The sequence below is a fragment of the Saccopteryx leptura genome, chromosome 7, assembly GCF_036850995.1.
Source record: "Saccopteryx leptura isolate mSacLep1 chromosome 7, mSacLep1_pri_phased_curated, whole genome shotgun sequence".
Lineage (NCBI taxonomy): Eukaryota > Metazoa > Chordata > Mammalia > Chiroptera > Emballonuridae > Saccopteryx > Saccopteryx leptura.
This window is the reverse complement of record NC_089509.1, coordinates 2890051-2962139: the sequence shown is the minus strand read 5'-3', so window position 1 is coordinate 2962139 and position 72089 is coordinate 2890051. Positions and strand designations below refer to the sequence as shown.

General features: G+C 40.6%; 1 pseudogene; it reads left to right on the top strand.

Annotated features, from left to right (window-relative positions):
* Positions 1-18491: 18491 nt before the first annotated feature.
* Positions 18492-49226, top strand: LOC136378726 (mitochondrial genome maintenance exonuclease 1-like; annotated as a pseudogene).
* Positions 49227-72089: the final 22863 nt, after the last annotated feature.

Sequence of the window (72089 nt, the reverse complement as noted above, 5' to 3'; positions counted from 1 at the left end):
ATTATTTTCCAGAATATACTCACCAAGTTTTTCCAGGCCATCATTGGCCTGGAGATAACTGCTGTGTGATAAAATTGAATTCAGAAGAGATAAAACTAAATGTTATGCACATAAAGTTGAAAGCTTTCTATACATGTTATTCTCTTACATTTTATAGGCAGGAGACTAAGAGTAGAAAAGTTAAGTAAGTCTAAGGTAACAAATATTTTAAGGTATAAAGTGGTAATTTTAACTTAACTTTATCTGACTCAAAGTCAGTAACTTTTCATCACTTTTTAAAGGAAAGAATATTGAGAAAGATTGGTCTTTCCTTCACATAAATTGCTTGATTTGGTTTGTGTCTGAATTTACTAATTTCCTGGTACTTCCTTGGTTCCCCAGATAGTTCTAGGATGTCGTGGGGTACTGGAGCTCACAAAGAGCTCACACTGCACACGGTGCACGACTCACCTTGGCAGACAGGGCAGAATCAGCTGTAGAATTAGAGAGGCAAGAACACTCAGCCCTTTCCCACAGCCAGACATCATTTTTTTTCTGAAGAAGTCCCGGGGCCAACCTGCTGCTTGTAAAAACATATCTCAAGGAAGAAGACTGAATCATTGTCTTAAAATTACTAGGCATATTTTCAATCATACCTGTGGTTTCTTCACCAGCATCAAAAGCAGACACTAGCTGTATGGGTTTTGATGTCTCTCAAGAAAGCAGTCGACCAACACAGGCCAGGGAAGGGTGCATTGTTTAAGCAACAAGAACAAGCAAGCAATGTTTCTGTAAAAACGATACTTATATTTGGAAAGTCTGTGACCTGAGTTCAGGGAGAACATTGAATAAAAGAGAGAAAATTGTAGAAGGTAAGATTTAGTTTAGAACAAAACAAAACAAAAAAAGTACTAAAGGATAAAGTCATTGAAGAATGTGTGGAGTGAGATTCTGAGATTTTCCGATTAAATATCATAATTATGGAAGCTAATCAAATATATTAGTGCCGAAGATATATAAACATACTTGTTTAAACAGAAGTAGGTGAAGGGGTTAGCCATAATCATATATACATAACGCAAATATAAAGATAGCAGGGTAGCAATAGCCAGAGGAAAAGAGGTGGAGGGAGGGGAGGGAAGGCACAGGGGAGGAAATGAGGGTGGAAAGAGACTTTGCACAAGGCATGGAGGGCACAGTGCAGGGTGTAGAGGGAGTTATATTGCACGGGGCATGGAGGGCACAGTGCAGGGTGTAGAGGGAGTTATATTGCACGGGGCATGGAGGGCACAGTGCAGGGTGTAGAGGGAGTTATATTGCACGGGGCATGGAGGGCACAGTGCAGGGTATAGAGGGAGTTATATTGCATGGCGCATGGAGGGCACAGTGCAGGGTATAGAGGGAGTTATATTGCACGGGGCATGGAGGGCACAGTGCAGGGTGTAGAGGGAGTTATATTGCACGGGGCATGGAGGGCACAGTGCAGGGTGTAGAGGGAGTTATATTGCACGGGGCATGGAGGGCACAGTGCAGGGTATAGAGGGAGTTATATTGCACGGGGCATGGAGGGCACAGTGCAGGGTGTAGAGGGAGTTATATTGCATGGGGCATGGAGGGCACAGTGTAGAGGGAGTTATATTGCATGGGGCATGGAGGGCACAGTGCAGGGTGTAGAGGGAGTTATATTGTATGGGGCATGGAGGGCACAGTGCAGGGTATAGAGGGAGTTATATTGCACGGGGCATGGAGGGCACAGTGCAGGGTATAGAGGGAGTTATATTGCACGGGGCATGGAGGGCACAGTGCAGGGTGTAGAGGGAGTTATATTGCACGGGGCATGGAGGGCACAGTGCAGGGTATAGAGGGAGTTATATTGCACGGGGTATGGAGGGCACAGTGCAGGGTGTAGAGGGAGTTATATTGCATGGGGCATGGAGGGCACAGTGTAGAGGGAGTTATATTGCATGGGGCATGGAGGGCACAGTGCAGGGTGTAGAGGGAGTTATATTGCATGGGGCATGGAGGGCACAGTGCAGGGTATAGAGGGAGTTATATTGCATGGGGCATGGAGGGCACAGTGCAGGGTATAGAGGGAGTTATATTGCATGGGGCATAGAGGGCACAGTGCAGGGTGTAGAGGGAGTTATATTGCACGGGGCAAGGAGTGCACAGTGTAGAGGGAGTTATATTGCACGGGGCATGGAGGGCACAGTGCAGGGTGTAGAGGGAGTTATATTGCATGGCGCATGGAGGGCACAGTGCAGGGTGTAGAGGGAGTTATATTGCACGGGGCAAGGAGTGCACAGTGTAGAGGGAGTTATATTGCACGGGGCATGGAGGGCACAGTGCAGGATATAGAGGGAGTTATATTGCATGGGGCATGGAGGGCACAGTGCAGGGTGTAGAGGGAGTTATATTGCACGGGGCAAGGAGTGCACAGTGTAGAGGGAGTTATATTGCACGGGGCATGGAGGGCACAGTGCAGGGTGTAGAGGGAGTTATATTGCACGGGGCATGGAGGGCACAGTGCAGGATATAGAGGGAGTTATATTGCATGGGGCATGGAGGGCACAGTGCAGGGTGTAGAGGGAGTTATATTGCATGGCACATGGAGGGCACAGTGCAGGGTGTAGAGGGAGTTATATTGCACGGGGCAAGGAGTGCACAGTGTAGAGGGAGTTATATTGCATGGGGCATGGAGGGCACAGTGCAGGGTGTAGAGGGAGTTATATTGCATGGCGCATGGAGGGCACAGTGCAGGGTGTAGAGGGAGTTATATTGCATGGGGCATGGAGGGCACAGTGCAGGGTATAGAGGGAGTTATATTGCATGGGGCATGGAGGGCACAGTGTAGAGGGAGTTATATTGCATGGGGCATGGAGGGCACAGTGCAGGGTATAGAGGGAGTTATATTGCACGGGGCATGGAGGGCACAGTGCAGGGTGTAGAGGGAGTTATATTGCATGGGGCATGGAGGGCACAGTGCAGGATATAGAGGGAGTTATATTGCATGGGGCATGGAGGGCACAGTGCAGGGTGTAGAGGGAGTTATATTGCATGGGGCATGGAGGGCACAGTGCAGGGTGTAGAGGGAGTTATATTGCATGGGGCATGGAGGGCACAGTGCAGGGTGTAGAGGGAGTTATATTGCATAGGGCATGGAGGGCACAGTGCAGGGAGTAGAGGGAGTTATATTGCATGGGGCATGGAGGGCACAGTGCAGGGTGTAGAGGGAGTTATATTGCATGGGGCATGGAGGGCACAGTGCAGGGTATAGAGGGAGTTATATTGAATGAGACACTTGAAACCATGTCAACACAATAAATTTAAAATAAAAATTTTAATAAAAGAAATCAAAATAAAATATTTAGGTAACTTTTATAAGTCCAGTAATGCTGATACTCCATAATTTTAAAAACAAAAAATACAATATAATATAAAAAACAACAGTTTGGTTGGTAACTACCAGGAGGGGAGGAAGTAAATGGTGATGGAAAAAGACTTGCCTTGGTGGGAGAAGATAAACACACAATACAGTGTACAGGGAAGTGTCATAGTATTAGGCACCTGAGACCTTTACAATTATGATAACTAGTGTCATCTTAATAAATTCAATTAAAAATAAAATAATATAAAATTAAAAAAAAATGAAATAAAGAACAACTCATTATGTATTATACAGTGGTTTTATATGAAAGCATTTATGTAAAGAAGCTTTAAATTCAGAATTAGAAAAGATTCTTCACAAAAAATATACATTATATATTTTTATTTTTTATATATTTTTATTTGCATAATTATTTATAAAGAATGATTTTAAAAGGCAACAATTAATGAACAATAAATCAGAAAGTACCTAGTGCACAAACTACCTACTCTGTTTACATCACAGCTTCATATTTTTAAGAAACCTGCTTTTGTTCCCCATGGCCTCATGTAAACGGCTAGAACTTTGTATTTCCTTCCGCCTTGCATTGCACCTGTGAAGTCAGCATCTTATACACAGAAAACAAGCTGAAGTTTTTAAGGCACACACAAAAAAATGTCATACCTCAAGTTTCTTGTAAGCTCATTAAGACATTCCTCAGTCCACATGCCACTAAGTGGGGCAGAGGATGGAGAAAGTGGCATCAGACCTGTAACAGCAGATCTGTTACTCGACAGGTTTGCTCTGCACTTTAATTGATTATATTACTTTGTCTCAACTGCTGTCTCACCCATCCAATTGTAATTGTAAAAAATCACAATCAGGTAATGTTAAATGTTTAATATTTAAATTTTTAGTGTTAAACTCATATCCTATATCTGGCTCATATTTACAACTTTTTCTTTTAGTTCTCTAAACCTTTTGAACATGTACATTATCAAATATGTATATTTCTTTGAGGTTTCCTTTCAACTAACTCAAATTAGTACTTCTATTTCTTTTCTTCTTGTGTTTCATAGCATTAAGTCAGATACTTCATTTTAAAAATTAGAACTTTATTAGAATACTGTAAAAATACAAGCTGGCAGAGTGCATCTGCACTTATTCTGTCAAGTGTTCTAAAATAGTCTCAGTCTCTGAGCATTTGAAATTAATTCATTGAGTTGAGATGAGATTAAATGCAAACTGCAGACCTATAAGAGGTTAGGTCTGTATGTTTGAGGTTTGAGAGGGCATGGTATTCAACCCAGAACATAGCTGGTAAATAAATACTTTCTTCTAGGAGAGAGAGAAAGGAAAACATTGGTCTGATGCTCCATTTTTTAATGTGTCCTTGGTTGATTTTTGTATGTGCTTCAACCAGGGATCCAACTTGCAACATCAGCATGTCAGGATGATGCTCCAATCAGCTGAGCTACATGGCCAGGGTGAAGGGTATAAATTTTTGAGGGTCTTGGCTTTATTATTTTTTCTTTTTTACATTTCTCTATTTTATTCTCTAATATAGTTTCAATTATTTAATAATTTTATTTAAAATTAAATTTAATGGAATGACATTGATCAATAAGAGTACATAGGTTTCAGATAAACATCTCAATAACAATTGAACTGTTGATTATGTTGTATATTTACCACCCAAAATCAAATCATTTTCAGTCACCATATATTTGTCCTTCTTTAATCCCCTCCCCCAACCCCTCCTCCTAGTTAGTTTCAATTTTAAAATAATGTGCACAACTAATTTAAGACAAATGAGTATTTAAAATAGTCAAAATTTAAAGTGAGATGTTTTGTGTTTTTTTTCCAAGTGAGTACTTTCAAACTCAATACATGTAAATTACTGAGATTAGCAAATGCCTTGAATGCCAACACTTGTGGAGATCCAGCTTTCACTGTGATTTTCCAGTCTCTCCTCATTTTTGGTGCCTAGGGATTTGTCTTAATAGTGTATGAGGCTCAATCAGACTTACAAAATTATTCCTGCTCTATCATATCTATGATTTTTGTCAGAGACTTTTTTAAAAATAAAAATATACTTTTTAAGCTGAAATTCTCTACCTCTAGAAATGAAATGTCTCATTACAGACTGGGAAAAAAGAGTGAAGTGTTGGTAATGCAGGTGTTGATCAAACAAGTTTGTAAATATGATGTATATGTTTGCTCAGTTATACAGTAGTTTGCATTGGGTGTGGGGGACAGGTTGTAAGCAGGCAGGGTGGTTATAGCCTAAGGCAGGGGCCCTCAAACTTTTTACACAGGGGGCCAGTACACTGTCCCTCAGACCATTGGAGGGCTGCCACATACAGTGCTCCTCTCACTGACCACCAATAAAAGAGGTGCCCCTTCTGGAAGTGTAGTGGGCCGGATAAATGGCCTCAGGGGGCCGCATGCGGCCTGTGGGCTGTAGTTTGGGGATGCCTGAGGCTTAGCTTTAAGACTAAGCTTTTCCCCACACCCTTGACTGTTGCATGATGGGGGGTGGTGCACTCTCATGAGGAATCCCATTATGCCTCAGATAAGTGACTTTGTATCAGAGACTTCCTTGTTTGTATATTGGATTAAAGGTTTTGATTTCTACAGTATAAAATGCGGCAGAGGAACCCATGCTGGAGAAGAGCAGAGAAAGGCCACGTGGAGGAGAGGAGAAGCAACCAAGATGGTGGAGTGCTGGAAAAAAGGCCAATTTGTGCAGAGTTCGTGCAGAGAGAAGGAGATGGGGAACAGAGGTAAATTAGGCTGATGAGCTAGAAACCTTTGATTTTAGGAAACTCGGATAAGTCAGTGGCTTTGGGGGCCCTGAATGAATAGGGAAGTGTTTCCCACTGTGTGTATTTCTTGCTCACCGAGTGCAAGCTAGGATTAAAAGGTAATGGCCCACCAGTTCTTGACTCCATTGTTTCATTATCATCTGTCTGAATCAAACCTGAATGTGCTTTGGCCAGGCGGCTGTGATGGTGGCCATGGCTACTGGCCATACAGCAGGCAAGTGTGAAGTTATTTATAGAATATTTTTGAATAGGCAATACCTAGTAGAGTCCAGTGCACAAATGGAAGTTTTGGGGCCTTATGTAGGTACAGGCATAGTGCTGCAGGAAGAATGCGTATATGTATGTATGGTGCATGTGCATGTGTGTGTGTGTGTGTAGATTGGTGTTTAGGTTTGCTTGTAGTAAGGTACCAAAAAGCTACAAAATTAATATCAATAATTTAAGGAAATGTGAAAGTTTCCTGGCTTGCAGAAACATACTGTGTAGGAGGCTCCCTTCTACTCAGAAGCTTAAGGAGCATTTTACTAATTTGGACTAGGCATGCGGAGGGTTTTTGTAAATGTAATTTTTATACTTGTGTGATTTGCACCAGACCAGGATGGCCGATAGCATTGTATTGTAAATGAAGAGGGGAAGGAGATTTACATTCCCATCTACACCTGTGAGGAAGCAGGTAAATAGCTAGCCAGTTGCAGGAAGAGAGAGATTGAAAAAAACCTTTTCTTATTTGATGAGCCATTTGCAGGCATTTATGCCCTAGCACCATGGAAACTACACCTCCCCTCCTGAAAATGTGTAATAAATGTATATATTGTATTTCTAAACAAGAAAATGGCAAATGAACACTAGAAAATTTAGGAATATCTTTTAATATATACAATAACATTTTTGCTATTGTATTACCTTATAAGTTTCAATGTGTAAAAATGTTTTTATGAATCCTATAGACAAATGTTGTAAGCTTGCCAATGAATTGTGTCCCATCCCCCTCCTCCTTTTCCTGCCAACCTGTGTGTGTGAGAACAAAGGTATATAACCTGCTGCAAGGGCTGTGCCCTACACACATGATTTGGGTCTGTGAATGCCCCCCAGCATGTTTAATAAATTTCCTCCTTTAATAAAACCCTGCAAAATGCATCTGGACTTGGTGTCTCTAGATAAACCCATGGAATTGAGGTACGGTACTTGACAACATGTTTACTTATATTGGGGCAGTACCATGTGTGTATAGTCTATGGAAGGCAGTGGGTGCTTGCCCTCATGGCATCGGATTGCAAATTGTGATTGCCTTCCTTGTTGGGTGGGGCCACTGTTTGCTGGAGAAGGGTTTTTTTCACCCAACCTGTTTGGCTGGGGAGTTGAGAGACAGAGAGCGAGAAGGAGTGCTGAGGGTTTTGGGAACCCTGAGATTTCAGGCAGCCTGTATGGCCAGGGAGTGCTGTTTTGCTTGTGGGGACCTGTGAGTCCAGGTGAGTCCAGAGGGAGAAAGGGAAGTGGTCTTCCCTGCTTGTTTATTTGCCCGCTGTTACAAGACACTAAGAAACAAAATGGCCCACCATTTTCTGGCTCCAGAATTCCTTTACCATCTGTCCAAATCCAATGGGAACCTGCATCTGCATGGCCACGGCTGTGGCCACTGGCCTTACAATTGGGTTATGTAATTGGTAGTAGGAAGGTGACATACTTATCTCATGGCTTCTATTTGTCCAGGTACCTGAGAGGGAAACATCAACTGAGACTGTGCAAGGAAAAATGTATGTAAGTTATGGGAAGAAATAGAAGTACATAAAATAGTCATCTCAGGCCACTGTAAATGGAAAAAGCTAGAAAAATAGACATTATCAGGCAACACAAAAGAAACACCTGAAATGTATTACCATAAACTTAAAGTTAATTCAGTCAGAAGGATATCAATATCCTCATATTCAACCACTGACCTACATTTGTGTAAACGTACATTTAGTCGATGTGCTGCCTTTAATGACTTGATTTCTGTCACATCGATGTGACAATAGAGAAAGATTCAAGGTAGTTGAATCTATGTAAAGAAGCAAATTTAGTGTCAGACTATGAAATCTAAGTTGATTTAGAAGTAAAACAATAACCCAAAGGAGATGGAAACTGGAAAAAACAGTTGACTCATCCAGTAAAGTTCCACATGTGACTGAAATTTTGTTGAGTTCAAATAAAAATTACAAGTAAGACTTAAATCTAGGACCCAAAATTCATAGAGCAAGATAGTGGAAGTCAGTGTCAGAGGAAGAGAAGTAGACGTTAGTTGAAGACCTGAGAAGAAACAGCACCAGAAGAAACTGCATAAATGATGTAGTCATAAAAAATAATGTTAGTATTAGTTATATATAAGAAGACAGAAAGGAGATGCTGAACTCTTTCATGAATAAAGTGAAATTACTGAAATATCTGAAGGCTATTGCAATGGAAAATAATCTGCCTTTGCTGGTGGTAATATGGTGGCAAATCAGAGGAATTAGCCCTTTAAGGAAATAAAAATGAACTTCTAGGAAAAGAAATAAAGCCTGACAATTAGCTATTGTGGAAGCAAAGGCAATGTATTAAAAGTACACTTCATATGGTAGACCTAACACTAACATTGGTAACTTTTTTATTTTAAATCTCACTTTTACAGTTTATAAAGTCAGCCTGTGCCCATATTGCTGAAATATATCATCATTATTATTTCTGCAGTTTTAAATACCCAAAGTACATTCTTCATAAACAAATTCAGGGCTCAAAGTGATCATATATGTGTGTATTGGCTGACAAATAGGGCTAGATATCACAATATAGTCATTTCCACTAGACAGCCCTCATGGGTCTTGTGGGCTTCCAGCATCTGTTCCACAGCTCAGTAGCTCTTGTTAAGTATCTTCCAAATACTCAGGACCTCTGGGATCTCAGGGAGGGCATTATTATTCTTTAGGAACCCTACAACCCAACAGATTTCCATTCTCAGCTGTGTCTCAATGCTGCAAATGCTTCTTCTGGATTAATATAAGGTTTTTGAAATTTTTGTCACTCTACCCCACTTGAGAATGCTAAAATTTATTTCTGGCTCTTCAGTTGTGAAAAGAAATCAGTTCTGTGGATAGAAGTTTGAGAAGGTAGAAGGAAAACCTCTTTTGTATGATGGAAAAGCAAATTTACTATGTACATCAGAACTTTAAAATTACCTACCACTGTTAAGATTTGAACAGTTAGCTTACTGGAGAGTTTTCAAAAATAATATTAATAAAGATGCCACTGGGGTTGAAACAAATCTGATGCAAAACCAAATATGTAATGTTTTTAAAATATTTCTACTCAAAAAGTTAAGTCATGAAAGCAATAATACTTAAAATACTTAAGCAAAACCAATATCTGGCTACAGCAACAGCTTCCAGCTTCCTCGTAACCAAGACTGCATCTAGATGTAGTCACTTTACTGTTCAGGAACCCCAGTCTCTCGCACCTGAAGTTTCATTCAAACTCATTGAAGCAGCCTTAAAAATCAAACCTGCACTATAAGCACAGCATATGAGGTCCATCTTCATCTTGATATGGGGAAAGTTCCCAAAAGTAATAAACTCCTATTTTATTTAAGAAGTCAGTGCCAGAAAAGGAAGTGACTCTTGGTTCTCACTGAGTTTACCTCCATTGGCATGATTCTAATCTAGGTATATATTTTTTCAGGGTTATCCATTGTATTGCATGTTTCTGTATGCATGCTTGTGTGTGTATGTTATCTATATTTTTTGTTTTGCTTTTAACAAACTCATATATCACTGTCATACGTTAGTGTCATACTTTCTATGAAATGTAATTGACACAAGAACAAGATATCTTTTCTTATAGGCATTCCACTAAAAAGAATGATGCAGCTACAAAAGGTTGTCATTTGAAACACTAATTTTAAACTTGATCAGAAACCTTCTATAGGTGAGGGGGATAAGGCAGAAGAAGACCAAAGAAAGAAGAAACACATGTTAGAACTCTATGCAATAAGGGACTACATAATGGCTTTGAAGAAATGCTTACATAACCATATGAATTCCCAGTGCCAGTATGACCAGACAAAATTAAGCCTGAGTTATTTTTTGTAATAGATCTAGTTTCTCTGTCTCTCATTTGATTCTGGAAACACAAAGGTAAAATAGGTTTTATAATTCCCATCTTACAGGTGAAGAACTAAATTTCAAGTAGTAGACATCATATCTGAATAAAGAAGACATAGATAGGCTAAAAATTGGCCAGGTTCAGAATGAATAAAATACTCTGAAATAAAATTGAAGGAAGTGAAAAATTACTTACTGTCTCTCAATAGAATTGACTTATCTGTGAAATAGAGGTAATGATTATCATATATATCATATATGTTTACACTTTGGTTATAAAGATTTAGTGAAATATATGTGATGCTCCCAATACAATGTCTAAGAATTAAGAATATTCACAACTTAGTAATGATAACTGATGGACATAATGACAATGAAGATGTTAAGAAGTACAAAACCCAGGCCCTGGCTGGTGGCTAAGTGAATAGAGTGTTGGCTTAATATGGACATCCCGAGTTTGATTCCTGGGCAGAGCACACAGGAGAAGCAACCATTTGCTTCCTTTCCCTCCCTTTCCCTCCCTTTCCCTTTTCAATTCCTCTTTCTCTCCCTCAGAAAGTGGCTCAGCTGGTTTCAGCAACAATCCCAGGCAGTGAGGATTTCTCAGTTGGCCCAAGCCCTTCAGCCTCAGGTGTTAAAATTAGCTTGGTATTCAAGTATCAACCCCACACAGCGGTTTCCAGGTGGGTTCCAGTTGGGTTGCATGTGGAAGTTTGTCTCATTATCTCCCTTCCTCTCACCTAAAAAAAAAAAAAAAAAGTATGAAACCAAAGGTGCTGAAGTAACAATGGCTGAAATAACTGACTCTGTTGATCTATAACTAAAAAAAGAGCAAACAAACAAAAAACACACACAGATTTCCATTGGGGAAAAAAAAAGCTTCAAACAAATGGCTTGTTTGATGCAATTCCAACCTGAATCACAGTGACATTCCTCTGAAGCTTGACAAATACTTCCAAAGTAAAGAGAAAATATAAATAAATATAAATAACTCTTAGGTTTCATTTCTTTAACCCTGCTGGCATGAGTTTCGTTTCAGGGCTTGCAGCAGGTGACCAACCACAAAGGAATGTTCTATGTCACAATTCCAAGAAGTTGTGGATGGTTGAAACTGCTGATGGTTGAAAATGTAAAAACATCCGTAATTAGTGGAAAGCACCCCTGCGCATAGTGATAGCAGCAGCCAATCAGCAAATGCCTCGCCACCCTTCCTACTTCCCTTCCCTAATCCTTAAAATGTGGCCTAAGACTGTAGCCAGAGCTGCTCTCATTTTTCGAGACAGCCTGGCATGTTTTCTTTCTAATAAAGCCTGATTCTCTAAACCTTTCGGTTGCCAGTCTTCTTTTCAGTCTAACATTTGGTGCCAAAACCTGGGATAAGGTACTGGCTGCCTGGACGGTCCCCCTTTGCCCGCCAAGCTTACAATCAGGGAAGCGGTGGACAGCGGCAGCTTGTTCTGGCTTACTCCCTGATTCTTCTTGGATGAGTAATTGTGAGTTGACTGGCCGGTGGGCCAACACTATCCCGAACCCCTGTCGACCCAGAGGCAAGGATCCTTCAGCCTCTCCGGTATCCAGTAGGCTTCCTTTATTCCTCCAAATTAACTCACTTAATTCTCATGGGCCGAGATTAGGGAGGAGACTACTCCGGGTGACTTGCCCCCATGGACTACTTAACAAGTCCAGGCGCTTGGCCAAGTTGCCCTTCTCTTCTCTGGAACCCGGGATTCTGATGACAACAGGCCTTCTCCTGTTCTACCTACTATGAAACAAATAGTGAAAAGAGTTTGAGGACGCTCTTTTCTTTTCCTATTTTCAGCTCACCATGGGCTTCTCCGAATCTCAATCCTCAAAAGCTACTCCTTTAAGTTGCCTCCTAAAAAATCTCATCAAACTCAGCTTCGTGGATCTTAAACTGAAAAAATTAATCTTCTTTTGTAATATGGCCTGCCCCAATATAAATTAGATAACGGTTCCCATTGGCCTGAAAACAGAACCTTTGACGTTAACATCCTCCAAAACCTGGATAATTTCTGCCACCAGACTGGGAAGGCCTCAGAGATCCCTTATGTTCAGGCTTTCTTCTACCTTTGCTCTCATCTTATGATCTAACCTGGTACAACCTTCACATTATCCTCCCTTTCCCCCTCAGACAAAGACAGGGCCTGGACCACTGCCCAAAAAATCACTGATGAGGCTCACACTCGAAACAATGCTAATCTAATAGGCACTGCGGTGGTCCCCACTGCTGACTCTATTTGGGCTTACCAAGCAGGCCATCAGAACTGGTAGCCCAAGATCAAATGATAGATTATTTACAATAGCCCATAAATAAATTGGCTAACAAGGCTGTCAATTATGACAAAATCAAGGAAATCATTTAAAGACCAGAAGAAAACCCAGGAGAATTCTTGGAACGCCTCTCACAAGCATTGCAAAAATTCTCCCGAATGGACCCCACCACCCCAGCAGGGTCTGTAAGGTATATTTCCCTGCTGAGATGGAAGGAAAGGGCCAGAGCCACGAAGTGTGTGGAATAGTAAAAGGCTTTATTGAGTACAGAGCGTGCATCCCGCCCGGCGAGGTTCTCTGGCTCAGAGGAAGGATAGAGGCCAGGGAAGTCGAAAGTGGTGACCCGTGTGAGAGATATTTAAAGGGTCTCTAGGGTGATAGAGCTAATATGACATGGTGAAATCTCACTGGCTGGCAGATGGTCGCTTTTTTCCAAAGGGTTCCTGCGAAGTTTCTTTTGGTGCCCTTGGTTATGGGTGGTCCTAGACAAAGTTCCCGGGCCTGACCTTTCCCCATGATCCACCGACCTTACAGGGACCATTCTCCTCCATTCACGTTTCATCTCCCAATTGGCTCACGACTTAAAAAAAATAAAAATAAAAAAATAAAAAAAACTAAAAAAGCTAGAAAATGGGCCCGAGACTCCACAAAGCGATCTCTTAAACCAGGCCTTTAAGATCTTTCACAACAGGGAGGAACAAGAAAAGGAGGACCAATGGAAGAGGGACCAGGATAATTATTTCATGCTCGCTAAAGCCCTGCAAGGGAACTCACCAGCTGACTCTAAAACAAAAAACACTCAGAAGGACATTCCCATCTTCTGGGCCACCAGGACCCTGTTTTAAATGCAAGCAGACAGGACACTAGGCTAAACAATGCCCTAATCCTCATCCATTGCCGGGTCCATGCCCTCACTGCTGCCAAGAGGGACACTGGGGGGTTGATTGTCCCAGCCGCCAGAGAGGGACTGGGCCAACCACTCCCATTACTAATAACCCCTCTATACCTGTGGCTGACTTTCTTGACCTAGCAACGGAAGACTGAGGAAACCTTGGGTAACAGGCCTCAGTATGAATTACCAACGGTGAGCCCACAGTAAAGCTTCGCATAACAGGTAAGGTAATTGCCTTTCTCATAAACACCGGGGCCACCTTCTCTACCCTTCCTGAATTTGCTGGCCCCCTTTCACCCTCTATCACTTCCATAGTGGGAGTTTCAGGCATCAAGAGTAACCCCCTAATCATACCTCCCCTCACCTGTATCCTAGACAAAACACAATTTACACACCAATTCTTAGTTATATCACAATGTCCCACCCCCTCACTAGGAAGAGACATTCTTGCCAAGTTTGGCTCCACTCTTCACCTTTCCCCAAAATCCTCAACACCAACTTCCAATATTCTCCTTTTGTTGGCCAGTGATCCAGACCCATCCCTCTCCAATCCATCATCCCTCTCTCCTCGTCTTTCCCCAAACCAAGTGGATCCCATTGTCTGGAATACGGATCAGCCCTCTATTGCAACACACCACAACCCCATTATTATCTCTCAAAAAGACCCCTCCAAATATCCATAAATCCCTCAATACCCCATTTCCCAAACACATCTACATGGTCTTAAGCCCCTCATCACTAAATTCATTCAGGCCAGTATCCTTACTATTAGCCATTCCCCTTACAGCACTCCCATCCTACCAGTAGTCAAACCCAATGGTACCTAACGCTTAGTTCAGGACTTGCAGGTTATTAACATAGTGGTGTTGCCCATTACCCCAGTAGTACCAAACCCCTACACCATTCTCTCCACTATTCCTTCAAATACCACCTTCTTCAAGGTCTTAGACCTTAGGATGCCTTCTTTACCATTCCCCTCCATCTGGAATGCCAAAACCTCTTTGCCTTTCTTTGCCTTTACTTGGACTGACCGGATACCATGCACTCCCGACAACTGACCTGGAGGGTTCTCCCTCAGGGATTCAGGGATAGCCCCCATTTCTTCAGTCAGGCCCTAGCTACAGACCTTAAATCTCTTTCTCTTCCCCAAAGTATTATCTTACAACATGTAGATGATCCCCTCCTTTGTAGTCTTACATGGGAAGCATCCAGGGCAGACACAAACAAACTACTAAACTTCTTAGCACAAAAAGGCTATAGAGTATCCCCTTCCAGAGTTCAGCTTTCACAGACAACCGTTACCTACCTGGGACTGCAATTCTCACCAGGCCATAAAGCCATCACCACAGACTAAAGCATTTTATAGCCTCAATCCCTACCCCCACTAATAAAGAACTACTTTCATTCCTAGGAATTGCCGGCTTTCTCTGGTCTTGGATCCCAAACTATAGCCTTCTGGCCAAACCACTCTATGAGGCCACCAAAAGGGACCCTAACAAGCCCCTAGATCCAAGATACTCAATTAAAACATCATTTTCTAAGTTACAAAAGGCCTTACTCCAGGCACCAGCCTTACACTTTCCCGACATCCAGTCTGAATTTCTCCTATATGTCCATGAGAAACAGGGTCTCGCCCTTGGAGTATTAGGACACCAAAAGGGACCTTCCTTCACCCCAGTTGCTTACTTGTCCAAACAACCTGATCCTACCTGCAAGGGCTGGGCACCCTGCTTGCAGGCCCCAGCTGCTGCCGTACTTCTAGCACTCAAAAGCAAAAATACTCTCCCTAGGACAGAAAGTTATTATTAAATCACCCCATAACCTATAAGACCTAGCTTCCAACAAGGCTACCTATCATCTCTCCATCTCTCTCCCTCTTGTCTTCAACAATTTTACATTATCTTTCTCGAAAATTCAGAATTCTCTTTTCAACCCTGTTCCAATCTAAATCCAGCCACCCTAGTCCCTCATACTCTACAACTACCCTAACACTCTTGCGTTGAAGTCCTAACTCAACTCACCCTTCCCGCATTTAACCTCAAACCCCCTTTTATCTCCTGATTCTACATTATTTGTAAATGGTAGTGCTATCAAGACAAAACATGGAACCACTCTAGCAGGCTATTCCATCACAACTGACTCACATCAAGAACTTGAAGCTCAATCCCTGTCTGAAAACACCACTTCCCAACAGGATGAACTTATAGCACTCACCTTCACTGCCAATAAATCGGTTAATATCTACACCAACTCTAAATACTGTTACCACATCCTCCATTCAGCTGCTGCCATTTGGCAAGAGCGAGGTTTTCTCACAACCAAGGGAAGCCCACTTCAAAACCATGTCTTTATTCAAAATCTTTTCAATGCAGCTTTATTGCCAAAACAGGCAGCCATAATACATTGCAAGGGCCATCAAAAAACTCAAATTCCATCAACACTGGAAATAACCTGGCAGATCAAGTGGCAAAGAAGATTGCCACCCAACCTCCCACTTCTCATATTTACTTTCTATCATTCTACCAAACCCAATACTCCACAAAAAATACCACCTCTTATAAAACATTCCCAAAAAAAGGGAACTGGTACACCCAGGGAGGAAAAATTATCCTTCCCCAAACCCAGGTAGAAAACATCTTGCAAACCATTCATAACTCCTTCCACATAGGCTACAAACCTCTTCTCATCTATATTTCCGCTTTCCTAACGGGACTGAATCTACCTACTCTCTTAAAAACCATCACGTCCTCATGTTCTATCTGTACCCCATGCTCCTCACAGGGAGGAATACATCCAAAATCATTTCCAATTCATCAAGCGAGGGGGACCCTCCCTGGTCAGGACTGGCAAATCGACTTCACTCATATGCCCCCCCACAAAGGAAACAAATTCATTCTTATTCTTGTAGATACCTTCTCTGGCTGAATCGAGGTTTTTCCAACCAAAAAAGAAGATGCTAACATAGTTATCTCAGCTCTAACAGAACATATTATTCCTAGATTTGGGCTACCTTCCTCTTTCCAATCAGACAACAAACCAGCCTTTGTCTCCCAAGTCACTCAATCCATCACGTCCTACTTAGGACTAAAATGGCAACTGCACATTCCATACCACACCCAGTCCTCAGGAGGAGTAGAGAGGGCCAACCAAATCCTCAAACACCATGTAAAAAAACTTATTCTTGGACTAAACCTTCCTTGGCCTCAGCTTCTTCCCTTAGCCTTAATGAGAATTAGAGTCATGCTCCGAAAGCCTCTGAACCTTAGCCCATTTGAAATCATGTATGGCTACCCATTCGAACTAAATTCCAACTTATTTACCACCCCCAATCTAGCAATGGGCTCATACTTTCCTTCACTGGCACACATGTGAGCTAATCTTCAAAAGGAAGTACACAAGCTCCTTCCACAGCCTTTTCCAACCACAGACTCACACCTATCAATATTTCCTGGGGACCAGGTCTACAAGAGGACACAGGGAAAAACCCCTCTCCAGCCTACTTGGACAGGGCCCCATACTGTTATTCTGTCCACTCCTACCACCATCAAAGTGGAAGGAGACTCACACTGGACTCACCTCTCCCACATTAAGCCTTATCCCACCAATATCCCTAAAACCTACACCTCTGCCCCCACAGGTCCTCTGTCTCTCAAAATCTCCACATGGTCCCCCAAAGAATCAGACCAGTCCATCTCAATGCTCCTCCAAGAGGCCATATCCCACCATACTGCCCACTCCAGCAGGCACTCACAACAGGCAACTGCCAATTACCACCTTGCCAGATTCTTCTACTTCCTTCTTCAGGCCTCTGAGGACTCTCCTGGTTTAGGCCTCACTCCAGTGAAATTGACGGACTCCTCAATTGGATGCAGAACTTGGCCTTGCAAAGTTCTCTACTTGAATTTTCTCCAGAAGAAACAGCGGCTTTTCAATTTCTTCTCTTCCTCTTAATCACCCCTAAGCCCAACCACCATGCCCCCAGTTCTTGATCTCCTAACACCAGTTCTACTTTCTCTCTTACTGGGTGCCACATATGCCACCCCATCTCCTCTCTCCTAGAGGCCACATATATAGAATGCTCTCTTAACCTCACTCAAAGACTTTTAATTAAAGCTAATTCTTCCTATGCAGTTAATTGCTGGATGTGTATGTCTATGTCCTCCTCAGCCTACTCTGCCCTCCCTATCCCAAACAACAACACCCACCTTCTACGGACAGTTCTCATATACCAAACCCAAAAAGGGGCTTCCTTCTTTGAGAGAGCCGACACTTTTATAGGGAATTATCCCACTTCAGCCGCCAACCAAGCAAATAAGCTATATCAAACCTATTATTCCCAACTTGAAAAATTAAAACCATAAATTCCCCCTGCTCGGGGACCAGTCACCCTAAACACCCCCCTGCTTTCACCTGCCCCTTTATACTTCACTGCTCAAGGTACAGGACCCCCTACTCTTACAGCTTCACAACATAAATTCTCCTATCCCACCACACAGCTCACTACCTCTACCACATGATTGCAATGCTCAAAACAGGCATCTAACCATATCTCCACCCTAGTTAGGGCTGCACTTTCCTCTACCTTGACTGTCCGGGGTTCAGAGCCGAACGGACAAAACTGACTCCTTGTTCATCTATTCTCTATTCACCTCTCAGCCTGCCTCACCCAATCAGGGGCTTTCTACTTGTGTGGGACCAACACCTATATGTGTCTCCTTACTATTTGGACAGAAACCTGTACCCTAGTCTATCTCACCCCAAATATCAACCTAATCCCACCCCATGAGTCTCTTCCAATTCCTAGTACACTACCCATCAATATAAGGACCAAACAAGCTGTACAGGTAATCCCTCTTCTTGTTGCTTTAGGAATCTCTACAGGAGTAGGTCTAGGGGCAGAGGGACTATCCACTGCCCTGTTTTATTACCTCTCTCTCTCTGAAGACCTCCAAAACTCCCTGGAAGAAATTGCCTCCACTCTAGTAAAACTCCAGGATCAAATTGATTCCCTAGCCATTGCCATGCTACAAAATCATCGAGGACTTGATCTCTTAATGGCAGAGAAAGGAGGTATTTGTATCTTTCTAGGAGAAGAGTGTTGCTTTTACCTTAATCAGTCAAGACTAGTTAGAGATGCAGCAGTCAAATTAATGGAACGAGCTTTTTGGTTGTTTCCATGTCCTGGCCACTGTGAACAATGCTGCAATGAACATGGGGCTGCATGTGTCTTTACGTATCAATGTTTCTGAGTTTTGGGGGTATATACCCAGTAGAGGGATTGCTGGGTCATAAGGTAATTCTATTTTCAGTTTTTTGAGGAACCACCATACTTTCTTCCATAATGGTTGTACTACTTTACATTCCCACCAACAGTGGGTGAGGGTTCCTTTTTCTCCACAGCCTCTCCAACATTTGCTATTACCTGTCTTGTTAATAATAGCTAATCTAACAGGTGTGAAGTGGTATCTCATTGCAGTTTTGATTTGCATTTCTCTAATAACTAACGTAGATGAGCATCTTTTCATATATCTGTTGGCCATTTGTATTTCTTCCTGGGAAAAGTGTCTGTCCATGTCCTCTTCCCATTTTTTTATTGGTTTGTTTGTTTTAGATGACTGGATAAAGAAGATGTGGCACATATACACTATGGAATACTACTCAGCCATAAGAAATGATGACATCGGTTCATTTACAGCAAAATGGTGGGATCTTGATAACATTATACGAAGTGAAATAAGTAAATCAGAAAAAAATAGGAACTGCATTTTTCCATACGTAGGTGGGACATAAAAGTGAAACTAAGAGACATTGATAAGAGTGTGGTGGTTACGGGAGGAGGGGGGAAAGGGAGAGGGAAAGGGGGAGGGGGAGGGGAGGGGCACAAAGAAAACTAGATAGAAGGTGACAGAGGACAATCTGAATTTGGGTGATGGGTATGCAACATAAGTGAACGACAAGATAACCTGGAGTTGTTATCTTTGAATATATGTATCCTGATTTACTGATGTCACCCCATTAAAAATAAAATTATAAAAAAAAAATTAAAGGAACGAGCCCAGAGAATTCATGAAAAACAAACCAAATTGTGGAATCAGTGGTTTCGCACAAACTGGGTGTCTTGGCTATTGCCTTTCATTGGTTCACTCACTCTCCTATTTATTATTCTAGCTTTTGGACCCTGCCTCTTATGTCTGTTCACTAGTTTCTTATAGAACCACATGCAGGCCTTTGCTAATCAGAAAATTGGAGAAATCTACCTAGCTTTACAAGCTAACCCTGGAACCTGCCCTCGTGAAACAGAAAAATCTGGACTCCTGTAAATACACCCCTACTCAGCAGGAAGCCATCACTGCACTCCTCTATCTTATGAAGCCCCTCTGAGAGTTATCCTTAGAGAGGCTATAACCCTTCACCACCCCTACTCAGCAGGAAGAAGTTACAGAAGATGATGACCTCCGTCCCCTTTCCCTTGAGCCTCTCTGGGAATCATTCTTTCTCCTTTTTATATATATATCAAATAGTGGGGAATCTTAGGTTTCATTTATTTAACCCTGCCAGCATGAGTTTCATTTCAGGGCTTGTAGCAGGTGACCAACCACAAAGGAATGTCTGATGTCACAATTCTGAGAAGTCATGGATGGTTGAAACTGCTGACGATTGAAAATCCACCAACATCCGTAATTAGTGGAAAGCACCCCTGCGCCCAGCGATAGTGGCAGCCAATCAGCAAATTCTTCGCTGTCCTTTCTACTTCCCTAACCTAACCTAAAAATGTGGCCTAAGACTGTAGCTGGGGCTGCTCTCAATATCAAAAACGTTTCAATAAAGCAGATTATAGGATACTAGAACTATATCACATAAAACTTATTTTAAAGGCACCATTTGACTGCTCTTATAGATTCTTGTCTCTATTAGTTTGTCCTTAGTTACATACTATTCTATTACCTTATAGACTTTTTTTTTTTTAAGGTCACAAAAGAACATGTAGCTCATGGCTAAATATATGACACAAATAACTCTTGATTTAAAAATACAGAGAAATAAGACATGTTGCTTTAAGTTAAATTGGTCAAAAATGGCTTTTTGAAAATTTATAAATTGGCCCTGGCCAGTTAGCCCAGTTAGTTAAAAGTCTTGTCCTCAAATGACAGGGTTGCAGGTTCAATCCCTGGTCAGGGCACACACATGGGAAGCAATTATTTTAAAAAAGCATTACTGAGTGGAACAACAAATGAATGCTTCCCTTCTCCCTCCCCCCTCTCCCTTCCTCTCTCTGTCTCACTAAAAATCAATTAAAAATTAAACCCTAGCTGGATAGCTTGGTTGATAAGAGCATCATCCCAGAGCACAGAGGTTGCCAGTTTGATTCCCTGGTCAGAGTACACACAGGAGCAGCTTGATGTTCTTATCTCTTTCTATCCTTGCCTCTCTCCAAAAACAAACAAACAAACAAACAAACAAAATACTTCACCTTGACATGTTAAGAGAAGCTAATGAGACATAGCCTAGCACTTTCCCTTCAAAAAAATCCTTGATTTCCTTGTGAGCCCCTCAGTATCCTTGACTTTCTACAGTCTGACAAGCTCTGATAAGGTAAAGAAGAATAAACTTTAGTGTTTACAATATATTATTAAATACTAACACATGCAATAATATATCTATAACATAAATAACAAAATTGATTATCCTTAGTGAATAAAGGTAGACACAAAGCTAGTGCATTTATTTGAGATTCTAGACAAGGTACATTGATAGTGAGGGAAACAGAAAAGTAGTTGTTTCTGTTTTAGAAGGTATAGTATGTGAATGGAAATGGACTATTTGGGGGGCATATGAATATACTGTATTATATAGCATGTTTATGCATATTTGTTAAAAATCACCATCTTGTACAATGTCAATTGGTTAGTTTTTTTGTATATAAATTCAACCTGAACAAAGCTGATTTTCTTTAAGTATATGTGATTACAAGCTGTCTCATTGAGCCGTGGGAAAACATGTCTGCTAAGCATTTCTTTCTCATTCATTTGTGCATAATTAAGTTTCTATAAAAACCTTGTTTTGGAGGAGGGTCATCAGTTTACCACTAAATAAATATCCTATCAATTTTATTAAACTAGATATGATCATCAACAACTAACTTCTAAGGCCTTGATTTCTCTGAATGGTAAAACTGAGAAATTAATTTTATTATTATTATTTGGGCTCCTGTTCTTCTACTGTTAATGAGCATATTAAAAACAAAGCTTATTGAACACATCCAATATTATTCTTAATAAAGTAGGCTACTTTGTTAATACAGGAAAATACATGCAAATGGGTGAGTTCCTTCTGAATAAATGCTTCAGTTGCATTTATGTATTTGATTGTTGATTTGGTATTTCTGTGTTTTTGTTGGTTTTTATATTATTAATATTTTCTTTACAGATGTCACCAAAGTAAATAAAGCAGTTTATGTAATGAGTCTAAAGCAAAGGAGTAACACCTCCTCCACTACCCCCCCACCTCCCTGCTCAATATGACAACACAACATTAAATTGAAAGGATTTTCTCCAGGGCGTCTTTCACTTTGAGAGGCAAGCGTTCTCCTATGTAATTATGAGCAACAACTGTCTTTAGCATGACCCCAGGTGCAGAAAATAGATGATGACTCAGTCTGACAACATTTCCACTTCTTGGTGAGGATCACTTACCAAGTGCGTTTCATCACTTATGAGTATGTTTCACTTGCTGTTTCCTGCAAACTGTTTGACTGCTGAGTTTGACAGCTTTCTGACATTCTTCAAACAGCTTCAATAATAGCTGTGACAAAGTCCTTTACAAATGAGGCGCACACAGGACCAGCAAAGTGACTGACACATGCTAAGTAATCTATCAATGGAATGGCAAGTTGTATGGAAAATAGTATTGAAACAGGATGGCATCACCTTGTAAAAGAGGTGGACTCCTAGGCAGAAGAAAGAATGGCTAAAATGCATCATTTTTAATCATGCAGACACCATTTTCCCAAGTTTTCTGAAATAATGTCTCTGGAGAACTTGGAGATACTTATCCTTTTCCTGTAACTGCTGTAGTCCACCACTGAGTACAAATTTTCCATATTGTATTGTTTTTCCAACCAGATTTTGAGCTTTCTGAAAGCTAATCTTTCTCTAATATCTCTTTCTATTTCCACTGTCTAGCATAGCATGTAGGCATATCAAATGATGAGTACTACTATCCTTCTTTCTTTAGATCTTTAAGCTTTTAAAAGTATGTGTATCTGCATATATATATATATACACACACACACAAATTTCTTACATGTGATACATATATGTATTTACATGTGTATAAACGTTTGTGAATGCATGTATAGCTTTGAAACACAAATGCATTGTGGCATGGTGTTAAAGTTATATTTGATGCATATCATCTCTTTTACTTAACAACAATTGAAAGAAGATGAGTACATTATTTAAAATCATTTGGTTTGAAGGTTTTATCATGACCACTGAAACAAGTCGCATAAGTGAAGAATTGAAAAGGTTTGGCATTCCTTCATCATATATTTAGAAAAGAAATAATATCTTTTTATATAGTAATATTGATAACTTTTAGACTCTCTTATCCCAAAGAAATATATCTATAAATCCAACTCCCTGGAAGGATTTAGTACAAGAGAATATAAAATAATTGAAGATAGAAAACATAGAAAAAAGTGATTTAATAAATGATATGGTATGTCAAAATATAAAACAGTTAAAAAGTCCACCACACGGTGTTGCTATTTTGGTAACTGCATAAAACATTCTGGAGTGCAATATTTTGTACCAAAGACTCTTCTGAGTTCATCTTAATATTTCACCATTATGTATTTCTATCATTGTGAATGACACTTTTATTTATTTATACAATTTGCTGAGTGCTTATTTTGCACCAAGAGTTCTAATACACTATCTTACTGAATGCTCACAACTCTATGAGTTTAGTACACTATCTCCATTTTACAGAAGAGATAACTGAGGAATTGGGCATTTGCATTTGCACTTAACCTTATTCTCTATACTATATTTAATCTCTCTGCTTTGAGCACATTTTAAATGCTGTCCAAGTGATGTTTAAGTATTTAAATATATACTGCATTTATATAGCAACAAATATGAGTGGCTGTTAAAACTATTGTAAATTATATGCAAAAAAGAGAAACCACTCTCTTAGAATGGTTATACCACTCTCTTAGATAAAAAATGTTTTAGTTTTTCAAATTGATCTTTAAGCTGTTTTATCAGTAGTTCAGTAAAAAAGTAATATTAGATCTTTCAGACCCAGTGCACAAGAATTTTTGACAGTGGAAATGCACTGATGTATCTGAAGTTCTAGAGATGTTTTCCAACTTCCATATAAGTATAAATAAGGTAGTCTCACATGCTTTAAAAATGCATGTTTTTATTTTTATATATTTTCTATTTTTAGTTTTCCAAATTCTTAAAATAAGATCAATTATTATACTAAAGTCAAGGATAGAGGCATATCTACTTTGTTTACTGTGACATCCCCAAAACTACTGAACACAGTATGCAATAGAATTTTGGAGTACATTCATTAATTACAGAAAGTAAAATCATTTCTCCAAGTAATACTCTTCTGACATTGAAGTGACATGTCCGAGCTCACATAAACTGTTTATTAGTAGAAAAGCAACTCTAGCATGACCCTAGCTCTGGCTCCGTGCAGTGGGGAGAGCAGTACTCTGGAGTCAGCCCTGCCTTGATGAGCTTCCTCATTCTTCCCAGCCTTGGATACCACAACTATCACATGAGATCATTGCCTTTCTAACTCACTGTGCAGTAGTAAGTGAAAGTTTGTAGGAGCTGCCCCTAGAGTACCAGGCATGAGGCAGATCATGAGACAACTCACCTTTCTATTTCATTACTGCATGGTCTTAATCTCCATACAACCTCATTAGAGGTAGAATTGTCCTGAGTTAAGCAGAAACTGAAAGAAAGAGTGTTTTTAGTGAAAGGAGGATTAAGGAGGAGAGGAGACACAGGGAATGAACATTATGCTCCACTCACAGTGGAAAAAAGGAGGCTTTCTAAAACACAGCTCTCCTTCAAGCAAGAAGTGCTGAGTTCATTGCCGCAGGGTGCTCTTCTCCAGCCACAGCTTCAGACAAGTGTGTTTCTCTTACAAGTGGAACAATTGCCTCAGGCAAGATTTTTACCTAATCAAGACCTCCATCAATAGAACCTACAGATAATAAGAATGCCATCATTCAGGGGGATGTTGGACTATTCACTAAATAAATGCAGTGCTTTGCAACCATTAAGCACAGCACAGATGTTAAATATTAATTACAAAGAACAGTGTAACTTGGAGTCAGTTCTTAAATTCAGAAGGAAAAAATTGTGATTATAAACTATTACCATCTAGTTAAATTGGTTCATTCATATCCCCTGTTGTTAGACTCTGTGGTTGGGTCTGTAACAAGATTATAAGATAATGAAAGTTAAAAATGAAGAATGCATGAAACTATATAATTCTTTCTGGCTATGTGGCAAAGAAGAAAAGTTGAGGATACACCTTGGACAGTTGGCTCAGTGGTAAAGTGTTTGCCTGGAGTGTGGATGTCCCAGGTTCAATTTCCAGTCACGTCACACAGGAAAAGTGCCCATCTGCTTCTCCACTCCTCCTACTCCCCCTTCTCTCTCTCTTTCTCTCTTCCTCTCCTGTAGCCATGTCTGGATTGGTTTGAGCACATTGGCCCCAGGCAGGCACTGAGGATGGCTCCATGGAGCCTCTATCTCAGGCACTAAAAATAGCTCAGTTGTGAGCATGGCCCAAGATGAGCAGAACATTGACCCCACAGTGGGGTCGCTGGGTGGATTCTGGTCAGGACACCTGTGGGAGTCTGTCTCTCTATCTCCCTTCTTTTCACTTGGAAAAGAAAAAGAAGAAGAAAGCTCTAGAGAGAGGAGGAGAGCTGTAAACACATGTCTTGAGTTCTAACCCTCATAACCCAGTTACTCACTTACATTTACTTAAGAAGTAGGAGTTGTATCTCAGGCTTCAGGTTACCTGCTGAGAACACAATAATCAACAATGGGGATTCAATCATTGAATGCACAGAGCTTTTATGATGAGATACAGTTGTTCTGATTTTTGTCTCATTGTTCTTCAGTTTCTCTTTAAAGCTAATGAGCACAATATTCTTTTCTCTATCTGTTGCACAGAAATGGTATAGGGGTAATATAAGACCAGCAGTCACAGCCATCACAGCTGCCTGGCCCATGCAGGTTCCCTTTGGACAGATGGTAATGAAACTGCAGAGCTAAGAATGATGGGCCATTTTTCTTTATTCCTGCTCGCAACTGGCTGGTGAGAAAATGCACATAGAGGGAAAACACTTCCCTTCTTATTCAGAGCTCCCAAAGCCACTGACTTTCTCCAGTTTTTGCTAGAATCAAAGGCCTCACTCAGTCCCCTCTGCATGCCTCCATCTTGACTGGCTCTTCCACTGGCCTCCCTGCCCTGCTACAGCATGGTCTCTTCCTCTCTACAACAACATGGTCTCTCTCCAAATGGCCTTCTAGCTCCACCTTTTAAAACCTTTTGGTGTGAAAGCCCCTCCTCCAGCACACATTAGCATAACCAAGCCCCTTCCCAAGCATGGAAAGCAATTAGCTGTATCACGTGAGAGCATCATCACGTGAGCAGTATTCATCTTTAACAAGAAGAGTGAGCATAAAAATCATATTAAACTTATTTGACCAACAGGTAACAAATATAAGACATAATTTTAAATAATAAAAAATAAATAAATCACCATCATATAGAAAACCCACAATTTTGTGATAGACCAAACACACTGATATGGAGAATTCTTCTTGAGCTAAGAACCTAGTTCAGGAGGATAATCAGTATGAGTTTTGATATTCTCTCTCTTCTGCTTTTTGTTTTTGAAAAGGTCATAATTGGCTTCCTACTCCAAAAATATAACTTAAACCAGGTAAGAGAATTTACAAATAAATTAGGAAACAGACAAGAACTTTAAATAAAAACAACAAACCAGTTAACCAACTGGGTCCAACAAAGAATAGATGACTTAATGTCTAAATCATATATAAACATTTTCCTTTGGATTTGGGTTTTAAAAATGTATAACCCTATTGAAAGGAAATTTGAAAAAAAGACTCTTTAAGAAAGCTAAATTTTATTTGATAATAACAGAACTACAATGAATTATTAAGGAAACATTGGAATACTTGAACAAATTAGTTTATTATTAAGAGCAATAACCAGTGTTCCTTAACTTCAAGCTTAAAGTCTTCTCAAAGAAAGTCAGCATTCTTGAGGATACCATTTATATAATCTGATAGCTTTACATTGGGGAAATGTTTTACAGTTTGTACTCCACCATGTGCCTTTTTAAAAACTCTCTAATATCAAATATGGCATTGCATATGACATATCTTTCTTATTTCACAAGCAAAATTTTGAAGCCTGAAAGCAAAGTGTGTGTTTGACATATTTCTAATTCTAACCCTTTATACTACCTCTGTTTTAATATTAAGTCCTGCTGCAAATGCTTAAATTTAAATAGCTATTTACACATGCAATATATACATATAAATAGCGAACATAGCTACAGTGATATTCCCATATTAGCCTCCAGTTAGATTTACATTTTAATTTTAAGACCAAATGGCAGGCGCTTGAGAATTTCATTCACAAAAACAGAAATGTGAAGGAAACCATAATAAAGCATAACTGCAAGACTTATGAAACATCTTTACCCTCCATTTAGGGAAATTATGAGATGCTGGTAGTGATTAGCAGTTTATGACCTAAATATTCAGTCTACTTCTGTGTCTCTTATTCTATAGGCAGCAGCAGAAGAACTAAGTTCTCAAGACAGCAAAGTGGTAGTATAAAGAAAACAGCTGTGTCAGGCTTGCTTACTTGCACTTTGCATGATTAGTGCATGAGCACATGGCAGAGCCACGTGTGTACAGCCTACATAAGTCTATGGGTGCTTTCCCTTGCTGCGGATCACTTGCTTCGTACTGTGAAAAGAGATTTACACCTGCCTTTTTGCTTGCCTGCCATTGCAAGAATCTAATAAACATAAATGGCCCAATCCTTTCCCACTTTGCAGTTCTACTACCATCTGCCCATCCAGTGTGAGCCTGCCTGGCCTTGGCCACCATCATTACATCTGGTGTAGTGGGCAGGATTTGGATCAGAATGGTATGTGGCTGCCAGCACCCTTCATGTTCTTGAGCAAGTGGTGCCCTATGGCTACCCTGTTGGGGGCCATGGGCTAGGTGTTTCTACAGCCCTATGAGAAGAAACCAAAAGCTCTGTGTGAGAGGCATTACAAGTTCAAAAACTCCAGTTCAGGCTACAGGCTAAGAACCAGGTTTATACTGGAACAATTATTGGAGAAGGAGACTGACTGCTTTTGAGAGATTCTGTTTAAAATGCAGGCTGAGCACCAATAGCAAGTGGAATTGAAATGGTCACTTGAGAAGGAATTGTGAATTTGAGAACTCCAGTTTGCACTAGAAGCTAAGTGCTGGTAGCAGCATTTGTCAAAGAAACAACTGCAGGTTCAAGAGCTCCAGTTTCAGCTTCAGGCTGACAGCCAGTGGCTGCAAGAGTTGTAGCAGTCACTGAAGAAGTGCCGACAGAGTGACTCTGAGTCGGCAGTTGTAGGCGTTTCCAACTTCTTATCCTCTTAGGAGGAGGAGGTTTGAGATGAAACTGCCATCACAGGCAGACTCAGAGTCCAGACAGTGGTTATTCACTAGCTAAAAACCCAGCAGCTGAAAGTGCCTCAGGGGGCAGGCACAACCCCCTCCACAAGTAGTTGAGCACTCTGTGGTCGGGCCCTATACTCAGGCAGTGCTGATTCAGTTAAGGCTAAAATTCAGGCAGAAACATACTGAGACCCTGGCAGCTTGGTTCCTGTGGTTGTAGGACACAAGGGTAGATGTCATCATGAATGGAAACTCTCAAATTTTTATTAATTTTTTTATTTTGAGATAACTGTAGATCCACATTTAATTGTAAGAAATAATAGAAATTTCATGTACTCTTTTTTTTTTTTTTTTTGTGAAGCCAGAAACGGGGAGGCAGTCAGACAGACTTCCGCATGCGCCCGACCGGGATCCACCCGGCATGCCCACCAGGGATCGATGCTCTGACCATCCGGGGCATCGCTCTGTTGTGACCAGAGCCACTCTAGTGCCTGAGGCAGAGGTCACAGAGCCATCCTCAGTGCCCGGGCCAACTTTGCTCCAATGGAGCCTTGGCTGGGCTGCGGGAGGGGAAGAGAGAGACAGAGAGGAAGGAGAGGGGGAGGGGTGGAGGGGTGGAGAAGCAGATGGGTGTTTCTCCTGTGTGCCCAGGCCGGGAATCGAACCCAGGACTCCTGCACACCAAGACGACGCTCTACCACTGAGTCAACTGGCCAGGGCTGAATTTCATGTACTCTTTAGCCAGGCTCCCTCAGAGGAACATCTCCCACAACTGTAGTAAATATCATGTGCAGGAGGATATTGACACTGGTAAAAGAAGGATAGAATGCATTCCCACAACTGTGCCTGACATCGCCTGTCATAACCACACCCTGCTGCTCCCCTCCTCCCCCTCAGCCTCTGACAACTGCTAACCTCTTCATTTCTCTAATTTTGTCATTTCATTAACATCATGTAAATAAAGTCATTATATATATATATATATATATATATATATATATATATATATATATATATATATACACACACACACACATACACACACACATACATACATGCATACACTTTTGGATTTTTTAGTTTTTTGCATGTGTCAATAGTTTGTTCCCTTTTATTGCTGAGTATTATTCCATGATGTATACACACAACAGTTTATTTAATCATGGAAGGGCACTAAATTTGTTTTCAGGTTTTAGATGCTATAAAAATGTATTTCCTTTTTTTTGTGAGAGAGGAAGAGAGACAGACAGGAAGGGAGAGAGATGAGAATCATCAATCCATTGTTGTATCACCTTAGTTGCTCATTGATTGCTCTCTCATACATACATGCCTTGACCAAGGGGCTTCAGCCAAGCCAGTGACCCATTGTTCAAACTAGCGACCTTGGGCTCTAGCCAGCAACTTTGGGCTTCAAACCGGTGACATTGGGCTCAAGCCAGTGACCATGGGATCTTGGCTATGTAAAGCCAGCGACCCACACTTAAACCACATGAGCCCGTGCTTAAGCCGGTGACCTCGGGGTTTTGTATCTGAGTCCTCAGTGTCTGACACTCTATCCACTGCACCACTGCCTAGTCAAGCTGCATGTCTATATTTTTAAAAAACTACCAAATTGTTTTCCAGAGTGGTCATACCATTTTACATGTCCATAGCCATGTATGAAGGAGCCAGTTTAGGCGCACTGGCATTAACCCTTGGTTTTTGTCACTAGTTTTTATTTTGGCCATTTGTATCCGTGAGTAGTGTTATCTTGTGGTGGTTTTATTTACATTTCCCTGATGGCCAGTGATGCTGAATAGCTTCTCACATGCTGACCCTTCACTTGCCACTTGTATATTTCGTTAGTGAAATATCATGTGTGGCATGTTTATTGTTTTCTAATTGGATTGAGCATTGTTATTTTGTGGAGTTTTGAGACTTTGTTACATAGACTAAATACTAACTTCTTGTTGATATATGGTTCACAAATATTTTTCCCCAGCCTGTACCTTGTCTTTTCATCTTCCTAATAGGGCCTTTCACAGATCATGTTTTTAATGTTTTGTTGGAGGCTATATTATTAATATTTCTTTTAATGGATCATGCTTTTTATTGATTTTATCCTTTTTACCCTTAATTTTTATATAGACTTTCATTTTACATTCTTCAACATGGAAAACTTACTCATTAGTTCCTGAAAAACTTTTGTAAATTTCATGGGATTTTCTTCATAGACTGTGATATCATGTAGAAGTAAAAAATTTTTATTTCTTCTTTCCTGATACTTATAACTTTTATTTCCTTTCCCTACCTATTGCACTGCCAAAAACTGGAAGCACTGTACTGAGTTGGAGTCATAAGAATAGAAACAATCTCTTCTTTCCTAGTTTACAAGTAAACTATTTTGTATTTTACCATACAAAATAGTTTACTTGTAATTTATTTTAAAATATATTTATCAAGATAAGGAAGTTTCCTACTATTCTCTTCTTTTTTTTAAATTTTTATTTTGGGTTATATTGAATTTTTTCAAAAGCTCTTTCTGTATGGATTCATATAATTATATAATTTTTCTGTTGTAGCTTAATAATATAATAAATTATGTTAAGTCTTGAATATAAAACTATCTGGACTCAAAATTACTCACTTGAGAGCTTCTTAGTTATTATTTATATATAACTTATTATATAATAATTTATCAATTATTTACATAAATTTTTATAACTATAATTTTCTTGATAGTTATATTCAGATGACCTCTTTTGTATTGGGTTAGTTGTGGTAATTTGTGCTTTAGGAGAAAATGGTCAATTTAACCTAAGTTATCTAAATTATGTTGTAGAATTACTTTTGGTATTACTGATTTATCAGTTATAAATATATGTATGTATGTATCTATCTATCTATCTATTTATCTATATAAACACAATAGATATATAGAGAGAGTGATTTTAGTAATGTTCCTTATTTCATCTTCAATATTAGTAATTTTCTCTTTCTCTTTTTCAGTTTTGTGAGAGGTTTGTAAGTTTTCAAAGAAACAAATCTTTGTTTCATTGTTTTTCTCTACTACCTTTTCAATTTTATTGACTTCCATTCTTTATCTATTGTTTATTTCCTTCTGCTTATTTTTAGTTTGTCTCTCTCTGATCTCCCCCACATACTTTTTTTTTAGATTTCATTTATTCATTTTAGAGACAGGAGAGGGAGTCAGGGGGAGAGAGAGAGGGAGAGAAGGGGGGAGAAGCAGAAAGCATTAACTCCCATATGTGCCTTGACCAGGCAAGCCCAGGGTTTCAAACTGGCAACCTCAGTGTTCCACGTCAATGCTTTATCCACTTTACCACCACAGGTCAGGCCTCCCCCACATTCTTGAAATGCAGTTCAGATCAAGAGAATGCTTTATCTCTTCCCTAACATGTGCATTTAGTGCTATAAATTTATCTCATGGCATCAATTTACCTGTGTCCTGCAATTCTTACTGTGTTGCATTTTTGTGCTCATTCATTTTTAATAAAAATATTTTCCTTGAAACTTTCTCTCAGATCCAACCTAGAAAAAAAGTGTTTTTCTAGGTTTTATGTGTTTTCAACTTTTCCTTTTATCTTTATGCTTTTGATTTCAAATCTGATCTTTTTGGTTGGAAATAAACTTTGGCCCTGGCTGGTTGACTCAGTGGTAGAGCATCAACCTGGTGTGTGGAAGTTCTGGGTTTGAATCTCGGTCAGGCCACCCTTCCCTCTCTCTTTCCTCTCTATCTCTCTCTTCCCCTCCCACAGCCAAGTCTCCACTGGAGCAAAGTTGGCCCAGGCACTGAGGATGGCTCCATGACCTCCGCTTCAAGTGCTAGGATGCCTCTGGCCACAGCAGAGCAATTCCCAAGATGGGCAGAGCATCGCCCCCTGTTGGGCATGCTAGGTGGATCCTGGTTGGGCACGAGCAGGAGTCTGTCTGACTGCCTCCCCACTTCTCATTTTGGAAAAATACTAAAAACAAACAAAGAAAAAATTATATATATATATATATATATATGTATATATATATAAAATACACACACACTTTGATTTCATTTTTTTAAAAAAAAATTGTGATAGCTTATTTTATAATTCAGGATTGATTTATTTTTGTTATATGCTCCATGTTTACTTTGAAAAGAATAGTATATTTCATTCTTGTTGGAAAAGTTTTCTATAATTGTCAGTTAGATTCTGTTGTTTGGATGCATTGTTTAGGGGTTTTCAGTATCTGTTAATTTTCTGCCTAGCTGTATTAGCAAGTATAGAGCAGGAGTTGATGTGCTTGCTCCCAATATAACTGTGCATTTGTCTTTTTCTCTTTTCTGTCCTATCATTTTTTACTTCACATATTTTGCAACTCCATTGTTTGATACACAACACAGAGTTACTGTGCCTTGGTGTGTTAACAGTTACATCATTGTGTAAAATTTGCTTTGAAGTCGACATTACCTAATATTAATATAGTAACTCTTATTTTCTTTTAATTAACATTTGTGTAACATAACCTTTTTTTTTCTTGCTGTTGCTTTTCAACTGTGTACATAATTATGTTTGATGTGATAACTTATAGACAAAATGTATTTGGGTCATGTTTTTTAAACTGCATGTCTGGGTTTTAATGGTAAATTTAGCCATTTGCACTTAACGTAGTTATTGATATATAATGAATGTTAAGTATGCAATTTTATGTTATATTTTTGTTCTCTTTGTTTTCTAGATCTGTTTAGTTTTCTTTTGCCTTAGTGTGGATTACTTGAAGATTTTCTTTAGAATTTGACTTTTGTCAGTAGTACTTTGAGAATATCTGTTTGTATGTGAGTTTTAGTGGTTGTTCCAAGTATTACCATTATATATACATAACTTAGAGACTGCTGGTATTGTCTTTTTACTAGTAACTGAAATGTAAAAACTTAATCTCCTTTTACATTTTTTTATTTCACCTCCCTCACTTATAATTATTTTAATGATTTTAAAATACTTTAGAACCATCTCAGACCATATTATAATATTTGTTTACACAGCCAAAAAATTTAGAAAAACAGTCAGAGAAGGAAAGTTTACTATATTTACTTATACATTTGGGTACTGTGTTCTTTCTTCCTTACTAATGATCACAATCTCTTTTTTATCTTTTGCTCTCTCTTTGGGGAACTTTTTTTGTTAGTCAATTTTTAGAGTAGTTCAGTGACAACAAATTTCCTAGGTTTTCTTTTTTTGTATGTGTGTGACAAAGACAAAGAGAGAGAGACAGAGACAGGCACAGACAGGGACAGACAGGCAGGAAGGGAGAAAGATGAGAAGCATTAATCTTCCTCGGGGCTCCTTAGTCTCCTTATTTGTCATTGATTGCTTTCTCATATGTGTCTTGACTGGGGGTGGGGGGGGGGCTCCAGTAGAACAATTGACCCCTTGCTCAATTGAGAGACCTTGGGCTCAAGCCAGTGACCATGGGGTCATGTCTATGATCCCATGTTCAAGGTGGTGAGCCCGTGCTCAAGCTGGATGAGCCCACACTCAAGCCAGCAACCTCAGTGTTTCGAACCTGGTCCTCCTTGTCTCAGTCTGATGCTCTATCCACTGCGCCATTGCCTGGTCAGGTTTCTAGTTTTTCTTTATCTGTTTTTTTTCTTTAATTTTTAAATGATATTTTCAATAGATAGACAGAAAATTCTGAATTGACAATTGTCTTTTTTCACAACTTTAAGTGTTCTGCTATTCCCTTCTCGCCCTGTATGTTTGTTGAGAAACCTACTCACATTTGAGCTGTTCTTTGCCTATAAGCTAGGTTTCTCTCACAACTTTCAAGATTCTTCTCAATCTTCATTTTTATAGACAATATGTGTCTTGACAGAATTATTTGAATTTATCTTTTTTGTGGTGTGCTCTGCTTCTTCAATTTTTTTCATAGACAGAGAGACAGTCAGAGGGAGGGATAGATAGGGACAGACAGATAGGAATGGAGAGAGATGAGAAGCATCAATCATCAGTTTTTCGTTGTGACACCTTAGTTGTTCATTGATTGCCTTGACCACAGGCCTTCAGCAGGCCGAGTAACCACTGCTGGAGCCAGTGACCTTGGGCTCAAGCTGTTGAGCTTTTGCTCAAAGCAGATGAGCTCGCACTCAAGCTTGCGACCTTGGGGTCTCAAACCAGGGTCCTCTGTATTTGATGCTCTATCCACTGCACCACCACCTGGTCAGGCTGCCCTGCTTCTTAAATAGGTAGGTTTATGTCTTTTGGCAACATTGTTCAAAGGAAGATACTTTATTCTAAGAATTTAGTGATTATAAGCCCTCAAAACAAGACAAGGAGGCTGTAGTCCCAGTGAACTGGTTTTCTCTCTTTAATCCAGAGAAAAGCTTAAAACCCAATGCAATACATGATACAACAATTCCTCCAAAAGTCCCTTTGCCAGGAACTAAGATGCAGTGTGACTGGTCCTGCAGCAAAGCATGGTATCAGAAGACATTCTATTTGGAAAAGTGGAAAGAGGATGATTCTGGAACTGGGCTGGAATAGTTTTGCAGAATGCAGTTTAGATGTATTTTTTACAAGGAAAATTATTCCATGAAGCTTTGGAAAATACACTGTCACCCAGTAAAGCATAAAAGAAAGATATAAAAATTTCCTCAATCTGGCTACATTGAAAGCATCAAGCATATTCTGAATATGTCAGTGGAGTCTGAACTCTTGAAAGTGCTATTGAACACAGAACTTGAAGGACATGGGTCTGCTGGACTATGTGGCTGAGTGTCAGGGCAAGCTACGTGTGATTCATTAGAAGGCTTCAGAGAAACCAAAACCTTTTATCCAAAGAATGTTTGAAACTCCACTGTAGGTTGTGGTGCACCTGGATATCATAAACCATGATGCCGATTAGAGCTTCTAGAGTCATTGTGGCTCAATTGTGGTATCCTACAGAGATGGACTCTCTGGTCACCCACATTTCACAGATACAGAACTCTGTTCTCAGTACTGAGCAAAGTGGTTCCTTCAACTAGAAGAACATACAAAGGAGAAAAAAATGAGACTATTCAGAAACCAGATGAGAAGAATATTTGGGAACAGTCAGCACTTTTTCACAGTTTGTAAAGTTGTATCACTGTTTGTGTGTCCTAAAATGGAAGTGCCATGGAATCTGAGGGCTACATTAATAAAAGCAGAGTATTAATTTGTTGGAACTTATTGCAACCAACCTGAAGAAAAGTCAGAAAACTTCATATTTAAAGCACTTGACCCTGGACCTCAGCTCATAAGAGACCAACTATGCTAGCTCTGACTATGATTTACCTCAACCAAAAAGAAAATAAAAAAGGTCCGGCAGGATTGGTACAGTGTTGGAAGCTTTTTGGGACTACCTGTAGGCCTTTTTGTGTCCTGGGCAGGATGATCAGTCTTTCAACTGAAATTGGAAGGCAGTGAGGCTTACTGTATCAAGCATCTCCCCAGGGTAAACCAAGAGGGAAAGAGCTATGCAGCCTCATGTTGTGTGGAGGAAGAATTCACATCAGCCAACTACTACTGACAATGCACTTTCCTGTAACTAGTTTATATATTCTGGGCCTATATATGTTTCTCTGTAGTAAAAGCTTCCATGTAAGATTTTTGACAATAATAAATGTGTAATTCCTTAGCCTCAAGTAAATATTGTTCTCCAAGAAAGTGAAAATATTCTCCATAACATTGGCAATACCACTGGGCACACCACAAATAAACTCCTAGAAGTAGCCAGACCCCAGTCTGAGACTCATAATTATAGGTAATTAATAGCTATATTCTGGTTTGAGTACATGCATCATGTGCATAGAGAAAATGTATTATTGTTTAATTTTTCAGGTATGAGAAACAATAATTAAATCTATTATTTTTTTTGTATGTGTTTGATAAAAAATATTAGTTGCCACTGGGTTCAGGAAACTTAAAGAAATCCCTTCCTAGAGATGGAAGGGTCTTGTTTTATGGAAGGGTTAGCATTTAAACTACAGTTACTGTTGTAAGATCATAGTCTTAAAAGTACTTTGTTTTTTTCATTAGCCATTAATCATTAGAAATAAAATAAAGGTGTGAGTAAAGTAAGAAGAGAGATGTGTAGAATATACAACTATGAGGATTGTTCAAATTTCTCTTACCCTTTTTATTCTTTTAGCTTTTGCTATATATATGTATATTAAGATGGTATATGTATATTTTGTGTATGGATAAGTATAGCTGTATTACATATCTTAACACAAGTGTATTTTATACTATAAAATACACACATATTAAGTATTCAGTTGAATCTGTTTTGACAAATACTTAAGCCCTTTCTGATTTGCTATGGCGTCTGCAATGCTGCTATGTCTCTTTGTCTTCAGACATTGCCTCAACCATTTCATATCTTGTTATCAGGTATAACAAAACTTTTTTAAGACGTAAGTGCTCTGCATACAAATAATGTAGTCGTACTTATTATTGCTTTTAACACTGGACAGAGGATTTCAAAAATAGTACATTTCCCCAATGTGTATTATAAACTTTTGTTCCCCATGGGCTCTCTTTATACTTGCTTCTGTGAGTGTTCTAAGAAGCCTGAAATAGCCCTGTAACAATTTCAGCCTGTGAGTTGAGTGGTATAATTTATTGAGTCAAGTGGGGGGAAGCATTCTTCCCTTGGGTTAATCAAACATCTACCTAAACAGCACAGTGCACAAAGTCTAGGGAAAATCATTTTGAGAATAGGTCAATAGATGTAGTAGAGAGATATATTTCCCTTGACTGTTAATTCTTTTACTTACTTCATGGACCTATTTGTGCCATATATTGGTTGCTTTCCAGTGCTACTAAGCGGAATAGAAGACAGCACCTTCCAAAAACAGTGGGAACTGTTGGTTTGATTTTTAGTTCACATTATAACTTGATCTTCAATAAACAATTTCAATTTTCCAGAATACTAATATATGATAAAATAATCAAAAGCTGAATAAATACCAAACATAGTTCTAGGAACTTTACATATATTTATTTAATCTCAACAATAACCCCTTATATAATAGCTTAGTCATATTCTTTTCCAGATGAGAAAAATAAGGCAAAAAAATTGTGAAACAAGTTGTCCAGAGCACACACATTATAAGAGCTAGTTTAGTTTATCAATCTAAGTTAAGAGTTTGTAAGACTGAGAATTTGAACCCAAGTAATCTGTTTGTAGAAAGCAGGTTCTTACTCAGTACTTGTTTCTCCCTCAAGAACTTCTAAGGACATTATTAATCCATTTTCCTCCTTAAATATGATGTGGAATTATTTATTCATAAAACAATGGTGCATAAAATGTCATACAAATAACAAATGTTGATAAGTAATAATGTAAAGGAAACATTGTTTAAAATACCATTTGGACCTACAGGATAGGTCAAGGTCAAATTTTTTATGTACTTCTTCAATTTGATAGTGGCATTATATAAGTCAAACTCAACTTTATGGTTTGATGTATGACATACAGGATGCCCTATACTTATTATCTTGTCAAAACACTTTTGAGAGTAAACAGATGATTCGTAAGAATGCAGAAGCCCTGGCTGGTTTGCTCAGTGGTAGAGTGTCAGCCCCACATGTGGATGTCCCAGGTTTGATTACCCATCAGGGCACACAGTAGAAATGCCCATCTGCTTCTCCAGCCACTCTTTTCGCTTCTCTCTCTCTCTCTCTCTCTCTCTCTCTCTTTCACACACACACACACACACACACACACACACACACACACACACAGTCTCTTCCTGTCCTGCACCCATTGCTCAATTAGAGTGAGTTGGCCCCAGGCACTGAGGATGGCTCCATAGACTCATCTCAGGCATTAAGAAGAGCTCAGTTGCTGAGCAATGGAGGAAATCCTAGATAAGTAGTCTATTGCCTCTAGTGGGTTTGCTGGGTGGATCCTGGTCTGGGTACATGCAGGAGTCTGTCTCTGCCTACCCTTCTCTCACTGAATTAAAAAAATATATATATGCAGGGACATTGAGTCTAAGCCATTAATGTACTGTCCAAAGTGAGGTAGATAGTTAGCCTAATCAGATAGCACCTGAATTTTAATAGGTGCTTTGTGTGACAGTCATCTGAGTTCAAAATGGAAACTCTTCCAGCTTCCTCATAAGTTAATATCAAGTGTCAATGTCAATCTCTGTGTTTCTCACAGAACGTTTTCTCTGAGGAGAAGTTTGCCTTGCTTTAAACCCACAGGGCATCCTCTTTCAGTCTTCTATCATGCGAGTCTGGGCATCACAGAATGTTTCCACGAGGTTTGTCAGAGTCCATGGGCAAAGAATTTGTACATTTATGAAACTGAATTCTCTTCTCCTGTTTTAAAATGCATTTTCAACTGGCAGCATTTTGAGTTGTCTTTTGAAAGACTGAGTATAAAAGCCACAGCTGTCATCTGGCCTGTGCTGACACAGTGGATGGAGCATCAACCTCGAATTCTGAGGTCGCCAGTTTGAAACCCTGGGTTTGCCTGGTCAAGGCACATATGAGAGTTGATGCTTCCTGCTTTTTCCTCCTCTTTCACTCTCTCTCTCCTCTCTCTCTAAAAATGAATAATAATAAAAAAGCCACAGTTGTCATATATGTTGCCTTTAAAATCCAGAAAGACTTGTTAAGCATTTTAAAAGGAAGGCTCACATTTTTTTCTTTCTTTAGAGAGATGATCACAACATGCTCTAGACCACTAAACCCATAGAAATTCTCCTGTGGAAATTAGGCAAGGCCAATGTTATGATTTCAATTCTAGTGAAAGGGAAAAAGACATGAAAAAAAACTTATATGCTTGTTTTTGTTAAAAAAAATTTAGAAAATAAAATTTGTCATCTCACACCATATAATACATAAAATTTGTTTTGTACCTGCTATATACCTGATAAATTACCAAAAAGTTATGTACATTTGTTCCAATCATAATTTTTTAAAAACATTTATACTTTAAGTATACATGTATAACCCATGTGCATACTTTAAGTAATGAAAAAATGAGATTTGACGTTACATAATTTTTCATTGTGACTGTGAGAGTTTTAAAATTAAGACTCATACCCAGCACTATATAAATTTAATATTTCAAGTCTTTAATATTATTGTTTTAAATAGCTATGTGACTTCTTGGGGAATTGTTTTTGGTTTATTTGTTTCTACAATAATTGTTTGTTTCTCAATTTTTTTTGTACAGTATCATTTCTAAAATACCATTTGGAAAAGACTGTTTAGTATAAAAAAAATCAGTTTCTTCTGGCCACAAATTTAACTTCATCAGCTTAGGTAAAAAAATTTAATCAAAGCAGCCAATACAATACATTTAACTCAAGTACTATAGAGAAATATATAGAAAAATGATTGAAACCATGTTACTGTAAAACTAATAATAAATAAAAACACAAAGGAGAAAACTCTTTCTTTGAGTAAAATTCAGTTTAAACATGTAGTAGGAAAGCAGAAAGTAGAGAATCAGCATTACATAAACTTCAAAATGAAAACTGAAGATGACCCTTTGAAGGCTACTAAAAATAAGGGGAAGGTTGTAAAAACACAGCCTTGAAATGAGAACCACTAGTCTCCATTTTAAAGATGACAAAGCTGAAGCTAAAAGTTCACATGACTCATAAATATCAAAGGCTGTAGTTTATCTTATAGATTTTTTATTTCAAGAATGGGCTTTTTTTACTGTACTATTTTGCTTTATAATCAACAATACTTAGAGACACACTGCATCAGATTCAAATGTAAATGCCTAAAAAATATTTTTAAAGTAAATAGTACCCAATACATTCTAAGACAGGGGTTGGGAACCTATGGCTTGCGAGCCAGATGTGGCTCTTTTGATGGCGGCATCTGGCTCGCAGACAAATCTTTAATAAAAAAATAGTAACATTAAAAATATAAAATATTCTCATGTATTACAATCCATTCATTTCCTACTGCTCATGTTCATGGTTGCGGGTGGCTGGAGCCAATCACAGCTGTCCTCCAGGAAAACACCAAATTTTTATTGGATAATGCCTAATGTACACGGGTTGTTGTGAGGTCAGGAAGTAAACTTCCCCCCTTTTAATCAAGTAGTCAGCTAGCTAATTGCAGAAACCTAATTGCAGATGAAGAAGATGGCTAAAAGAAAAAAAGATGAGGAGTTTTGTACTTTTCAGCAGGAATGGACAGAGGAATTCACCTTTGTGGAGAGAGCAGGTACTGCAGTGTGTCTAATATGCAAAGATAAAATTGCATTGATGAAATTGGTCAAATATAATGCAGCACTTTAACACATGCCATACTATATTTGCATCAAAGTATCCGGTGGGGGACAGCAACTCCATGTTTGGATCTAACAAGGTGGCTGGAATTCGGCTACCTTTGCTGGTGCTTTAGCAATTGTGGGAAACGGAAAGCCATTCACAGATGGGGATTATGCCAAAACATTTATGCTTGATGTTGCTAGTGAACTTTTTGATGACCTTTTGGATAAAAACAAGATAATAAAACAAATAAAAGACATACCTCTGTTGGCAAGAACTGTTCACAATTGTACCATCATGATGGCAAATCAAATTGAGGCAACATAAGTGAAGGATATAAATGCAGTACCATTCTTTTCTCTCACTTTGGATGAGTCAACAAACGTAAGCCACTTATCCCAGTTTAGCATTATTACAAGGTATGCTGTCGGTGACACACAATGTGAGGAAAGTCTTGCTGCTTTGCCTATGAAAGAGACAACAAAAGGGGAGGATTTATTCAAGCTTTTCACTGAGTTCACTACAGAAAAAAATCTACCAATGGATAAACTTATTTCGGTGTATACTAATAATTCTCTATGCATGGTGGGGAAAAACAGAGGATTCTTAGGGCTTCTTCATGAACATGAAAAGAGACCCATCCTAAGTTTTCACTGCATCCTACATCAGGAGGCACTTTGTGCTCAGATGTGTGGAGAGCAGCTTAGTGAGGTTATGTCGCTGGTCAACTTTATTGTTGCCTGAGCTTTAAATGATTGCCAGGTTAAAACACTGCTGGATAAAGTTGGGAATAATTATCCTGGTCTGCTTTTGCACAGCAATGTGCATTGTTTGTCAAAAGGGAAGGTGCTAGCTGTTTCACAGGTTGTCTGAGCGAAATCCAGACTTTTCTTTCTTTTTTTTTTTTTGTATTTTTCTGAAGTTGGAAATGGGGAGGCAGTCAGACAGACTCTTGCATGTGCCCGACTGGCATGCCCACCATAGGGCGATGCTCTGCCCATCTGGGGCACTGCTCTGTAGCAAGCAGAGCCATTCTAGTGCCTGAGGCAGAGGCCATGGAGCCATCCTCAGTGCCTGGACCAACTTTTTGCTCCAATGGAGCCTTGGCTTTGGGAGGGGAAGAGAGAGACAGAGAGGAAGGAGAGGGGGAGGGGTGGAAAAGCAGATGGGCACTTCTCCTGTGTGCCCTGGCTGGGAATCAAACCCGGGACTCCACGCCAGGCCGATGCTCTACCACTGAGCCAACCGGCCAGGGCCTAAACTTTTCTTGAAATGAAAAACGTCAAGCATCCTGAGTTAGCTAACAATGAGTGGCTCCTGAAGTTCTACTATCTGGTGGACATGACTGAACATCTGAACCAGCTCAATGTAAAAATTCAAGGCGTTGGAAATACAGTCTTATCCCTTCAACAAGCAGTGTTTGCATTTGAAAACAGGTAGGAACTCTTCATCACCGACATTGAAACGGGTCATTTGCTACACTTTGAAAAACTAGGAGAGTTTAAAGATGCATGCACAGCAAGTGACCCTGCTCAACATTTTGATCTCCAGCAGCTAGCGGGCTTCACATCTAATCTCCTGCAGTCATTCAAAGTGTGCTTTGGAGAATTTTGTGAGCACACTCGTCTTTTTAAGTTCATCACCCATCCACACAAGTGTGCAGTGGACAGCGCTGACCTGAGTTATATCCCTGGTGTCTTTGTCAGAGATTTTGAACTACAAGCTGCTGACCTGAAGGCCTCAGACAGGGTGAAAAAGTTTAAGTTACTGAATGAAGATTTGGAAAGACTTGCACGACAGCAAGCAGAGTTGGCGAGCAAACACAAGTGGGGAGAAATGAAAAAACTTCAACCCATGGACCAGCTGATTATCAAGACTTGGAACACACTTCCCATCACATACCACACACTGCAGCATGTGAGTATTGTTGTACTGACAATGTTTGACTCTACATATGCATTTGAGCAGTCTTTCTCACATCTAAAGAATGTTAAGACCAACCTACGATCATGTTTAACCTGATGGAAGTCTTAACGCCTGCATGAAGCTTAACCTCACCACATATCAACCAGACTACAAAGCCATCAGCAAAACCATGTAGCACCAGAAGTCACATTAATGGTAAGAAGTACTATATTCATCATTGGTTAGCAACAGCATAGCAATGTTATTAAAAAGAATTCAGAGCCTTATTGTACTTTAAAAGTGTTGGTCTTACATAAAATGCACACATTTACTTGTATTTAGTGTTAAACATATTGTATGGCTCTCACGGAATTTCATTTTAAAATATGTGGCGTTCATGGTTCTCTCAGCCAAAAAGGTTCCCAACCCATGTTCTAAGATGATACTCATGATATTTAGAGCTTAATTTTAATATTTGAAAACTGGATCTCAAGTGTTTGTTTAAATAAAGTTTCTGCTTTCCATCCTGAAAGTATTGGATCAGAAATATTCTCAAACACAGCCTGAGAATTTGTATTTATAGTGAGCATATCAGGAGAAAAGTTTCTGGACTGAAAGTCTGGAAATACTTCTCTAATTACTTGCTCTACAGGTGTGCTGTCTCTTGAAGAGAATTTAAGTTTCTTCTATGAAACTTGGCTATGTATCTTTGTATACACTCCTCTGTCAAATTCCACCATAGCTAAGAAGAAAGAGAGTTTGGTCATGTCCCATCTGAATTTATTCTACACACCCAGGACTATTCATGAACCCTGCACTGTAGAACCCAGGTGTCACTTTCTGCATACAGCTAACTCTTACCCTCTAAAACAGGGGTCAGGAACCTATGGCTCATGAGCCAGGTGTGGCTTTTTTGATGGCTGCATCTGGCTTGCAGACAAATCTTTAATTAAAAAGTAATAATATTAAAAATATAAAACATTCTCATGAATTATAATCTATTCATTTTTTACTTCTCATGTTCATGGTTGTGGGTGGCTGGAGCCAATCATAGCTGTCCTCCGGGACAACACCAAATTTTTATTGGATAATATGTAATGTACACAGGTCATTGTATGGCTCTCATGGAATTACATTTTAAAATATGTGGCATTCATGGCTCTCTCAGTCAAAAAGTTTCCTGATCCCTGTTTGAAAACGTTACCTTAAACCATTTTGGGTGTTGCCTTTGATTTCTCTTCTTTTCTTCTGGTCATTCTGAGCAAATATGTCTATAGATTCAGCCCTTTCTATGGAACCCTATCACAAGACAGCTTTAAAGTTCAGATCCTTAGGTGTCTGCATGACCAGCCTTCAATGTGAACTAGGTATTAGTGTTATTTGTCCCTGGTCATACTGAACTGAGAAGAGCAGTGCACTTGTCAACTTGATGAATTGAATTCTACCAGAATATTATAGTCCATAATTTTCATTGTGGTTGTAGAAGATTAACAGAGAGAAAACTGTTTTTATAAGTTTCTATATTATGTCAAGCACTAGACTAAAAATATTAAAGATAATGATGATGACAAAATTATATATAAAATTCTACATTTATATTTAGTTAAGTATTCACATATCTTTTATAGAACCAATAAATCTAGGACAATATATTATACTGTATATATTTTTCAAAGGCAACTGAAGCTGAAATTATTTTGAATATTAAATACATAAGTATAGACAATCACAGCTGTCTCAATTTGTTTTAAATAATTAATGACATAAAGCTGAATGAATTGCATATTTTCTTTTACGTGGGTTTTAAAAAAAAACATAAATGTCTTAAAATGCTAATGCACTAAGTACCAGAAAATGATTTGGTGTCTTGTTTGTGTGTTTAAATTACAAGAAAAAAATGCAAAATGAGAGATTAAGTCAAGGTTGTAATCAGAAGAAATTTTAAGTTACCCAGGGCTTTACTTTCTGTTGAGGAACTGCCTGGATTTCATTCTTAACTTTATTCATAGTTTTAATCCCTACACAACCCATTTCTTGCTCTCTTAAGTAAGACTTATTTTTCAGAAAAATAAAGCCTGAGAAACATATTTACATTAAGTCATATATTACTGTCTCTTCTGATGAAAGATTCCATGATGACCCTGAAACCTGGATGACCCCATTATAAGGAGACACTCCTGGGAAACTGATGATCTCATGGAGAATATAAAGACCTTTTGTCATACACTAAGTTATCAAATGTTTTTTTTACTTATGAGGAATATTGACATAAAATAAAGGTATACAATTTAAATGCACAGCTCAAGGGTTTTGGGGCAAATTACCCAACAGTACAACCACTGCCATACTCAAAACATAACATTAAAAATAAACTTCAATAATAGTAGTATTTCTGCCACTATCATGAGAACTGAGCTTTAAAATATGAGCCTTCTGTCTGGATCAAAATTGTAAATATAATTTTTTTTCCAATTGTGATATTTCACAGTCACTTCACTTTGAGGTTCAATCTTCAAAACTAACTTTATTATATTCCATACCCCATGATATATAGTAGGTTCCTTGTCAGGAAATATATGCAGACAAGTGTGATCTTTCCTCCCCATTTGACCTTAAAGATGTCATATCTCCCTCTAGTGAAACTGGAAGTCTTATGAAACATACAAAATACCCACAAACACAAATAAAGGTTTTAAATATGCTTAAAATTATGAACCAAGAATTGCATGTGATTCTCTCTAATATACTATATAGCCTTTACACCCACAATATTCAAGTAAGTATATGAGACAACGTTAAAATTGAAAAATTGTAACTGGGGAAACCGGAAAACACATGTCCTTTTATAAAGAAACATACTATTTAAAACTGATTACCTTTTGCATTTGCTAACAATAAGTTAACTATGACATTAAAAACTATTAAACAGAAGTAGTTTTATTCAGTTCACAAACTGAGTCAAGGAGAAGCTGGAATAAGGTCCAGTGTCTTTTTCTTAAGCCCAATACTGGTCCCATTATCTAAGTCATTTCTGCATATGAGTGAAAATCAAGTTTCTAGACATTTTCTTGAAAATGAGCATGCATGTACTTAATTTATTTGGTTCAATGAAGGACTTCTTTTTAATATAACCAATTAATTCTGTCCAAGACTATAGTGGGTCTATGTTTTACTTTCCATGCAGACTAACAAGTTATCCTGCCATGGTTTTATAGATGCTGGCAAATAAAAAACAACACATGGGACTTAGAATCAAAGGTCAGTTTGTTAATAATAGAAATAACAGTGGCCAGAATAGCATCATTTCTTCAGACTTCTCCAAAGCCCCAAGGAAGAGTATTCTAGAAAGCCGAACATACCAGCACACCCTTGCTTGTGGCTATTCCCAACCCTATAAAATTTTGCCTCAGTCTGTTTTTGGGGTCCTTCTTTCAGAGAAGCGCCCCAGCAGGTTTTTCTCCTCTAATAAAGCCTGCACACCTGTTTGAGTGCCGTCTCAATCTTACATCTGGTGCCAAAACTTGGGACAGGGTACCAACTGCCTGGACGATCCCCTTGCCGGCTGAACTTACAACCAGGAAAGCAGTGGACAGTGGCAGCTCGTCCAGGCTAACTCCCTGATTCTGTTTGGCTGAGTGAGCATGGTTGAGCAACCAGCAGTCTGACCCTGTCCTAAATCCTGCTGGACCAGGAAGGTAAGGAGTTTCTCCCTCCCTTTCCCTGGTTGGCCTCTAAATTTCTCTTCAAAAACACCCCTTCCTGGTCGGATGGTTTTGAGTTCAGACCCCATATCTACGAGTGGTCTGTTTCTACTCTTTTACGGACTTCTACAAAATTCTACATGCACCTAACCAGGTCCCTCTCCTATGTCCCAGGATCTCGACCTTGGGGTGATGACCTCTTGTCAGAGACTCTCTTTCTACGGAGATTTTCTTTTCTCAGAACTGTGACTGAAGGTGGGGACACCCCCTTCTCTCACCAATCTCCTCTACTGTGGGCCCCTCTCAGTCCAAAGCATCCAGCCAGACTCCCCTTGGAACAGGGGCTCCTCCCAATCTCTGGCCTCAGAGACTACTCCTCCACAACTTTGGGACTACTCCTTCGAGATGCTCACTCTACTCTCTGAGGTTCACAGTTTGGGAGGTTTCTACTCTGAGTGGCCTGCTTCTACGAACTTCCTTGAAAGTCTAGGTGCCTAGCCAGGTTGTTTTCTACTACCATTACTATATCCTAGGAAATCTTGACAACTTTTGCCCCAAATGGGGAGGGCATCAGATATTCCTTATGTGCAGGCCTCTCTTCTCTCTTCGCTCCTGTTCTTAATCTCTATGCTGCTTGTTCTACATGCAGGCCGTTTTTGGCCAGAGAAACCTCACCTAAAACCTCCGCTCCTAATCTTTCCTTCTCTGTGGACTCCCAACTCTCTCTCCCTCCTGCCTGACCCCCAGGGGAACCCCTTTCTTGGGACCCCTCTCCTGTCCCTCTGCAAATCTCTTTCATTCTAGTCTCTTCCCTCCAGAAAACCCCCTCCCCTCTCTTTGTTGAATCCTCTTTTTTATTCACTTGCAAATACCAGTCTCTCCTTCTTCTCCCCTGCTGGCCAGGGACCCCTCCCTTCACCACTGTGTTCTTAAATCCCTCCTCCCTCCTTTAAAGCTGTGGCTCCAGCTGTGGCACCTGTCTCTCCTCTTTGACCCCTCCCCACTGGCTTCAGCTATATTTTACCCATTTCCCTCTCCTCACCAGCTTCTGCTATGGCTATTCCATTCTCCCCCTCACCCTCTCCCCTCTCTTCAGAACTCTAGCACTTTAAACTCCTCATCCTCCTGCAGATTCTGACCCTCCTTCTTTCCATCCATCTGTTCACACTGTCCATCCATCTGCTTTCTCTCTTCCTCCCCTCTATGCTGGCAACTCCCTACCATCTAAAAAAACTTTTTTTAAAAAGCTGAATTGTCTATTAAACTATGTAAGTAATCTGTCTTGTCTATTTGTTTATCAGAAAATATCTCTAATATAAATTAAATTAAAACAAACAAAGCACACTCATTTAAATTTCTTAATTCATAATTTATATATAAACTCTTTGTTGACTGAGTAACTGTGTCTATTTCCAAGGTCTTAAACCAATAATTACCCACCTCTTAAATCAAGTCTTATTCATCCCCATAGACTCTCCCTGAAATACCCCCATCCTTCCTGTTTGAAAATCTTCAGGGGCTTATTGCCTTGTACAAGCCTTATATCTAATGAATGAGGTGATAGTTCCCTTCCATCCAGTAGTCCTTAATCTCTACAAGTTACTGTCACACATTCCCTCAAACACTACTCACTTCACAGTCCTAGACCTCAAGAATGCCTTCTTTATCATTCTTCTACACCCTGACTCTTACTTTCTGTTTATGTTTTGTATGGTCAGTTGCCACAGCCACCATCATAGCCACTTGGCCCATGCAGGTTTGCATTGGATTCGAACAGATGGTAATGAAACAACTAAACCACAAACTGGTGGGCCATTAGCTTTAATCCAAGCTTGCACCCAGCAGGCAAGTAAAAACACACACTGGGCTTCAAAACCCACTCATTCTGTGCTCACAAAGCTACTAACTTATCTGAGTTTCCTAGAATCAAAGGTTTCTAGCTCACTAGACTCATTCTCCTTTATTCCCCATCTCCTTCTCTCTACACAAACTCAGCACTAACTGGCTTCTGTTTCAGCACTCCGCCATCTTGTCTGCCTCTGCTCTCTGCTCTCTAATGCTAATCTCAGGAATCAAGAGAGCAAGCTCCTGGTCTGCCTCACTTTATAGTGCAGAAATCAAAACCTTTAATCCAATATAAAAAATAGGGAAGTCTCTGATACAAAGTCCACCCCACATCAAGAAGGGTGGGAAAGGCTTAGCCCTAAAACCAAGCCCCAGGCTACAAGGGTCCTGCTTGCCCACAGCCCACCCCCAACACACATTAATACAATCATGCCTATCCCGAGCAATCACCTGGGCAATGGGCTTTCATGTAGGCAGTGCCATCTTTAACAAAGTGAGCATAATATATTTTATCTGCCCAAAAATCTACCCCTATGCTCACTTTACTACCCACAATGTACATCATTGGTATCCCTGTGCAAGGAAATTAGGCACATTACACAAATTACAACATGAGAAATTATAAAATTTCAACAATTACAAAAGTACATTTCACCAGTCTCTGAGCACTTTGCCAAAAGTAAAAAATGTCCTCTGATTTCTTTCTAGCCATGGAAAAGCTTTCCGGGGCAGGGGAATGCTTCTAGCAAAGCTGCACCCCACCTCCATCAGGGTATTTGATATTTTCCAAAATCCATAAGTCCATCCAACAACGGAGCCAGTGCCCACTTTGGTCGTAGTCCAGGAAATCAGTCCACGCACATGGGGCCTCAGCCACCCCCCTCATCCCTGCTATCCTGGCAGGTCTTACATTGTCCCAAAGAGGAGCACATGGCAATGGCAATCAGCATTTCCATCTGTGCTCTTGAGAGCATAATGGCATCCACCCATATGTCCCAAAATTGCATACCTACCAGGGGTATGATACATACTCCTTGCTGCTGGCCTCTCACCTTCTGGATACTACAGATTGCAACTCCAACCCGATTTTCTTCATCCTCCAAAGAGGAACTGAAAACATCAGCTCCTGCTGCTGGGCTCAAGCCCCAGGCCATGGCTGCCTTCTGCTCAGCAGGCCTTGCAGCCCAAGCTCTGGCCTCAGCCCCAGCCTCCTGCCACTGCTGGCTCTCCACAATGTCCAGGACATGCTGCAACTCACAAACCTGTGATTTCTTCTCAAGTGGCTACTCCATTTCCAAGCAAATCTCACAAACCTAGTTGGCTTCCTCCTCCAGTGCTTCCTCCAGCTCCAGGGTCAGCATCTGTTTCTTCCATGTTTGCTCCAGCTCCTTCCACTGCTCAGTTTGCAGATCGCAGGCAGCTTCTTCCACAGAGCTATCAGTTTCCTCACGCATGGCTGTAAAAGTCAGACAGCCTACGGCCCCCAAAAGGACAGCCATGGGGAACCATAACAGCAGCCAGTCCTCTACTCCACCACTCAAAAGTGGTGGTGGCTCCTTGCCCATCTGTAGCAAATCCTGCTGACTATGCCAAATGTAAAGCCAGTATCCACAGCCACCATCACAGCCACCTGGCCAATGCAGGTTTGCATTGAATTCAGACAGACGGTAATGAAAAAATGGAGCCACAAATTGGTGGGCCATTAGCATTAATCCTAGCTTGCACCCGGCAGACAAGTAAAAACACACACTGGGCTCCAAAACCCACTCATTCAGTGCTCACAAAGCTACTGACTCATCCGAGTTTCCTAGAATCAAAGGTTTCTAGCTCACTAGCCTCATTCTCCTTTGCTCCCCATCTCCTTCTCTCTACATAAACTCTGCACTAACTGGCTTCTCTTTCAGCATTCCGGCATCTTGGCTGCCTCTCCTCTCCTCCATGTGGCCTTAATCTGCTCTCTGCTCTCTGATGCTTATCTCAGGAACCAAGAGAGCAAGCTCACAGTCTGCCCCACTTTATAGTGCAGAAATCAAAACCTTTAATCCAATATACAAAATATGGAAGTCTCTTTTACAAAGTCCATCCCACATCAAAAAGGGTGGGAGAGGCTTAGCCCTAAAACCAAGCCCCAGGCTACAAGGATCCTGCCTGCCCACAGCCTGCCCCCAACACACATTAATACAATCGTGCCCATCCCAAGCAATCACCTGGGCAATGGGTTTCCATGTGGGCAGCACCATCTTTAACAAAGTGAGCATGATATATTTTATCTGCCCAACACTTTTATTTAAACTGACCTGAACACTAATGCAACCCAGCAACTTACATGGACTGTCTTACCCCAGGGGATCAAAAACAGCTCACACCTGTTTCAGCAAGCACTAGCTCAGTATTTAGCAGCATGCAATCTCAAAACTAGTACTCTCTTATAATATGTAAATAACCTACTCCTGTGCAGCCCCTCCCTACCTGCCTCAAGGAGACACACTGCCACCCTTCTTAACTTCCTTACTGTAAAGGGATATCGTGTCTTCTCTACTAAGGCTCAAGTTCATTCTTAGTTTGCAGTCTATCTAGGCATTGCCTTAACCCCCACCACCTGAAGTCTCACCCAAAATTGAACTCAGACCCTCCGCAGTCTCCAACCACCTATTACTGCAGACAAATCTTTTCTTTCCTTGGTCTAATAGGCTTCTTCAGACACTGAATTCCCAATTTTGCTCTATTAGTCAAGCCCCTTAGTGAGATCTTCTGAGCATGGCTTTTAAGGTCTATAATGGCCAAGGAAGTGACAGAAAAGGCAAATAAGGCCCAAAAGAAGTCAGGAAATACCAGCTTTTGGCTCCAGAGCCCTATAGGGCTTCATAGAATTCAACCAGGGCCCCGTTCCAGAGTGGAAAGAAAGGTCATTGAACTGAAGCCTGCCAGGCTTCCTGGCCCCACTGGTTGACATGTCCGTGCTTTGGAAGAGGAACACAAAAAGGGTAAGCTGCCCCCTTGCTCCATGGAGGGAGGGTTCAGCCTCTTCTAGCCCTGCTTCTGCTACCTGTGACCTGACCTTGGCCAGCATGCTGGGAATTGCCACTGAAAGCCCAAGGACATTGTTCACAAGCCTAAGGTATTTCTTCCAAGTAGCACATAAGCTGATCTCATTTCTTGTAAACACAAGGGCCTCGCTTAAATATTTGAGTTTTATTTATCCATCAAAGATCTCTACTGTGGGTATTGACAGTCTGAGTTTGCTACTTTATTTAATGTATAATATCTTCTTTATTCCTCTTGTCTCAATGCCCCATGCCTATTGTAGGCTGGGACCTGCTGCTAATTCCAGCTAGAAGCAGTGGTCACTTGGACTTAAACTCAAACTGCAAAGTATAGAAATATAACCATCCTTTGCCTAAGCACTTTCAGGATTTAGAGGTTACTCAGAAAACTGTTCAAAGACTGTCCAAGAGGTGCTTCCAGCATTACATCACCCAAGGACTGACTTTCACGTGGACAGATCCACACACACCATAATCCTGACAACTCCCACTGCTGCTAAAATAGAAAAATGGCATGCCTTACTCCAACTACAAACCTGAAGCTGGTTGGTCTATGTATGGTGAATATATAAAAAACTAAAGACTCTTTTAATCAGATTTTGGGAAAAGAGAAACTAGGGTAAAAAGAAAGTCAACTTAACTGTCACTAAAGATTAAAGGGTTTTTAAATCAAGAATTTCGACTAGAAAAGAATTGTATGGTTTTGATAATAGAAGGTACAAGGTATGGTAATACTTTTAAAAGAAAAGGAAAAGCAAATTGTTATGAACACCAGTTATTACTGGATTAGAAAGTTTATGAAAGTTGAAGGTTTATAAGGTTTGTGCAGGTTGTAGGAGGTTTATACCAAGAAAAAAGAATTTGAACAATCAGAAAATGTGTTTTTCAAAGAATGTTTAATTAGTCACCCTAACTAACAATCCTCTACTCTCCCCACTTATTTGGACAACTCTTTCCTCCACCCTGACCATCTGGAGCTCAGAAACAGAGAAACAAAACCGACCCCTTGTCCTTCTATTCTCTATTTACCTCTCAGCCTGCTTCACCCAATCAGAAGCTTTCAACTCATGTGGGACCAATACCTATATGTGTCTCCCTTCTAATTGGACAAAAACCTGTACCTTAATCTATCTCACACCAAATACCAACCTAATCCCACCCCATGAACTTCTTTTAATTCCTAGTATATTACCCATTAATCTAAGAACCAAATGGGCTGTACAGGTAATCCCTCTGTTTGTTGCTTTAGAAATCTCTACAAAAATAGGTCTAGGGGCAGGGGGGCTGGCAACTGCCCTGTCTTATTCCTACTCTCTCTATCTCTGAAGCCCAGTGAATTCATAAAAAACAAACTGAGTCATGGAATCAGTGGTTTCACACAAACTGGGTGTCTTGACTAGTGCCTTTCATTGATCCCACACTCTCCTATTTATTTTTCTAACTTTTGCACCCTGCCTTTTACGGTTGTTCACTAGTTTCTTACAGAACCACATGCAGACCTTCACCAATCATAAAATTGAAAAAATCTACCCAACATTACACACCAACCTTAAAACCTGCCCTCGAAAAACAGAAAAAATCTAAAACCCTATAAATACACCCCTAATTGTGATCTTTCTCATGGCTAGAACTCATCAAGCAAGGCATCCAAGTTCTCAACCTCACTTCTGTATACAACACTTCTCACTGTTTTCTCTGTGCCTTTTAAAACAAGCCTCCCATTACCATGGTTCCTTTACCCTACCCACTCCACATCAGCAAAAATTCAGACCTATTTTCTCTTTCTGGAGTTCCTCTCTTCCAAGAGATTCCCACCTCAACTCTCTCAATTTGCTATACCAATCGGCCTACCCCATTATGTAATAAAACTATTCCAATGAAAACTTCTCTAACCAGACCTAATGGAACTCATTTCTTGTGCAATGAAACCATTCTAAAAACCTTAAACACCTCTTTTCCCCTTCCTTGTGTATAGGTAATAGTTGCACCACAACTAACATATTATGGAAAGGAAAAATTTTCAAACCACCTGAGAACAAGAAGGAATAAATGGGCTGCCTTCCTCCTAGTCCTCCTTGGCCTTACCCTTGCCACCTCTATAGCAGCAGTAGGGATAGGTGGGACTGGCTTAGGCCATAGTATATAGACTACTAACCAACTAAAGCAGGGGTCAGGAACCTATGTCTCGCAAGCCAGATATGACTCTTTTGATGGATGCATCTGGCTCGCAGACAAATCTTTAATTAAAAACATAATAATGTTAAAAATATAAAACATTCTTATGTATTATAATTCATTCATTTCCTACCATTCATGTTCATGGTTGTGGGTGGCTGGAGCCAATCACAGCTGTCCTCTGAGACAACTCCAAATTTTATTGGATAGTGCATAATGTACATGGGTCATTGTATGGCTCTCATGGAATTACATTTTAAAATATATGGCATTCATGCCTCTCTTAGCCAAAAAGTTTCCCGATCCCTGAACTAAAGGCAGACCTAGAACAGGCCCTTGATAATTCAGCCACCTCTCTAGCCTTCCTCCAGAGATAACTGATATCTCTAGCTCAGGTAGCCCTACAACACCGGAGGGCTTTAAATCTACTAACAGCAGAGAAGGCCGGTAATTTCTTCTTTTTACAGGAACAGTGTTGCTACTACATTAAGGAGTCTGGCCTGGTCGAGAAGAATATCAACTCTCTCCAAAAACTTCAAGAATGAATCTGCAGTGGCCAGGCCAGTACTGACCCCTACTCCGAACAATGGTGGAAAAACCCCTTGTTCTCCATGCTAGCACCAATTATTGGACCAATTCTAATTCTGTGCCTAATTTTAATGCTTGCTCCCTTCTTTATCAAGCTCCTACAGGCCCGGATGAAAGAAATCTCCAGGATTACCTACAATCAAATGCTCCTACACTCCTATTCCCCAAAACCCCAAGGAGAAATTCATGAGGGAAATATCAAATAGGTAGGGATGACAGCAGGAAGAAGCTGTCCCTCAGCCTGAGAAGTTCCCTCCTGAATGTTCTCCAAACCCTCTTCCTTTTTAACCACACATATTCATTCCTTCTAAAAACTTACACCAACAGGTTCACTGTCTCTAAAAATCTCCATATGTCCTCCCATTTGAGAGGAACCAGACCAGCATGTCTCATGAGGCTCATCCAGGAGACCATGTATTACCATGTCACCTGGTTCAATCAGCACTTGCAGAAAGCAACTAATAATTATTACCTTGCAAAATTATTTTACTTCCTCACTCAGGTTTTCAAAGACATTGCCTGGTTCAGACTTTACAGCATGGAAATTGATGACCTCCTTAACTGGATGAGGGACTTGGCTTGGCAAGTTTCCTTTCTTGAGTTCTCTCCAGAAGAAGCAATAATTTTCCAATTTTTTCTCCTCTTTATCCTCATCACCCCTCACCATATACTATAAAGTTAATAACTGCCTTTCTTTTATATATAACCACAGAGTTGAGAAATGATAGATACAGGAATTCCAAACTGCCCTCTTGATGTTCTGCTTATCTGTCAGACCTCACCCTTACTGGATTATTGCCCCTGAGACAGAGGAATTCCAAGAAGCTGGCAAGCCACCCCAAGGAGGGTCTCTGGACATACTAGGACTTTTGCCTCAGTATCCCCTCAGGCTCTTCCAAACACTATATAATTTGCCCCTAGTCTGTAACTGGTGCTCTTCTCCCCTGGAGAAGTGCCCGGCAGGGTTCCTTTCTTCCTTTCAATAAAGCCTGTTACTCTGTCCTTTCGGACTCCCATGGATTCCAACAAAAAGAATAATAAAAATCAATTAAAGAATACTAAGAACTAGGAACAACAAATGTCCACAAATTTGATAGCAGGTGAAATGCACTCATTCCTTGGAAGATGCAAACTATGAAAAGCCACACAAGGAGAAATAAATAATCTGAGTAGGCTATATCTAGTAAGTAAGTGAAATAAAAAATGTATAATCTGCTACATAAGTGAAAAAAGAAGAAGAAATTTTCCAGGTAGTGGCTACACATGAAACCAGGATCCTGAGATGGAGATGAACAAAATGTGAACAGGAAAGGTGTCCAGTGTTTCTGGGTAGCACAGAACAGAAAAACATCAACATTAGGGAAAAGCTCTCTTTGCTAGCAAATGCCAGAAAGCAATGCCTCCCCATTGAGTTCTGAAATTGTAGGGCAGGGCTTTCCAGGGGCACCTCACACTTGCCAGCATGAGAAGTTAACTCTGGAGAGCCAGTTTCCCTTGATTTGACTGCCAGCTTCTTGACAGACCTAGGAGACAGAGAAGAAAATCATTGTACAAACACCCTGACACCTGTGCTTCTGCGGGACACTGTGCATTGGTAAGAATATAAACCAGTCAGTGCTTACAAAGAACAGTCCCTTGAATGGCTTTGGCACTCTGATACAGGATTTACAACAAAGAAGCATCCCAAAGCTGACATGACTCGGTGTTGATGCTGAGAGTTTACACTGGGTTGCTCATCAAGTCTCCAGGGCATGTTTCAAGCATTAATGTCTCTGCTTCACCTTACAAATTAGTGATAATACCAAATTAGCACCAGGTCATGTCTCCATTGTTTTATTTTGTTGTTGATCTTTGGGTTCATGAGTTCTGTGGCAAATTTTTTTTCACTAGAGAAATAAAAGCCAGCATTCTGAGTTACTTTAGAACTAAAGGGGTCTGTGTGTATATTGTTGGAGTAGGAATGGGAAGGGATGTGATTATTTAAAAAAATCTCCACATGATTTCTCAAATTCATGAATCAGAGCACAACCAACAGATATAGAAAAAGTATCAGAGTAGAAATATAGGTAGTGTTGTAAATTAGCATACCTTAATTCACAGGTTTATGTAGAAACACCAAGGCAGGATACTGAAGAATTTTTAGGAGGAGATTTATTAATAAACTGGCTGCATATTACATACATGGGGTATAGCTAACCCAAATCATGTGTGTGCAAAATAGCCCTGAAGCTAGTTATATAGACTTGATCACATATATTTTGGGGGAAAAAGAGGGAGAACATGACACAATAATCAATCATTATTTGTCTATAAGATCTACAAAAAACATTTCTACATATTAAAACTTACAAGGTAACACAATAGTGATGTCATTTTACATATCAAAGACATTTAAAAATCTTCTAGTGTCTACCTCCCATTCCTTTGTCTAGAGGTATACATTACTCCTAGGACTTTAGGAAGGGAGGAAGAGTTAAAATAGGTGTAGGATATGTAAATATTGTCTCTTATTGAAAGGAAAAGGAAGGTTTTAGATAATCTTTATCTTTTTTGTTGTTTAGCAAGTAGTGACCTCAGTCCTTCCAGAGAACTATAGTTAAATTATGACTAGATGACCCATTTGTCCTTGTAAGCAAGAAAGCTTCTGCATTCTTCTCCCTCCATTTTCCACAGAATCGAGGGGGCAAGAAGCCTGACTTTTCCTTTTTAAAATGGTGTTGTCAATACTAAGTTTTACAGTTTTTTGTCACTTTATCACAGTAGGTTAGCAGATCCTCCACAAGTACAGTTTTAAGATATCTAAGACTGAGACTTCAGTTGTGAGAACTACAAAATGAGACTGCTTTTTACTCAGTGCTTCTGGGTTCTGGCTGGGCTAATTATCAAATAAACATATACAGATCAATAAGAAAAAACATCAAAGTTTAATACATGTGCATAGGGAATTCACATAGGCATAAAAATTAAAAAAAAAAAGTGAGGTAACAAGCAGGTAATAAGATGTTTTTTGACAAAAGAGAAGGGGATAGATTTCAGAAGTGAAAGTTGGTGGTTTACAGGAACTTGAGAAAGAGCTGAAAACACTTGTGGCAGGAAAATCCCCCAAGGTGATTCAGAGACAATGGGACACAGGCCTGTGTAAATAATAGGCAACACCCTGAAGCCCTCTTGTTTACCTCCAATTTGCCTAAAACAACATCTTAAAATCTCCTTCCTGAAGCAGATTTCTCTGTCTGAATATCTCAGGCAGGAAGTGGGGAGGGACAATGTTTCTTTCTGACTCCAGTTTCTTAATAAACACCTTAAAATTAATATCCTTAAAGGGCAGCTCCAAAGTGGCAGAATGTTAGTGCCTTCATAGCTATGAGGTAGGCAGAATTTTAAGAATTATCATTCCCTGCCCCCAGGTAGTCAATCAAAAAAAAAAAAATCTAGTCACTGTTGTGGGGGGATGTTGGGCAGATAAAATATATTATGTTCACTTTGTTAAAGATGGCGCTGCCCACATGGAAGTCCATCACCCAGGTGACATTAATGTGTGATGGGGGTGGGCTGTGGGCAGGCAGGATCCTTGTAGCCTGGGGCTTGGTTTTAGGACTAAGCCTTTCCCACCCTTTTTGATGTGGGGTGGTGCAATCCCATTATTCCCCAGATAAGTGACTTTGTATTAGAGATTTCCCTATTTTGTATATTGGATTAAAGGTTTTGATTTCTGCACTATAAAGTGGGGCAGACCGGGAGCTTGCTTTCTGGGTTCCTGAGATTAACATTAGAGGAGAGAGCAGAGAGAGGCCATGTGGAGGAGGCCAGGAGAAGCAGCCAAGATGGCAGAGTGTTGAGTGAGAAGCCAGTTTGTGCAGAGTTTGTGCAGGGAGAAGGAAGGAGATGGGAAAAGAGGTGAATAAATCTGGTGAGCTAGAAACCTTTGATTCTAGGAAACTCAGATAAGTCAGTAGCTTTGTGAGCACTGAATGTGAGTGGGTTTCGGAGCCCAGTGTGTGTTTTTACTTACCCGCTGGGTACAAGCTAGTATTAAATATGATGGCTGTAAAGCCAGTGGCCAAGGCCACTATCACAGCCACCTGGCCCATGCAGGTTCCCATTGGATTCGGACAGTCGGTAAAGAAACAGCGGAGCCAAAAGCTGGTGGGCCATAGTCTTTAATCCTAGCTTGCACTTGGCGGGCAAGCAAAAAACACACACTGGGCTCCAAAACCCACTCACATTCAGTGCTCACAAAGCTATTGATTTATCCAAGTTTCCTAGAATCAAAGGTTTCTAGCTCACCAGACTTATTCACCTCTGTTCCCCATCTCCTTCCTTCTCCAGCGTCAAACTGCACAAACTGGCCTTTCACTCAATACTCCGCCATCTTGGCTGCTTCTCCTGGCCACATGGCCTCTTTCTGCTCTCTGCTCTACTCCCTCTGCTCTCTCATGCTAATCATCCCAGGAACCAAGAGAGCAAGCTCTCCGTGTAGTCTACCCCCATTTTATAGTGTAGATTCAAAACCTTTAATCCAATATACAAAATAGGGAAGTCTCTAATACAAAGTCACTTCTCTGAGGCATGATTGGATTGTACCGCCCCACATCAAAAAGGGTGGGAAAGGCTTAATCCCAAAACCAAGCCCCAGGCTACAAGGATTCTGCCTGCCCACAGAGACACACATTAATATCACCTGGGCAACAGCCTCCATGTGGGCAGCGCTACTTTAACAAAGTGAGCATAATACATTTTATCTGCCCAACAATGGCCCACCAGTTTTTGGCTCTGTTGTTTCTTTACCGACTGTCCGAATCCAATGCAAACCTGCATGGACCAGGCAGCTGTGATGGTGACCTTGCATACTGGCTTTACAGGGGACTTTAAATTGTAATTAAGATTTAAATCAGTTGACCTTAAAATTTGTTTATTAGCCAAATGAAAATGACCTAATCACATAAGCCTTTTAAAAGGCAGAAGGCAGCAGTAGAGGTGAAGTCAGAGATTAGAGTTACAAGGTGTTGGGCAGATAGAGTATATTATGCTCACTCTGTTAAATATAGTGCTGCCCACGTGAGGCCATCGCCCAGGTGATATTAATGTGTGTTGAGAATCCTTGTAGCCTGGGGTTTGGTTTTGGGATTAAGCCTTTCCCACCCTTTTTGATGTGGGGTGGTACAATCCTATCATGCCTCAGAGAAGTGACTGTATTAGAGACTTCCCTATTTTGTATATTGGATTAGAGGTTGTGAAGCTACAATATAAAATGGGGGTAGACTACACGAGAGCTTGCTCTCTTGGTTCCTGGGATGATTAGCATGAGAGAACAGAGGGAGCAGAGCAGAGAGCAGAAAGAGGCCATGTGGCCAGGAGAAGCAGGCAAGATGGCGGAGTGCTAAGTGAGATACCAGTTTGTGCAGAGTTTGTATCTGGGATAAGGAAGGAGATGGAGAACTGAGGAGAATAAGGCTGGTGAGCTAGAAACCTTTGATTCTAGGAAACTCGGATAAGTCAGTGGCTTTGTGAGCACTGAATGTGAGTGGGTTTTGGAGCCCAGTGTGTGTTTTTACTTGCCCGCCGGGTGCAAGCTAGGATTAAAGATGACAGCCCATCAGTTCTTGGCTCCGTTGTTTCTTTACCGACTGTCCGAATCCATTGTGAACCTGCATGAGCTGGGCTGCTTTGATGGTGGCCCTGGCCGTGGCCACTGGCTTTACACAAGGAATGCTAAAAGTCTTATTGCTGTCTTAAAAATGCAGGGGACAATGCAGCTGTTCTCTAGAAGCAGAAGGTAACCCTGACAGCCAGACAGAAAGCCATGGTCTTAGTTCTCCAAACTCAAAGAAATGCACATTTTCAACAACCTGTTTTAGCCTGGTAATGGATTACTCCCCCAGTTGTCGAGGCAAGCACTCACCCTGACTACCATCTTGATTCCAGGTTTGCAATGCATACAGAAGCTGAGACCACTTGTGTAGTAAAATACTGTTGGTCAAATAAGTTTTTTAATGTGATATATGTTTGCTCGCTTTTGGTGTGGGAGACAGGCTGTAAGCTGGCAAAGTTGTTATAGCCAAAGGCTTAGTTTTAAGACTAAGCCTTTCCCACCTTGGGGTGGTACACTCCTATGAGGAATCCCATTATGCCTCGGATAAGTGGCTTTGTATCAGAGACTTCCTTGTTTGTATATTGGATTAAAGGTTTTGATTTCTACACTATAAAGTGGGGCATACCAGGAACTTGCTCTCTCTCAGTTTCTGAGATTAGCATTAGAGGAGAGAGCAGAGAAAGGAGATCAGAGAGAGGCCACATGGAGGAGAGGAGAGACAGTTAAGATGGCAAAGTGCTGAAGGAGAAGCCAGTTTGTGCAGAGAGAAGGAGATGGGGAACAGAGGTGAATAAGGCTGGTGAGACCTGACCAGGCAGTGGCACAGTGGATAGAGCATCAGACTGGGACGCAGAGGACCCAGGTTCAAGACCTCAAGGTCACCAGCTTGAGCGCAGGCTCATCTGGCTTGAGCAAAAAAAAAAAAAAACCTCAGCAGCTTGGACCCAAAGTTGCTGGCTCGAGCAAGGGGTTACTAGGTCTGCTGAAGGCCCATGGTCAAGGCACATATGAGAAAGCAATCAATGAACAACTAAGGTGTCACAACAGCAACAAAATCTGATGATTGATGCTTCTCATCTTTCTCCATTTCTGTCTGTCTGTCCCTATCTATCCCTCTCTCTGACTCTCTTTGTCCGTGTAAAAAGAAATAAGGCTGGTGAGGTAGAAAACTTTGATTCTAGGAAATTTAGATAAGTCAGTAGCTTTGTGAACTCTGAGTCAGTGGTTTTTGGAGCCCAGAGTGTGTTTTCACTTGCCCACTGTGTGCAGGCTAGGATTAAAGCTAATGGCCCACCAGTTCTTGGCTTCATTTTTTTCATTACCGACTGTTCAAATCAAATGAGACCCTGCATTGGCCAGGTGGCTGTAATGGTGGCCATGGCTACTGGCTTTACAGGTACCAAAAAGCTACAAAATTAATATTAATATTTTAAAAAAAGAAATGTGAAAGTTTTCTAGCTTGCAGAAATGTACTGTGCAAGAGGCTCCCTTCTACTAGGAAGCTTAAAGAGCATTTTATTAATTTGGACTAGGTGTGTAGAGAGATTTTTTAGATGTGGTTTCTATATTTGTGTGATTAGCACCAACTCAGTATGGCCAATAGCATTGTATTGTAAATAAAGAGGGGAAGGAGATTTAGATTCCCATCAGTCCCCCACACCTGTGAGGAAGCAGGTAAATAGCTAGCCAGGTGCAGAAAGGGAGAGATTGAAAAATCCTTTTCTTATTTGATGAGCCATTTGCAGGCATTTATTCCCTAGCACCATGGAAACAACCCCTCCCCTTTTGAGCATGCATAATTAATGTATATATTTCTAAACAAAGGAATGGCAAATGAATGCTAGAAAATTTAGGAATATCTTTTAATATGTGAAATAACATTTTTGCTATTGTGTTACCTTATATGTTTTGATGTGTAGAAATGTTTTTTATAGGTCCTATAGACAAATGTTGTAAGCTTGCTAATGAATTGTGTCCCATCCCCCTCCTCCTTTTCCCACCAACTTGTGTGTATGTGAACAAAGGTATACAACCTGCCACAAGGGTTGTGCCTGGACATACACACAATTTGGGTCTGTGAATGCCCCATGTTAGTCATATGAGCCAGCATACTTAATAAATCTCCTTTAATAAAACTCCTTAAAATTTATCTGGACTTGGTGTCTCTATGTAAACCTACAGAATTGAGGAACTAGTAATTTACAACACCTGCACTGACTTACAGAAATAGGTTATAGGTCTCGTTTAAGCTGCTAAAATTATGGTTGTTTGTTATGCTATATTAAAAAAACAAATACAATTTTTTCTTATGTTTATGCATAATTCTAGAAAATCTGTGTATATTCAAGTAATTATTTTATTTATTTATTTTTAAAAGAGAAAAGAAGGAAGACAGAAACAGACAGACAGAAACATCAATCTGTTCCTGGATGTGCCCTGACCAGGGGTTAAACTGGAAACCTCTGCACACTGGGACGAGCTAACCAACCAAGCTCTCTGTCTAGGGCTTCAAGTAATTATTATATAGGGGTCAGTAAATAGAAGCTATAATTATTGTTATATTTTAAAAATATTCAAAATCTAACTTTCATGTCTCTGAAATTCAACTCTAATTAACTGTTATCTGTTATAGAAAAGGTGTAACTTGGTTATCATTCAACAGCTGCATTTTGAGTTACTCAGCTATTACAAAAGATATCCTCCCCACATTTTTACCATACACTCTGGTCTGATCATTCTCTAAAACTGAAGAGAATTGGGTGGTTTATTCAGGAACAATGTTTCAGAGAGTGTCACCCAGACATGATGAGTAAAAAGGGCTTTAAAAAGGAAAAAAAAAAAATAAGAAGGGGCCAAACACCACCTCTGAGTTTAGAAAGGTTTGGTTTTACACAGGCATTGCAGTGCTGTGTACAGTTACATCCTAAATGAAATAGTTAATTTAAAGAATGGACTCAACAGGAAAGGAGTAGTTTCTTGGTACAAGCAAACAGAAAAGAAAATGTTAAGTTCAGAAAAATTTTAGTTTGACACAAAGTAAAATTATGTCAATTCATTTAAAGATTTTGTAAACTGCCAGAAAAAAAAAAATCTCTATTACAGGTTGAAAAATCACCTTGAGTGTATGTCAAGGACATCTTCTAGTCATATCAGGGCCACACAACCTTTCCAAGAAAGTACTGCTAGTGGTGGTGATATAGGCTCTTGTTTCAGCAGCCTCGGTTCTGGAGTTTGGCTAGAAAAGAATTCAGAGCCAAGAATTCAAGGGCAAAGCAGACAAAATGAAAGTACACTTGTTGGGAAAATGAGTTCATAACATCTATATTTTCTGAGTCTGTTCACTTTTATTGTTAAAAATGGTGCTGGTCTGTAAAGTTGCTGGTTACCTTCCAGTTTAGGAAGGGCCATTGTTATGCTAATGTTGGCTGGAGGGGACATTCTTGGCACCAAAGAAATTTTAAAAAGGAAGGAGCAGGAAAGAAGAAGGAGAAGAAGAAGAAGAAACCAAGATGGAAGGGAAGGTGGGAGAAGCCAGTTTTGCAGAGTAAGAAGCCATGTTGGCAGATGGGTTACCAGAGGTGACTGAGACTGGTGGGGGCCTTTGATTCTAGGAAAAAACAGATGAGTCAATGGCTTTGGGAGCCCTGAATAGAAAGGTAAGTATTTTATGATAGATACATAAATTTACCAGGAATTAAAACTGCCCTCTTGCTGTTCCGCTTGGCTGCCTGACCCCACCCTTAATTACTGGACAATTGCTCCTGGGACAGAGGAGTTCCAGGAAGCTGGTCAATCGCCCCAAGAAAGAGTATTTCAGAAAGCCAAACATACCAGCACACCCTTGCTTGAGGTTATCCCCAATCCTATAAAATTTTGCCTCAGTCTGTTTTGGGGGCTCTTGTTTCAGAGAAGCAACCTAGCAGGTCTTTCTCCTCTAATAAAGCCTGCACACCTGGAGTTCGAGTGCCTCATTCTTTCATCTGGTGCCAAAACCCTGGATAGGGTACTGGCTGCCTGGACAATCTCCTTGCCGGCCGAACTTACAACCAGGGAAGCAGTGGACAGTGGCAGCTCATCCAGGTTAACTCCCTGATTCTATTCGGCTGTGTGAGCAAGGTTGAGTGAGCAGCAGTCCAACCCTGTCCTGAACCCGCTGGACCAGGAAGGTAAGGAGTTTCTTCCTCCCCTTCCTCAGTTGGCCTCCAAATTTCTCTCTAAAAACACCCCTTCCTGGTCAGATGGTTTTGACTTTGGACACCATATCTGCGAGTGGTCTGCCTCTACTTCTTTATGGACTTCTACAAAAGTCTACGTGTGCCTACTCAGGCCCGTCTCCTGCATCCCCTCAGCCTTGGGGTGACAACCTCCTGTATGAGACTCTCTTTCTATGGAGATTTTCTCCTCTCAGAATTGTGACTGAAGATGGGGATGCCCCCTTCTCTCACCAGTCTCCTCTACTATGGGCTCCTCTCAGTCCAAACCATCTGGCCAGACTCCCCTCGGGTGTGTCCTCAAAAATCTCACCAAACTTGGCCTGTCTGACCTCAAACACAAAAACTCATCTTCCTCTATAATACAGCCTGGCCTCAATATAAATAAGACAATTCTCACTGGCCAGAGAATGGAACCCTTGATTACAGTATCCTAAAAGATCTTGACAATTTTTGCCACCGGACGGGGAAGGGATCAGAAATCCCTTATGTGCAGGCCTTCTTCTATCTCCGGTCTAGACTTTCCTTTGCTCTTCATGCTCTACCTATCAAGTTCTGCTGGCCAGAACTTCTACCTCATATTCTACCCACTCTCCTCTCTCTGACCCTCCATCTGATACTTTTGACCCTCAAGACTACTCTGCTGTCCCTTCTGCTCCTACTCCTCCATCTCCTTATCCTACTGCTCCACCTCCCTATCAAACACAATCACCTGAAAACACTCCATTACCTCCTTCTCCTAATTCCTCTCCTCCAATTTCTCCCCCTCACCTATGCCCACATAAGCCACCCCAGCCAGGCATGTACCCTCTCCAGGAAGTTGTGGGAGCTGAGGGAATTGTTAGGGTCGCTATCCCTTTCTCCTTCTCTGACCTTGCCCAAATTGAGTGCCGCCTAGTGTCATTCTTCTCAGACACTTACATGAAAGAATTTAAATACCTTACCCACTCCTATGACTTAACCTGTCACGACTTAAGTATTATTCTCACCTCCTCTGTCAGCCAGTGACAAGGACCAAATATGGACCATTGCCCAACAAATTGCAGATAAGGCAAGCAGTAAGAACAACAACCTCCCCATAGGTCATCTAGCAGTTCCCTCGGATGATCCCAATTGGAATTACCAGCTCAATCATGCCAATCAAAAACTCAGAGATCAAATGATTGATTACCTACAACAGGCCCTCAACTAACTTGCCAATAAGGCCATCAATTATGACAAAATTAAAGAAATCATTCAAAGGCCCCAAGAGAACCCTGGAGAATTTCTAGAATGCCTTTTATAGGCCTTTCAAAGGTACACTTGCCTAGACCCAACAACTCCAGCAGGGACCACCCTCTTAAACTCACACTTTATCTCACAATCTGCTCCAGACATCAGGCGCAAGCTTAAGAAACTTGAGAACAGGCCTGAGACTTCCCAGAGAAACCTCTTAAATCTAGCCTTTAAGATATTCAATAATCAGGAGGACATGGAGAAGGAGGAACAACAAAAGAGAAATCAGGAGAATTACCTAATGCTAGCAAAGGCTCTAAAAGGGAACCCTACTCTGGGCTCAAAAACCAAACCTTTCCAGGGTCAATCTTCCAAATCTGAGCCACCAGGTCCCTGCTTTAAGTGCTACCAACCTGGACACTGGGCTAAGCAATGTCCTAATCCCCATCCACCGCCAGGGCCTTGCCCGCATTGTCACCAGGAGGGTCATTGGGGAATTGATTGCCCCAGTCGCCAGAGAGGGATTGGGTCAAACCTCCCCACTAATACCCATTCAGTGACTGATTTCCTAAGCCTGGCAAGCAGAGGATTGAGGAGGCCCTGGGACACTGGCCCTGGTACAGATCACCAACACTGAGCCCAGGGTAAAACTTCATGTAGCAGGTAAGGAAATCTCCTTCCTCATTGACACTGGGGCCACCTACTTCACCCTCCCTGAATTTGGAGGACCTCTGAGTCCCTCTAATACCTTTATAGTCAGGGTTTCAGGTCTACGCACTAGCCCTCTTATAACTTCACCACTTACTTGCATACTAGGCTAGACATCAATTTCTAGTTTTTCCACAATGTCCCACTCCATTACTAGGATGGGACATTCTAACTAAATTCAGTACTGCACTCTAATTATTTCCAATTATTTCCTCAAACATTACAACAACAAACTTCAATATTCTCCTTTTGTTGGCCAGTGGTTCATCACCCCAACGTGCTGGCTTCTAACTTCTCTCCCCTCTCCTTCCTTCCTCTCTAGTCGACCCGTTGGTCTTGGACATTCAACACCCATCCATAGCTAGACATCATACCCCTGTCCAAATTTTCCTTAAAAATTTCTCCCTCTTTTCTAATGTACCCTAATATCCCATTTCCCACAAACACCTCCTAGGACTGAAAACACATAATTAAATTTCTTAATGCACGACTTCTTATCCCCACCAGTTCGCCATACAACACTCCTATCCTTCCAGTAGTCAAACCCAACAGCACTTATAGGCTAGTGCAGGACCTCCGAGCCATTAACTTGGCAGTTCTTCTCATTACTCCTGTAGTTCCTAACCCATTATCTTATCTACCATACCCGCCAATACTACACACTTTACTGTGCTGAATCATAAGGATTCCTTCTTTATTATTCCCTTACATCCTGTCTGTCAAAACCTCTTTGCATTTACTTGGACCGATACTGACACTTTACATTCACAACAGCTAACCTGGACGGTCCTACCTCAGCGCTTCCGGGAGAGCCCCCACTTTTTTGGACAGGCATTAGCTAATGACCTCAAATCACTACCTTTGTCCCAGAGCACCATCTTACAGTATGTCTATGATCTCCTTCTCTGCAGTCCATCCTCGGAAACTTCTAAATCAGACATCATTCAACTACTCAATTTCTTAGCTCACCAGGCTACCGGGTAGCTCCTGCTAAGGTACAGCTCTCCCTATCACAGGTCACATATTTAGGGCTTCAGTTGACCCCAGGACAGAAGGCCATCACCACTAATAGAAAACATTTAATATCCTCCATACCAACACCCTCTACCAAAGAGGAGCTTCTCTCCTTCCTGGGAATTGCGGGTTTTCTCAGATCATGGATCTCTAACTACAGTGTGTTAGCAAAACCTCTCTATGAGGCCACTAAAGGGGACCTCACTGAACCCATCCTAAATTCCCAATACTAACACCCTTCACCAAACTCAAACAGCCTCTCCTTAAAGCACTTGCCCTACATCTTCCAGACTTAAACTCAGAATTCATACTCTATGTTACAGAAAAACAAGGGCTTGCCCTTGGAATCCTTGGACATCAAAAGGGACCCTCCTTTGCACCAATTGCTTATCTCTCTAAACAGCTTGACCCCACTTGCAAGGGATGGGCACCCTGCCTCAGAACTCTGGCAGCCGCTGCCCTGTTAGCCCTTGAGAGAAAAAGCTCTCATTCAGAAAAAAAGTCATCATCAAATCTCCTCACAATCTACAGGACCTTGTTACTCATAAGGCCTTAGCCCATTTATCACCCTCTCAATTACAACAAGTTCATATCATCTTTCTTGAAAATTTTGAATTCTCTTTCCAGCCCTGTTCTGATCTGAATCCGGCTACACTCCTCCCGACCTCCTCCTTACCTCCAGTTTCTCACATGTTTCGCTACGCCCTTCCCTCACCTCTCTTCTACACCTCTTCCCACTCCACACCTCACTCTCTTTATTGATGGGAGCACACTTAAGACCAGACAACAATCCACTCAGGCAGGCTATGTAATCATCACTGACCAACATCTCATCCTCGAGGCTAAGCCCCTACCACAGGGTACTACTTCACAAAAGGCTGAGCTTATAGCTCTTACAAGAGCCTTAACTCTCAGCTCTGGCAAAGTGGCTAATATTTACACGGACTCAAAATATTGTTATCATATTCTTCACTCAGCTGCAGCCATTTGGAGGAAGCATGGATTCCTTACTACCAAAGGCAATCCCCTCCAAAACCACACTTACATACAAAATCTTTTAAATGCAGCTCTACTTCCCAAGCAAGCAGCCATTATTCATTGTATGGGACATCAAAGAAGAACCTCTCTTATATCCATTGGAAATAACTTAACCAATCAGGTAGCCAAGAAAGTTGCAACCCAGCCTCCTGATTCACAAATGTACTTCCTCACCTCACTTACTCCACAATATTCCACTAAGGAGAAAACTTTCTACTCCTCTCTCCCACAAAAGGAGAAATGTTTTCTCATGGATGGAAAGCTCCTCCTTCCACAATCCCAGACTGAGACCATCTTACAGTCCATACACGAGTCTTTCCACGTAGGCTACCAACCTCTTCTAATCTACATCTCCTCTTTCCTCACAGGTAATAGTATTTCTGCAATTCTTAAATGCATAACTTTATCTTGTCATATCTGTATCTCTTGCACCTCACAGGGAGGAATACATCCTAAATCTTTCCCTGCCCACCAGGCTTGGAGACAACTACCAGCCCAAAATTGGCAAATAGACTTTACACGTATGCCAAAATATAAGTGATTTTAGAATAGCTATAGTAGAAACCTTTTCAGGATAGATTGAGTCACTCCCCACTAAACAAGAGGATGCTAGCACCGTTGCCATCATTTTAACCAAGTACATTATTCCCCGATTTGGTCTCCCTTCTATGCTTCAATCTGATAATGGCCCTGCCTTCATTTCTCACACCACCCAATCCCTCTCATCCTACCTAGGACTCAAATGACAGTTACACACTCAAAACCATTCTCAATCCTCAGGAAAGGTCGAACAAGCAAACCAGATCCTCAAAAATCATCTCACAAAACTCATCCTAGAACCACTCCTACCTTGGCCTCAGCTTCTTCCCTTAGCTCTCATGAGAATTTGAGATATGCCCAGAAAACCATTAAACCTAAGACCCTTTGAGATCATGTACGGTAAACCCTTTTTCTTAGACTCCATCCCCCTTACACCTTTGGATCCTGCTATAGGGTTCTACTTTCCTGCTCTGGCCCATATGTGAGCCAACCTACATGCTGAGGTTAACAAGCTGATACCCCAACCTTTTCCAACAACTAAAACACATTTTTTCCTCCTACCCGGAGACCAGGTATACAAGAGAACTTGAGGAAAAACACCACTCCAACCTGTTTGGACGGGACCCCATAAAGTCATCCTGAGTACTCCAACAGCTGTAAAAATAGAGGGAGATACCCAATGGACTCACCTTTCTCATATCAAACCCTATATCAGCAAACCTCCTAAATCTTATCTTTCAACCCCTACAGGCCCCCTAACCCTAAAGCTCTCCCATATCCCTGAAGAACTAGGAGAATGAATAGCATTCACCTCTTAATGCTTCTCAGTCTTTTTACCCTTCACATAGTAAGAAGACAAGATCACTGGGTTATCTTGGTTGAAGAAGAGCCTACAAATGGACATGAAACATTTCTTTTAGCTCAAGCTAACTGTTCTCTCCAGGGCTGCCAGGAAAGAATATCTCTAACTTTACCATGGAAGAACTTTCACCCCCCGCTATACAACCCTCCTTATCTCTGAATTCCTGATCTCCAAACTAAACCCATTTGTAAAAATAAGTGCACTAATGGTCAATTCTTTAAAGATTGTTTATTTCTTCAGTTGACCACCTCCTCTAATCCTTGGATCTTTAATATCTGGGCCCCCTGGAATAATAAGTGGATAAAACCATACTTAGTGTATCTCTATTTGTCAAATTTGGGTCTTCCAAACAGAAACTCAAAATATATTAAAAATGGGTGAAGGAAAAATCTCCCTTGAAGATTCTTGAAGAATTAACCAATTCTATCCTTACCCATGAAGATGAACTTAAAACTCAAGCATCTAATCCCTACTCAACCTTTTTCATGGATAGCACTTCTTAACCTCACTTCTGTATATAATATTTCTCACTGCTTTCTCTGCACCTTTCTTAATAAGTCTCCCATCACTGCAGTTTTTTTACCTTACTCACTCAACATCACAAAAAATCCAGAACCTTTTTCTCTTTCTGGAGTTCCTTTTTTCCAAGAAGACCCCACCTCAAACCTCTCAATTTGTTACAAAAATCGGCCTACTCCATTATTTAATAAGACTATCCCAATCAAAACTTCTCTAACCAGCCCTAATGGAACTCATTTCTGGTGCAATGGAATCATTCTAAAAACCTTAAACACCTCTTTCCCCCTCCCTTGTGTCCTGGTAACAGTTGCACCACAACTAGCATATTATGAAGAGAAAGGATTTTCAAACCACCTGAAAACAAGCAGGAATAAACAGGCTGCCTTCCTCCTGGTCCTCCTTGACCTTACCCTTGCCACCTCTATAGTGGCTATAGGGATAGGCGGGGCTGGCTTAGGCCATAGTATATGACTACTAACCAACTAAAGGCAGACCCAGAACAGGCCCTTGATAATTCAGCCACCTCTCTAGCCTCCCTCCAGAGACAACTGATCTCTCTAGCTCAGGTCACCTACAAAACTGGAGGGCTTTAGATCTACTAACAGCAGAGAAGGGTAGTACTTTCCTCTTTTTACAGGAACAGTATTGCTACTACAATAACTAGTCTGGCCTGGTCAAGGAAAATATCAACTCTCTCCGAAAACTTTCTTAGGCAGATAAAATATATTATGCTCACTTTGTTAAATATGGCACTGCCCATGTGGAAGCCATAACCCAGGTGATATTAATGTGTGTAGGCAGGCCCCTTGTAGCCTGGGGCTTGGTTTTAGGACTAAGCCTTTCCCAGGCTTTTTTGATGTGGGGTGGTGCATTCCCATCATGCCTCAGATAAGTGACTTTGTATTAGAGACTTCCCTATTTTGTATATTGGATTAAAGGTTTTGATTTCTGCACTATAAAGTGGGGAAGACTGGGAGCTTTCTCTCTTGGTTCCTGAGATTAGCATTAGAGAGCAGAGAAGGGTCACATGGAGGAGAGGAGGAAAGCAGCCAAGACGGCAGAGTGCTGAGTGAGAAGCCAGTTTTTGCAGAGTTTGTGCAGGAAGAAGGAAGGAGATGGGAAACAGAGGTGAATAAGTCTGGTGAGCTAGAGACCTTTGATTCTAGAAAACCCAGATAAGTCAATAGCTTTGTGAGCACTGAATGAGTGGGTTTTGGAGCCCAGTGTGTATTTTTACTTGCCCATTGGGTGCAAGCTAGAATTAAAGCTGATGGCCCACCAGTTTTTGGCTCTGTTGTTTCTTTACCGACTGTTCGAATCCAATGTGAACCTGCATGGGCCAGGTGGCTGTGATGGTGGCCGCAGCCACTGGCTTTACAACTTCAAGAACAAATCCACAGTGGCCAGGATGGTACTGAGCCCTACTCCAAACAATGGTGGAAAAATCCCTTGTTCTCCATGCTAGCACCAATTATAGGACCAATCCTTATTCTGTGTCTAATTTTAATGCTTGCCCCCTTCTTTATCAAGTTCCTACAGGAACCTACAATCAAATGCTCCTACACTCCTATTCCCCAATACCTCAAGGAGAACTTCACGAGAGAAATATCAAACAGGTAGGGATGACAACAGGAGAAGCTGCCCCTCAGCCCGAGAAGTTCCCTCGTGAATATTCTCCAAACCTTCTTTCTTTTAAACCACACATTCTCAGTCCTTCTAAAATTTACAACAGCAGGTTCCCTGTCTCTAAAAATCTCCACATGTCCTCCCATTTGAGAGAAACCAGACCAGCAAGTCTCATGAGACTCATCCAGGAGACCATGTATCACCATGTCACCCTGTTCAATTGGCACTCACAGCAAGCAACTAACAATTATTACCCTGCAAGATTATTTTACTACCTCACTCAGGGTTTTGAAGACATCGCACAGTTCAGACCTTACAGCATGGAAATTGATGACCTTTTTAACTGGATGAGGGACTTAGTTTGGCAAGGTTCTTTTCTTGAGTTTTCTCTAGAAGAAACAATAATTTTCCAATTTTTTCTCCTCTTTCTCCTCGTCACCCCTCACCATATATTATACAATTAATATTTGCCTTTCTTTTATATGTAACCACAGAGTTGAGAAATGATAGATATATGAATTGACCAGGAATTACAACTGCCCTTTTGCTGTTCCACTTGGCTACCTGACCCCACTCTTAATTACTGGACAATCGCCCCTGGGATAGAGGGGTTCCAGGAAGCTGGTCAATCGCCCCAAGGAAGAGTATTCCAGAAAGCCAAACATAACAGCTCACCCTTGCTCAAGGCTATTCCCAACCCTATAAAATTTTGCCTCAATCTGTTTTGGGGGCCCTTATTTCAGAGAAGTGTCCCGGCAGGTTTTTCTCCTTTAATAAAGCCTGCACATCTGGAGTTCGAGTACCATCTTATTCTTACATTTTCCCTGTGTGTATTTACTGGCCAGCCAGTTGAGAGGCTAGAATAAAGGAATAGCCCACCATTTTTAGGCTGCACTGTTTTCTTACTCTCTGCCTGAATTCAAAGAGAGCCTGCACATGAATGACCATAATGGCAGCAGCCCCTGGCCTTAAAACACTCAAAAGGAAAAACCAAGCAGTGGCTCTAAGAGTTGTCATGGGCTCAGAAGTAATGAGCCAGCAGGGCTG